At 42.0% G+C, this 72,089-nt stretch overlaps 1 protein-coding gene and 1 pseudogene across 4 annotated transcripts; one reads left to right on the top strand and one right to left on the bottom strand.

Annotated features, from left to right (window-relative positions):
* Positions 1-2,610: 2,610 nt before the first annotated feature.
* On the bottom strand, positions 2,611-7,806 carry LOC125124719 (60S ribosomal protein L9-like; annotated as a pseudogene).
* Positions 7,807-49,000: 41,194 nt separating this feature from the next.
* Positions 49,001-70,504, top strand: C4H5orf63 (chromosome 4 C5orf63 homolog). Of its 4 annotated transcripts, none has more exons than XM_047778539.1 (6): positions 49,001-49,053; positions 51,042-51,087; positions 58,972-59,156; positions 64,259-64,379; positions 69,153-69,209; positions 69,967-70,504. In XM_047778539.1, exons 3-6 carry the CDS (start codon positions 59,122-59,124, stop codon positions 70,045-70,047), a joined length of 294 nt encoding a protein of 97 aa, XP_047634495.1. In that variant the 5' UTR covers positions 49,001-49,053; positions 51,042-51,087; positions 58,972-59,121; the 3' UTR covers positions 70,048-70,504. The 4 variants fall into 4 exon arrangements, with proteins under 4 accessions (XP_047634495.1, XP_047634493.1, XP_047634492.1 ...); XM_047778537.1 differs by having other exon boundaries at positions 69,883-70,504; XM_047778536.1 differs by having other exon boundaries at positions 69,871-70,504.
* The last annotated feature ends 1,585 nt before the right edge of the window (positions 70,505-72,089 follow it).

Raw genomic sequence — 72,089 nt, 5'->3', positions numbered from 1 at the left:
GAGGTAGATGGTTGGTACGCAGATAGATAGAAAGATATACAGGTAGACAGATAGACAGATAAAAGAAACCATTCTCTCTCCAGTTATGGCCATTGAAATACTACCACAACCATCACAACCCCAGAGAATTCCATTCTCAACCCATTTGACCTTAATCTTTTTTTTTTTTTTTTTGGTCTTTTGAGCAAGGCCAGAGACCGAACCCACAACCTCATTGTTCCTAGTCGTATTTGTTTCCATTGCACCACAATGGAAACTCCTCTAATCTTAGTAACTTTGAAGGTCTTTATAAAAAAACAGTTAAGGTGTTAAGGTCTCTTATTTCAGAATGTAAATACTATCCATCCAATCTTCCCCCTTCATCTCAGAAGCCCTCTCTCACTTTCCACACCTTGTGCTGCAATTTCTGATGTCTTCCCTGCTTGCTACAACCTGATATGAAGCCTACACCTGGGACACCAAAGGAAGGGTCTCCCTACCTAGAGGGACAGAGAGCACAGTGGAGGGAAAGAACAGCAGATGCAGGTGTGTGCTGGCACAGAAGGCACACAGGGAGAACTGCGTTTAGACCATAGAGAAGCCTGGGCTGACTGCAATTTGAAGTGAGAAATAAGGGCTCTAGATGACTCTGCAGAGGGAAACAGGGTCAGATCAGTTCACAGATGATTATAAGTGAGGCTAAAGAGTTCGAATTTGGACCTGAGGCAAATTTGGAGTCATTGAAAAATGTTCAGCAGAAAAGGAAGGAGTGACTTGATTGGATTTGTATTTAGAACATCACTCTGACAGCAATGGAAGGCCCATGGGAGGGCGGGCAGGAAGGAAGGAGCCAGTTAGCAGGATGTTGCCATGCTAGAGCATTCATGAATTTAACAAAAGCCCTTGGTAGCCTGATTCTCTTAGTGGATTAGGCATCCAATTGTAAAGTCAGAGGACTACATAAAATGCTTTCCACATGGCCCTCCCAGCTCTTATGATTTCCAAATCCCGCTTATTTTATAGTCGAAGAAGGGAGTGATGAAGCATAAGTGGAGAAATTTGCAAATTTGTGCTCAATACGCAAAACTTACATTCAGTAGACAGGAGGCATGAAAGGCAATATGTGATGCTGATTGCCTAGACAACTCTCTGTGATCAAGCATACTTTACAATTAACGATAAGAATTTTTTTTAATTCAGGTGGGATCTCTTTTTAAAATGGTCAGTGTTTGAAACTGTAGAGGAAAACCCTGTTGAATTTAATGCTGAATATTCTAAATAGGGCCAGAAACATTTTTTAACTTCACTTCTGCATCTCCTATCCTAAATAAGATTGAATTTGATAAGAAAATCTAGGGCATTGCCATGACAATTACCAGGCTTAGTCTTAGTTCCTTTTAGGCTTTATATAACTCCAATCAGACAAAATGCAGAGGGCTGCAAGTGGCAGAGCTGGGCCCTCACCTTTGCCTCTTTTTTACCAGTATTCGGACTCCAACTGTAATGAAACACCACATTAAGCTCCTTGTACTCACCCCTGGCTGCATGTTAGTCTCCTGAGGATCTTTTACAAATTCCTTGTGACTAGACCCCATCCCTAGAGTTTCTCATTTAACTGATCTGGAGTGAGGCTTTCAAACCTTCCCAGATGATTTTAATGTGCAACCAGGGTTTAAAACCACAGCACTATGTAATTATCACAGCAATTCTCAAGATACCACCCAGGGATGGCTGGAAGTTGGGAATATCTTCCAAGGGGCTGGCAGTCCAGATTCTTGTGTGTTTGGGTTGTTTTAGGGTTTGCAAAAAAAATAGAACTATCACATTAAAAATAAATCATTTCTATCATTGGCGTCCCATCTAAAGGCACCATTGTTTTCATAAATCCAGTTTGGTAATTTGAATAGAATTTGGTTTTTTAATAGCATAAGAGGAAGTAGGAGGAAAGGGAAGGGAGGGAGGAAATGCAGAGATTCCACTAAGAATCTGAGAACCTCCAGGTTCAAGGAGCTGGGTCCAGTGCAAGGAATTAACAGTTGTACAGGACACCACTTTGTGTGCAGTCATGCCCTTGGGGGAATCTGAGTTCTACCATAATTAGTCTTCTGCATTATAAAATAAAATTGCTGGATTTTTTTTTTTTAATTGTGGATCAAGGAGTTCCCGTCATAGCGCAGTAGAAATGAATCTGACTAGGAACCATGAAGTTGTGGGTTCAATCCCTGGCCTTGCTCAGTGGGTTAAGGATCCGGTGTTGCTGTGAGCTGTGGTGTAGGTCGCAGATGTGGCTCAGATCTGGCATTGCTGTGGCTGTGGTGTAGGCTGGCGGCTACAGCTCCGATTAGACCCCCTAGCCTGGAAACCTCCATATGCTGCAGGTGTGGCCCTAAAAAGACAAAAAATAAATAAATAAATAAATAATAATCATGGATCATGATACCGCCAAGTGACCTATCAAGATCTCTCACATGCATGCTCTCTCTCTCTCTCAAGAAAAATTTCCCAATCAATAGAGGGCTTTTATTTCATCTTTAAACTTTCACAAATAGGCTTTAGGAATCATTCAGCAACTTCTCAGTTTCCATAGCTGAACAAGCCTTAAACCTTATCAGCCTGCTGAATTTTCCTTCTTCAGAAACATACACCATCCAAAATTTTTCTGCTATCCTTACTTTTAACTGTTGGGGTGAGTCAAAGCAAGTAAAATTGATATGAGGTCAACATCATTTCCTTCAAGACTTAACTCATCTTTCTGGACTAGAAATACTGAACAAGCAATGCCTTGGCCTCATCCTAATCCTGTGAATGTATTTTTCACCCAACAAATTCGATTTCAACAAGAGTTTCTTTTTACTGAATAACAACATTGATGGGTAAGTGAGAATACACACACTTCGTCCTGTGCTAGAAGCCCAGAATCGCACTCTTGATCACTTTCTATATAAGAACAACAGTTCAAATTGTAGCTAGTTCCTTTCTATTTTCCCACTACTATAGACTGAATGTGTTCTTGCAAATTCCTATGTTGAGACCTGATTCCTGGTGTGGTGATATTTGAAGGTGGGACCTCTGAAGGGTGGAGTCTTCACGAATGGGATGAGTGACTTTATGTCTCTGAACCGGGAAGCCAGGTCCTCATCAGAAACTGAATCTGCCAGCACCTTGATCTTGGACTTTCCAGCCTCCAGGACTGAGGGAAGTAAATTTTTGTTGTTTATAAGCCATCCAATTTGTGGGATTCTGTTACAGCAGCTTGAACTAAGACATTCACCATTCATCAACCTAGATCCTCTTCCGTTTCTTTCCAAGGTGACTGGGTTCTACAAGGATGTAATCAAAGTCCCTCCCCAGGGTTCCTCTGGGGCCTTTCACAATAACTGTGCATCCCTTCAGAGTGACACTGACACTTCCTGGCATGGCGACAGTCTGACTGGCTGAGGGTGGTTGTTACTCTCACAGCAGACATGGCCAAGAGCTCAAAGTTTCTTGATATCGACAGAGGTAGGGGTCTTATCTATGGTATTCTTTCTTTTCTATCATCATAAAATATTACTGTTATTACATAAAAAGATAATTATTGATTAGTTTTCTAGCACCACTGTAACAATGTACCATACACTAGGTGGCTTAGGACAAACAAAACTTACTGTCCACACTTCCAGAAGTCCAAAGTCTGAAGTTAAGGTGTCAACAGAGCCCTGTTCCCCCTGAAACCTGTCAAGGAATCCCTCCTTGCCTCTCCCTAGCTTCTGGTGCCTTACCACCAAACTTTGGTGATCCTTGGCTTACAGCCACATGACTCCAATCTCTGCCTTCACTGTCACACGGAGTTCTTACTGTGTACCACTGTCTCCATGAGACCATCTTCCTATAAGGATACCAGTCACTTTATTTTAACTCATTATATCTGTACTGACCCTATTTCAAATAAACTCACATTCTGAGTTACTAGGGGTTGGGACTTGACTTTGTGAGGAACACAATTCAGCCCATAACAATATCCAAGCAGATGATTTAGGGTTTTTTAAAATGTAAGAAGTCTGACTTTTTACAGAAATCAGTTCATTAAGCTCTGCGTGCCAAGATAACTTTTGATGAAGCTATTTTATTTCTGGTGCTCTTCACCAAAGGGCCAACGGCGAAGTGAATTTCTGCAATCAAAAGAAAACTACTTGCCAAAAAGAATATGCCCTTGGGACTATTCCTCTACAATTTATCTTCTTTTCAGTGAAAGCAAAAAAGAAAACAGAAGGAAACTTCTCTCCTGGTTACTTTTTACCCAATTTTAGTTGGGAGTTTATCTTAAAACTTTGAGTCACGTTGGAGAGGAAAATGTTTTTAGGGAATATGCAAAGTTCCCACTTTATTACTGTGAAACATGAAAATCTAAAAAGACTGAGGAAAAAAAAGCCACCCTAATTTGTGAAAGTTATTTTTATTCCTGTTTGTAGTACTTATGACAACTTGAATCAGAAAAATCTTGATGATATAAAATGTTATTTCTCAAGGTAAAATGACCCCACATTTTTTTCTAGGCTACGGAATGAAATTTTATCCTTCACCCTATCGAACTAAAAAGAGTGTCCCTATCAAGGATCTAATGTCCTAAAACAAAAGAGTGAGAAGTTTAGATTTTTTTTCTTCTTTCATATGCACTTATAGTAAAAATACTTATGATTAAAGATAGAGACATAAATAGGTAGGTAGGGAAAGAGCAAAACTCTAAATAGTATTTCACTTTTGCACTATTACTGTGACAGAGCAAAGCACCATCCACAGAAGCCAAAAAGATAGAGTATCAAAAGCCTCACTGCAAAGAAGGACACTGAAGGCTCTTCCCGGGCCTGGGGATGGAATGTCCTCATCCTCACTGCCCCTGCCCTGGGTGAGTGTGGTCATGTCCATGCTTGCAGTGACAAGTCCAACTCAAACTGCTGTAGGCCAAGACAAGAAAGCTCGTAATGAATTAAACCTGACCGGACAAAGTGGCTCAGCAATGTCCCCAGCATGCAGCTCTCTCACACCTTCTTTTCCCTCTGCTCTCTTTTGTGTTGGCTTGGCTCTCCACCAGGAGACACCTGGCAGGCTGACTCAGCTTCAAGTCCAACAGAAAGAAACACCTTTCCATAGCGCCAAGTGGGATTCCCTGAAACTGACATACTTGTCTATCCTCAACTGTAGCCAACGGAACGAAAGCTTTTATTGGACAGTCTGAGCTCAGAGGCTCCTTCAAAGTGAGGAGGTTGGTTCAGCGATGCGTGAATGTCAAAAGACTGTGTGGGGGAAAGGTCGTGCCCTACACAGAATCAATCAAAGGCTGTTCCTTGGGGCTCAGAGACTGGACAGTGGTGGGGGAAGCGACCAAAATCCATTTCAAATGAGAATAACGAATCCAGAGGAGGAAAGAAGTCTACTTGGGGAAATGAACTGGACCTTAAGTCTCCTCTTTTTGAGGCTGTGATAAACGCATAATTACATTTTACTTTTTCTGTGGTCCATCAGAGGTAGTATATCAAATGATAACTACTCTAATACTATAATGTGGATGAACCTCAAAAACATACAGGCGTTTCCATTGTGGCTCAATAGTAATGAACCCAACTAGGATCCATGAGGACATAGGATCAACCCGTGGCCTCACTCAGTGGGGTATGGATCTGGTACTGTGGCTGTGGCTGGCAGCTGCAGCTCTGATTCCACCCCTAGCCTGGGAACTTCCATGTGCCATGGGTGTGGCCCTCAAAAGACCAAAAAAAAAAAAAAAAAATCATACAGTTGACCCCCCCAGAGTCAAAAATCCATGTATAACTTTAAAGTCAGCCCTCTTTATTCAACTTTATCCATGGTTCCACATCCAGGAATTCAACTAACCATGGACTGTACAGTACTACAGTACATACTAATTGAAAAAAATACATATATAAGTGGACCCGTGCAGTTCAAACCCAGGCTGTTTAAGGGCCAACTGTACTAAATAAAAGAAGCTGAACACAAAAGGTTAGCATTACATGGTTCCTGAAAATTATGAATATCCTGAAAAATGCATCCGCAGAGACAGAAATCAGACTGGTGATTGTCAGGGATGAGTTTAAGAGGGGAGTAGGGAGTGACAATGGGCATGGGTTTGGGTGATGAAAATATGCTGGTACTTGATATAGGTAGTGGTCACGTGACATAGTGAATGTACTCCATGCCCCTGAACTGCATACTTTTTTTTTTTCTTTTTAAGGCCCTACTCACGGCATATGGAAGGTCCCAGGATAGGGGTCAAATCAGAGCTGTAGCTGCCCAACACAGCCACAGCAACGCCAGATCAGAGCTGTGTCTGCAACCTACACCACAGCTCAAGGCAATGCCAGATCCTTAACCCACTCACTGAATGAGACTAGGGATTGAACCCTCATCCGCATGGATCCTAGTCAAGTCATAACCCACTGAGCCACAATGGGAACATCTGAACTGTAAACTTTAAAATGGTTAATTTTCTGTTATGTGAATTTCTCTCCATTTAAAAAAAAAAAAAAAGATTCTAGTCACTGTACAAGACTAATATGGATAGAAACCCTGAGCTTTTCTTTCTTTCCATCTCTCTATTACTCGCTTAAATGCTGTTGGAGGTTCACAAACTCCTATACTTTTTGGCATCTATAACATTCGATCTACACTCTGGAGAAAGTGCCCTTCCTCTCCTCGCTTCTCATCTAAAGTCAGCCATCCAGAAGCTTCCTGGCCATACATTTTAGGTGGCTTTATAGGCCTAGACCTCTGATCACTCACTCACTCCCCCTTCACCTTCCCTGCCTCCAGCAAACAAGGAGCTGGTGTGCTTTGGCCTAGGGCAGAGTTTCCCCCATCTTCTGCCTTCTCTGAGGTGGTACTGTTTTAGGTGCATAAGGATGTAGTTGACATTGCATTGATTAGTTCCATTTTCACATTTTGTAAATTCTAGGGGGAGTTCCCATTGTGGCACAGTGGTTAACGAATCCAACTAGGAACCATGAGGTTGTGGTTCGATCCCTGGCCTTGTTCAGTGGGTTAAGGACCCAGCGTTGCCATGAGCTGTGGTGTAGGTCTCAGATGCGGCTCGGATCTGGCATTGCTGTGCCTCTGGCGCAGACTGGCAGTTACAGCTCCGATTAGACCCCTAGCCTGCGGCTCCAGAAAAAGACAAAAAAAAAAAAACATTCCAGGGAGTCTCCACATATATAGGCCTCACAACAACCTTCCCAGAAATGTTTCCAGCAGAGAGTCCAGGCATTTGAAGGATGGCTTTGGTGGGTTTTGCTAAAGGCTTTATTTCTGCCAGGTGTCACGTCAAAATTTTAGGCTGATGTTTCTAACCTCTGCACAGTTACCAGAAAATTGGTTGGAAACGACAAGAAGCCAAGCAGTTTTAGGAATATTGTGTGAATTGTTATCTGAAACCTACCTGTGAAACTTGAACAGTTCAAACAACGACAAACATAATTGTTTAAGACATTTTAGGGAGAAAAATAAATTGGTACAGTGACAGAACACTGTAAACCAGCTATAATGGAAAAAAAATAAAAATCCAAAAAAATTAAAATTAAAAAAATTATAGTAGGTATACATCTCAGTGAATAAATTCAAGGCTGTCAGAAATAAAACTTTATTCTTCTATAGTAAAACTTAATTTCTATTTAGAAGGCCTAATGCCCACCCCCTGTCCCAGAGAGCAGGAAGTTCTCTTGTCAGTTGGAGACCTTGACCCTTACCCTGGGTTGTGTCCAAGTTCCAGGAGGTTAATGTCATGCCAAGTGTGGGCAACGGAAGCACCTGGTTCTTGGTTGCAGTCCATGCATGCATGGCTGGAACATTCCCTGAACCTGTCTCCTACTTCCTTGCACACAGGTAGATGTTGTTACCATTCTGTGATACCCTGCTCAACTAGGACATGGAAATCTGCAGGAACCAAGCTGTCCATACCCTATAGGCCTAGACTCTGTGAAGACTTTCCTCCTCTGTGGCCTCTGAGGTTTGACACTTCAAGACTATTACAATTATAGGGCCCTTTTAGTCTCAGATTGCTCCCTTTCTGTTCAGGCTTTTACCACCTCCCCAGGACTCTGCTCAGGAAGCAGGTACAGAGACTATCCCTTTGGAATTCACCAAACTCTCTTCTCGCATCGACTTCCCTCGATTTCTCTCCACATATACTCCCAGCCAAGGAGAATCTTCTAGTGGGGAGCCCAGAATTTCCTAGAGGCTTAAATGACTAGGACAAGGAGGGGGAAAATCAATGCATGTTTCAAAAAAAATATATTGTTTGCTCTGTTGCTTTGAAGATTGCAGATAAAAAATAGCCTATTTGTGCATGTCACTCCCCTCCCCAAATAGTAGATAAAATCCTGGACAAAAGAATGTACCTAATTTCCAGACATTTACCCTGATTCTTTCCTCCCACCCAAGCTGCAGCACTGACCTCCTCCAAGCCACCTCCTGTGTTAGCTTCCCTGTTTGCAGACCCTACCCTTGTAAGGAGATAATACCACCTAGGACACTGCATCCACATGCACCCAAGCCTCAACATGGTGGTGACAGGAAGCATCTTCTACCTGGAAAAACACTCAAAACCATGACTTATGATTCTTAAATATGTGTAGGACTATCTTTACACTCAACTTAAGAAGAGAAAAAATTTGGTCCAATGAGCATTTATGCCCACACAGATGCCATGGTGCTCAATTCTCTGTGCCATAATTTTTGTTAAGTGCCATGTACTAATATTAAATGAGTCTTGTACTGGAAGGAGGGAGGCACAGTGTTTGCTCCTCAACTGGATATTGAGTTCCCAGAGGGCTTGGCCCGTGGTTTACATTCCATTTTTTATCCCATTATTTTATTCTGTGTGCACGATGTGATGCTCTGTTTACAGAAGGTGCCTCAAGAAATTCTTGCTAAAGAGGATGAATGAAAATCATGCACTATTAAAGCTAAAAGGATCTTGAAAATTCATCTAGCCTTTTCTGAAGCCTTCAGGCAGGTCACGGTCAAGCCAATTTAAATAAATGAGAACTTAGTTTTTTTCAAACGCCAGTAAAAAATGTTAAATTCATTTTTGTAAAATTAACATGGCATTCAACAACTCTAAAACTTCCTCACCACATTTAAGAGAATGTGGCAGAGAGAAAGCACACTGGACTGGAGTTTTCTACATTTAATGGTTGCATATTTGACTGCCTCTTCATAGGAATGATGTTATACCATTTTTAAAGGGAAAATAGAAAGATAAATCAGTCTTTCCTCTAATACAGTTGGTGAAAATATTTTTTTGAAAGCTGGGATGCAGAAAACATGACTTCACACATATACACTGTGGCTGTTTTTTATTCCAGTTATAGGTTTGGGTCACCAAGCACAGAAATTCTGATAGATTCTAAGTTGTGCTAATCCCATCAAAAAAGAAGAAGACTATACTGCTGGGAGGTGGTGGGAGGAGGAAATGGGAAATTTTGTTGAATGGGTACGGAGTTTTAGTTGTACATGATGAAAAGAGTATTGTGGATGGAAGGTGGTGATTGTGGCCTAATGCAAATGTACTTAACGCCACTGAACTGTACACCTAAAGTGTTTAACACGGTTAAATTTTGTTTTGTCTAATTAACCACAAATTTAAAAATTTTAAAAAAAACTTTATACATCAGATGATTGAAAGAATCTTCCAGAGTAACTTCTGGTTCTGTACATTTCAAACATGGTTCTGATCTACTGCTCAAATCTACTGCCAGTACTGGAAGCCAAAGGACACAAGTTCATAATGCTATGTGACCTCTGGCTCCGTACCGTCATGTCATGCTGCTGCAGTGGGCAGCAGGAGTGTTCCTGGAAGCCATTCCTGCACCCAGTGGCTGGAAATAACTCAACTACACGGAAGTGATTGTAGTCTTTGTAACTATGTCCCAATAAAGGCAAAGTAAAAGCATTCTTACCTCTACTTCCTCTTACTTGGATCCCAGAGAGAGATGCCTTAATCGCTCCTCCACCACCCAACACAAGAGGAAGTGTGACACAGGAAGTCAAATTGGAAAGAAACAGTGATCTGAACTGATTATGGTTATGTGTTTGTGAGAGAAGGTAATTACGACATCTTACTCCTCCACCATCTTGATCCTTCTCTCTGATGATGGTTAAAAAGGACGACTCTACAAATTTTAGGAAAAAAGAAAAATATGGGAACATATGTCTAGTACATCTTCTAAGACTTTGAAAAAAGCCCATGCAAATGAGGGGTGCTAAAGGGTGAGTTCCATTGGCTTTTCAGTAAATCCACCCCTGAATTCCCATTTCACCCAAAATCTTTTCCAGATTTGTATCATTCCCACTGTTTTGTTCTTATGTGATATGTGAACTGCCAGTTAAAATTCTTTGTGCAGTAATCCCTTTGGATAGACATTCTATATCACTTTTTGTATTCTCTCCAAATATGCCTGGTATTTTTAACTTGTCTTTGCAGGCATTGTTTTTCAAATATTTTATCATGCCCACATCTGTGTGATCCATCAGACTCTGAACTACTTGAAAATAAGAAATAGTTCTATCATGAAACTCAACAGAATACTACAGACAATCACACACCTGATATATGTATTTGGACAAGGTAAACCCGTGTGTGTGTGTGTGTGTGTGTGTGTGTGTGTGTGTGTGTGTGTGTGAAGGGAGTTCTCCTCTGGAAGCTTAGAAAATTGTCTTTATCCGTCTTTGGTTGGGGAGTCCAGAAGTGCACACAAAACTCTGCCCAAAATTTTTAAATTGTCTTTTATTTTACTGGTGTGTGCGTATTTACTAACAAATGTATGTTCATTGGTTGGTCATTGAGTTCAACTGGAAGTAGCAGAGACTTGAAAAAAAAGAGTGGTTTAACTAATATTTCATTATTTTTCATGTAATGGAAATCCAAAAGTGAGCAGTCAAGGGCTGCTATAGAAATTCCCTATTGTCACCAGGAACCAAAGTTCCCTTCAGCTCTCTGTTTTGACAGTGCTGTTCCATATTCTCATCCTTACAGATGGCTGTTAGAGCACCAGACCTTTATAGGCTATCCTATCTGCATCCAAGGAGAGAGAAGAGTAATGGAGGTGGAAAGGCAAAAAACATGCTTCTTAGAAGCCTGTCCCTGTTCTAAGAAGTGTTGTTGGAAATTCTGCTACCTAACTTCTGCCTACATTTTATTGGCCACCTTAGCTGTAACGATTGAGAAGGAGAGAAGTTTAAATACATGATCTTCTGCTCAATATGTGTCTACTTGAAATGAAAACTGGGACTTTAATGCCATAGCGATGGATGAATATTGAGTAAATTACCTCTACCTCTGCCACAATCCTACAGGCTGCCCTGATCCTAAGCAAACTGTGAAGAGAAGCATGGGCTTCCCCTTGCCTCTTCTCTCTCCCTCCCATCCCCACTTGGGAACCAACACCCTCCTACTTCAGAGAAAAGAAAAAAAAAAAAAAACCTCATTAACATTTAGGGGATAATGACAAGAAATTTTAAATGCTGTCTTTCCTAGGACTTTGTTTTAGCCAGGAGCAAAGCCTTGAATTAGAGAAACAGAATCATCATCATGCATATTCAGGTTTCAACAAGTAAGATATGGATGATTAGATTTAGGAAAGTGATTGGATTTGGAGTCCCTTGTCTCTAAAGCTCAGATCACACAAGACAAGGTTCTTGTTTGCTTTTTTTTTTTTTTAATGTTCCTGGTTTAACCTCAGTGTATCTCTGAGTACTAATGATAAATATGTTACTCATCATGAATCCTAATTTTTTTAGTTTTTATTTGCCCATAGCTCATCGGTCCCTTGATTATAACTGTAGTATATATAGTTTTTCTCCCTGCAATAGGTGAAAGTCTCTTTAACACTAATACTAACGGGGTTTTGGTGCTGTAGTTTTTATTGGATGCTTATCACTCACACAGCAGAGGAGGAGGGAGGAGTGGCAAAGTGCTTTTCATTTTGTTTGGTTACTGGCCAGCAGGCTGCTTCAGCACACACTTAGACAGTATGGTGAGAGTGGGAGAGCAGCTCTTTGATCCTGAGTCTGTCAAGTGGGCATTAAGCAGAAAAGGAGGTTTAGTTTCCCATGCTGCAATAAAACACACGTTTTAAAAAGGAATGCAACTGCCTTTGAGTTACTACTACCTCCTTTTTTTTTTTTTTTTTGAGTACCATGGGGTCTTCAGGCAAATATTTCACAAACAGCTTTCAGAAAGGATCATGATAACTGGCATTTGTAGAGCATGTTCTTGTTTATAAAGCATTTCACATTTACTGTCAGTGCCCAACTCTGCTCTACTCTCAGCTGCTAGCAAATGGGATCTCAGTTTCCCAGCTTTGAGATGGCTTCTAGGACGTAGCTTTTGATCTCCTTTGCCTCCTGAATGGATACCAGCAGTTTTAATAATAGCCTAAATCACAGGCTTCCAGAAGCAAAAGCAAACTGACCATTTCCTGATTTTTTTTTTTTTTCTATCCTTAAAAAATGCTATTCCCTTTGAAGCGAATTGTTGTCTGCCAGGTAAGTCAGTGAGGGGACAATGATTACAGAAAGGAGAGGGATGTTGCAGGGCCAGGATCATTCCTTTTCACCCCATTTGCTCCCTTCTACTGTTCGCATTCCATGGTAAGCTGGCTCAAGTCCACTGCAGGCTGACATATGTACTGATGCTCTTTGGGTCATCCGTTAATCAATCACGGACCCTCAGAATTAACAGAAAACATAAAAGATCTGAAGACCAACCAGCCACACCTGTACTAGTCACTTTGGAAAGGGACAGTTTTCATCTTCTAGAAGGAGCAACAGAATCAGGAGTGGGAGTTCCCAGGGAAAATAGGAAGACAGGGTCACAGACAACAAGCTTTGTTCCATCCCCCGTCCCAACTTCTGAATAGTTATCCTCGCTGGCTAAAAAAATGCTTAAGTTTTTCCCATCTTTGAAAAAAAAAAAATCCCTTAGATTAACGCTGGTGAATTTTCTGATGAAATTTATGCTGGAAGATTTTCTCATCCAAAAATCTCCTTCCAGGGGGCCCCTCACTCATCACTGCTTCCTCACCTCTCCTCCAGTGCTCAGCTTGTTGATATCTGGCTCATTCTCATCACTCTCTCGTCTTCATCTCCAAATACTTCCTATTGACAAACCCATTACACAATTTTCAGTCTTTTTATTCTAAGACGAAACCTTTCGCACGTTGTCATTTTTTACTCTTTTGGCTGTTGAGACGGGGGATTCTCCCAGCCTCCTAAGATCTCCCTATGGTTTGTTCCTACACTTTCCAGAGGGCCCTTCCCAGGATCCCATCCTCCATTTCGCTCTGCACATTTCCCTGAATTAGTTCATTCATTCCCTTGCTTTCAATTACTACCTACATGCTGCATCTAGTACCCACATGATGGCCCCAGCCACAGACTCATATATGATTTTTCTGAAAGAATACCTCCACTGAACTGCCCTAAAACTAAAGATATCATCCCCCTTTAAGCCATCATCATTTTCTACGTCGTTTTTCATTTGTTGGTGCTACCATCCACACATTCGCCCAAGCCTCTCTTTACTCTTCACTATCCCCACATCTAATCTTCCACATTTTTTAAGCACACTTGTGGCATGCAGACGTTCCCGGGACAGGAATGGAACCCGCACCACAGCAGTGACCTGAGCCACAGCAGTGACTACCCCGATCCTTAACCCACTGAGCCACCAGGGAACTCCCAATCTTCCACATATTTCTTGACCCATCTCTTCTTTCTATTTGTGCTATTACAGCTTTAGTTCATAACTCTGTCACCTCTTGCTTGAACAATGGAAACTTCACCTAAGTGATGTCCATACTTGCATGTTCTGCTGCCAGAGTGGTTTGTCTGAAATAAAAATCTAAGCAACAGGAAAAATCCAAGATCCTTACCATGGCACAGAGTGTCAGGGTTTTAGTCCCAACTTCCTTCTCCAACCTCAGTGTTTGATTCCAACTATTACATCCTTGATCCCTTCCAGCAAAATAGAGCTGCTGGCAGCACCCAGGACTCACTGCAGTCTTCAGCTCTCTATGCTGCAATGTCCTGCCAGCCTCTTTCTCCTTCCCTCTCTTCTTCATCTACCTAAATAGTAGTCAGCCTTTAAAACTCATTAGCAGTAACCTCCCCCAAGAAGCCACCTCTGACATCCAGGTAGGAGTAGGTCAGTTGCCTTTCCTTGGTGCCCTGCCTAGTTCTACCCCAGAAATTGATTCCTTGAGAAAAACTGTCCATTCACACAGGTGAATTTACTATGTAATGAAGCTTCAGGGATCTTGCTCATGTAGGCCCTTTCCAAGGCCCCTTCCTAAGTGTTTGTTCATAACTCTGCATTCTTTTCCATAAAAGGGCCCCCAAATTTACATAAGCTTCACAAAAATCACAATCTGCCTCTTTAAGGGCCTGTTTATCCTCTAGTCAGTAAATTCTATAGGAGCAGAGCTGTCTTATTTATCCTTGTTTTGTTTTAATGTAGGTTCCTAGGCTAGAGGTTGAATCAGAGCTGCAGCTCCCAGCCTGTACCATAGCCACAGCAACGCCAAATCCAAGCCGTGTCTGTGACCTACACCACAGCTCACGCCAATGCTGGATCCTTAACCCACTGACCAAGGCCAGGGATCTAACCCACAACCTCATGGACACTAGTCAGATTTATTTCCACTGAGCCACAATGGGAACTCCCTATCTTTTTATCAATAGCACACATTAGGCATTTAGTAGTTGGTTGTTGAATGAACGAATGACCCAGGAATCCAAGGCAAGATTGAGAAGCAAAGGAAAGGCAAGCCAAGGTGAGATGCACAAGGTGAAGTTCAGAACAAGGAACACCCTGATTCCCTGAGAACAGCCAGGAGACGACATGAGCCAGCATACCTGGGTCAGAGCAAGGCCATGAATCATACCTCACACAGGGAGCAAGGGTCAGAAGCCAGGCAGACAAACACAGGCCTGGAATGTACAAACGCCAGTGGGCAGAGCAGAGCAGAAGGTCCAAGTCCAAACAATGGCCAGGAAACAGAAGAGCAAGACGAGCTAGCAGGAAGATGGAAGCAAAACAGCAATGACAAGCAAGCACTTCCTGCATGGCTCATCTATGGTTCTACGGCTATAGAAGCCCTCTCGAAAGGGCAGCCCAGGGTAGGGGACAAGAGTTCAGAGCACTCAGCCAAGTAATGGGGCATGAAGGGGACAGTGATTCCCAGCAGCCGAGGCAGGCAGACTGCCAATGTGTTTCTCACTTGGGTTGGTATTCAGTGTATATCTATTTCCAACCCTGAGCATCTACTGAAGACGAAATGATAGAAATCCTGCTGAGTCACCAAGCCTTCTTTAAAAAAATAAATAAATAATCTGTATCCATCCTGTTTTGAGGCATTCCTTCCAAGATTTGCTTTCAATGATGGGACAATGAATGGTTATGCCGTAGTATGAAATCGGGACAGCAGTTATATAAAGGAGGCAAAAAATGGCTTCATTAAAATGCATGGGAAGGAGAAGCAATGGATTATAGTATGGATCACACTGGAGATGAGCAGATTACTGAGCACCAGGCACACAAGGGAGACAGATTAATGAAAAATAAATAAAAGGGCTTCAGCAAAACAGCACGAAGATGAACACTGATCTGCTGCTTATCACAGAATATAAGTCCAAATGTGTGTGGAAAAGCATTTCTTTTCATTTTGAATGCCGATTTGAAAGTTAATGTTATTTGCTTCTTTCCCTATTTCTCCATTTTATTGTTTATTTTTGGTATAATTAAAGATAATTTTCAAAACTAGGAAACATCAACAGAGAGAAACATCTACTGCAGGTTGCCCACTCTGGAAATATGGCAAGGATATATTGCAGTTTTCTTAATAATATGGATAACCACTGAAAGTTACAAATTAAAAAAAAAAATGTTGATCTTTCTTATCATGACTTTACTGTGTGTTTTGCCTGAAAACTTCGTGGATGTTACTTTGAAGAGAAAGCCACCTAAAGTATTGGGAGAAGAATGGAGTTGGGAGTCAGATGACCCAGGGTTCAAAAGAAAACAATAATATTTATATTGTCTGCTTAGGACAAATCGCCAAGTCTCTTCCAGCTTCACTTTAGGGGAGAAAAAAAAAAAAAATGATGCCTGCCTTAATTAACTCAGAGTTCTCAGTGCATCTCAAGTGATATAAGGAAAAAAATTATAAAAAACTATACAATCATAAATTGTCAATTACCAGTGAAACTAGAACATACCCTCACACTACACACAAAAATAAATTCAAAATGGCTGTAAGACTTACACATAAGATAAGTTACCATTAAACTCCTAGAAGAGAATCTAGGCAAAACATTCTCTGACATAAACCATATAAGTGTTTTCTTAGGTCAGTCTCCCAAGGCAATAGAAATAAAAACAAAATTAAATGAATGGGACCTAATCAAACTTAAAAGCTTTTGCAGAGCAAAGGAAACCATTTAAAAAACAAACAAACAAACAGAAGGCAGGAGTTCCCACTGTGGAGCAGAGGAAACAAATTTGACCAGTATCCATGAGGATTCAGGTTTGATCCTTGGCCTCGCTCAGTGGGTCGGGGATCTAGCATTGCCACAAGCTGTGGTGTAGGTCACAGACACAGCTTGGATCCTGCACTGCTGTGGCTGTGGCTGTGGCTGTGGCCAGCTGCTGTAGTTCGGATTTGACCCCTAGCCTGGGAATTTCCATATGCATGGTGAGACCTTAAAAAAGCAAAAAAAAAAAAAAAAGACAACCCACAGAATGGGAGAATATAGTTGCAAATGATACAACCGACAAGGGCTTAATCTCCAAAATATACAAACAGTTCATTCAACTCAACAACAACCACAACAAAAAACCTAATTGAAAAATGGGCAGAAAACCTAAACAGACATGTCTCCAAAGAAGACATACAGATGGCCGGTATGCACATGAAAAGCTGCTCAACATCTTTTCTCTAATAATTTCAATAACTATTAAAGAAATACAAAAGTGCAATGAGGTACCACCTCACACCAATCAGAATGGCCATCATTAATGTCTACAAATAACAAACATTGGAAAAGGTGTGGAAAAAAGGGAACCCTCTGACACTGTTGGTGGAAATGTAAAATGGTACAACCACTATGGAAAACAGTATGGAGGTTCCTTGGAAAACTAAATTTAGAACTACCATATGACCCAGCAATCCCATTCCTGAGCATATACCCAGACAAAACCGTAATTCAAAAAGATACAACCCACATGTTCATTGCAGCACATTCACAATAGCCAGGACATGGAAACAACCCAAATGTCCATCAACAGAGGATTGGATTCGGAAGATGTGGTATATATACACAATGGAATACTACTCAGCCATAAAAAAGAAAGACATAATGCCATTTGCAGCAACATGGATGGAACTAGAGAATCTCATCCTGAGTGAAATGAGCCAGAAAGACAAAGACAAATACCATATGATATCACTTATAGCTGGAATCTAATATCCAGCACAAATGAACATCTCAGAAAAGAAAATCATGGACTTTGAAAAAAGACCTGTGGCTGCCTGATGGGAGGGGGAAAGAGTGGGAGGGATGGGAGCGTGGGCTTATCAGACACAACTTAGAATAGATTTACAAGGAGATCCTGCTGAGTAGCATTGAGAACTTTGTCTAGATACTCATGTTGCAACAGAACAAAGGGTGGGGGAAAAAATGTAATTGTAATGTATACATGTAAGGATAACTTGATCCCCTTGCTGTACGGTGGGAAAATAAAAATAAATAAATAAAATAAAATTATGTAGGTCAATTGTTTTTTTTAAAAAAAAAAAAAAGATACATGCTCTCCTGTGTTGACAGCACTATTCACAACAGCCAAGACAAGGAACCTAAATGTCCATCAACAGAGGAATGGATTAAGAAAATGTGGTACATATACACAATGAAATATTACTCAGCCATAAAAAAGAACAAAATGATGCCACTTGCAACAACATGAATACAACTAGAGATTCTCATACTAAGTGAAGTATGTCAGAAAGAGAAAGACAAATACCATATGATATCACTTATATGTGGAATCTAAAATATGGCACAAATGAACCTACCTACAAGACAGAAACAGACTTTTGGACACAGAAAACAGACTTGTGGTAGCCAAGGCAGGGGGTGGAGAGGAAGTGGAATAGATGGGGAGTTTGGGGTTAGTAGATGCAAACCATTACATTTAGAATGGATAAGCAATGAGGTCCTATTATATAGCACAGGGAACTATATCCATGTTGGAAGATAGTGACCATGATGGAAGATAATATAAGAAAAGGAATGTGCATATATATATATGAATGACTGGTCACTTTGCTGTGCAGCAGAAATTGGCACAACACTCTAAATCAACTATACTTTTATAAAAAATTCTTAAATAAAACAAGAAAACTGTCAATTACATATGCAAACTCCATTGAGTTTCAGCTGGATCTGGGTTGTAACATAATCATTCTAACAGATGAATAAGAAAGCATTCAGCAATCACCTGAAAAGCACACCCACCATTTATAATGTGGAAACTGACAGTGAAAGACAAGTAGTGACTATTTTTAAGAATTGTATTAGTTTCTCATATTAATCATTTTAAAATTAGGCTTACAATTTCTACAATGTGTAAGGTTAAATAAGTCAGACCTCTTTTGAATGTAATAATCTAATTATATGTACTTCTGAACATTTATATGCTTAGTTAGAAGCTTGAAGGTTTTAAGGCAAGTAAAAATAGCTGAACCTATACATGTAAAAACACTGAGAAAATGGTGAATATGTCTATTGGGATCCAAGAGGAGAAGTGGAAAGTTAGTTGCTTACACAAGTCAAGAGGGTTCAAGAAGAAGATGGGCCTGGAGATAGAGATTTCAGAGTCATCAGTCAATAGATGGTTTTGAGTCACAGTAAGGAGAGTGACTACAGGTAAAGGGGTTGAAAGCCCGAGCTGTGGGACTCACTAACGTTTCAAGGCTGTGGAGAAAAGGGTGATTCAATAAAGGAGAAAGGGGAAGACCAACCAGTGAGGTAGAAGGAAAACAAGTGTTTTGAATGACAAATGAGGAAACTAGTCCATGAAGGAGGTCATGACAATTGCGTCAAATACTGCTGAGAGGTCAAGTAAAAATATGGAAGAAAAATTGGCCAACGGATCTAGCAACCTAGGGGCCTTGCCAAGAATGACTTCAGTAGACTGGAAGGCAACTGCAAGTGGAATTGGGGAGATGTTAATCTCTATTACATAATCTTCCCCTTTTGGTTTTCTATTTATTTATTTATTTATTTATTTATTTATTTATGTCTTTTTGCCATTCTTGGGCCATTCCTGCAGCATAGGGAGGTTGCCAGGCTAGGGGTCGAGTAGGAGCTGTGGCCACCAGCCTACACCAGAGCCACAGCAACACGGGATCCAAGCTGTGTCTTCCACCTATACCACAGCTCACAGCAACGCCAGATCGTTAACCCACTGAGCAAGGCCAGGGGTCGAACCTGCAACCCCATGGTTCCCAGTCAGATTTGTTAACCACTGAGCCACGACAGAAACTCCATTTGGTTTTCTTTTTAATCTGAGTCCATGCATTTAATAAGTGGGGAGAACACAAGAGTGAGAGGGAGACCCTGAAATTAAATTTGGCCCTATTAGGTAGTTAACAAAGTATCTTTGTGAAATAATAAACTCTATTGTAAGCAGAATCAATTCCCCAAAGAGAATGGACCCCAATAGGCCGCATAATTACAATCTTCATATTTTCTGTGCCAAAGTTCCACATTTTCATGTGGGTGTTTTTTTTCCTTTGAGTTGTGATTTTAGTCACAAAACATTACTTTTACATTTACACATGTATTGAAAAATAGCAAAGTTACTTAAAAACCATAGCCGTTCCAGAAATTTAGAGCCTTACAGTATCTACATAGAGCTCATCGTCTTGCCTTTAGGCAGAACTACATTTGAATCTTTGTGGATATTTAACAGTTAATCTCGGTTTTTTTTACCCAACAACATTTAACTTTACAGCTACTGTGTGAAAAGTTATATACTGACCATTAATCCTTATCCGGCTCTCCTTCATTCACTGATCACACTGCATCATCAAAAATCTCTAACTCAGGTCTCTAAGAGAGATCTTGGTGCAGCACATTTTAATGACTTTGCACTCTTTTGGTGAACCTAAAAATAAACCATTAAATGTTCCCTTTATTGTAGTCCTATGAAATGTGTCAAAATGAAATCTGGCCTCCATCCTAAGACTTAGCCCATCTTTTACCCTATCCTTTGTGCCAAAATGCATGGGTTGGGTTTGCACTGGGCATGGCTTAGCCCAATATGATGGGAGCGACAGCAGTTCCCCATCTGTATGATGTGATGGTCTTTTAAATACCATCCGTCTATCCTCGGGGTGAAACCATTACCATTCCTATAACTTGTCCCCATTAGTCCTTTTCTCCAGCTCAACAGCCATTTTTACCTCTCTTGTCAAATCCAATGGGCTACAGAATTCTAGGGAAAGTCTGGCCCAATTTCTCAATAATTTGATTCTTCTACAGTTCTTACAAATTCTCCTTAAAGAAATTCCCAGATGTTGCTTTTCAAAATTATTATTCCTTTTAAAAACAACACTGCCTTAGAAGAACACTGCCTTTCAAGACGTCCTTCTCAGCAAACGTATTATTTATTCCATTTATAGTTAGAATTTTCATGTTCATTTTCCTCTTCAGTGAACTACTTTCCAGAATTTCCTTTCCTCTTCCCTATAATTAGTGCCACATACCACTGATAAAGGACCTACATTATCAGAAAGAAAAAAGCCATAGGAGCATATTGTGTATTCTCAAAGGAAAATATTTCAGCACATGAGTTTACAATATCCAAATAAGAAGCTGCTTCCAACACAAGAAAGTAATAAACAAATACACAGGAAAACTTGCTTCCTTTACAGACAATCATCCATTCAACAGTTAATTAAGGAGCAGTCACTAGATGCAAGATCTGTGGACCCTGACAAATACAGAACACTGGCACAACCCTGCCGTCAAGGAACTTGCAGTCTAGAGAGAAGAAAGTAGGGCAAATATTGTTAAAATGCCTAAAGAAAAGATTAGGGAGAGGTTCTTTCTAAACAGGAACTGAGGAGTTCCCCCTGCAGCACAACAGTTTAAGGATCTGGTGCTATATCTGCATTGGCTCAGCTTGCTGAGGAGGTGTGGGTTTGATCTCCAGCCCCATGCCTCAGGTTAAGGATCCCACATTGGAGAAGTTGTGGCACACGTTGCAGCTGTGGCTCGGATGTGATCTCTGGCCTGGGAAAATTCCATAGGCCTCAGGTGTGGCCAAAAAAAAGAAAACAACTAACTAAATAAACAAACAACAAACAAGCAGGAACCTAAAGGAAGGCAGTGAGGGAGTGGTATTTGATGATGCCTGAAGATTAGGTAGTATTTGGAATGAGGTTTAGAGAGAGAGCTAAGATGAGGGGAGGGAGCTTCCAGAGAAGGGAGCTGTATGAACACAGACAGCATCTGGGAGGGCAGGAGTCAGCAAGGGGAACGGGGATGGGATGCTCAGGTGTGTGCAGGAGGAGAGTGGGAGAGATGGGCATGAGCCAGGCCTTGCCATGCTGGGAACGCCAGATGGAAGGCTAAGTAAGGGAGGGCTCCATTCCTTAGGCAGGAGGAATCCTCCAGGGGATTTTGGAGCAGAGGAAAAGCTGAGAGCTTTAATGTATACGATGGATTGGAATGAGGCCGTACTGGAAAAGGGACGCCAATTACAGGGTTCTGTAATCACCGGCTGTGCCTTGATGAAACCATAGGACAGCCGGGCTGTAGAAACAGAGAGGAGGAAAAGGATTTCAACATATTTCATAGAAAGAATTGATAGAGTCTGGCATCTGATGGCATGTGAAAGGTGTTGGGACAAGTCAGCATTAACCCTGCAGGTTTAAGACTGGCTAAAATAAGGATTCCAGAGGGAGAGAAGATTTGGAAGGAACAATGTGTCAGACAGAGGCTGCAGAAGATGCCTGGTGACTGACGGGAAAATTAACTAGTTTTTTTAGAAAGACACCAGAGCTAGAGGTACAAACAAGCACGGACATCATCTGCACAGATATGACAACCGGAGTCGTGACTTGGGATGAGATGTGTAATTGAGAAAGGGCCACAGTGACTGTCCATACATCACAAAGTCAAATAGTGTTTTGCTAATTATCCACTTAGCTTAATGAATGTAGACAGTCAATATCGGATCATTATAGCCTAGATAGGGCACAGACTGAATGGCCCACTTTTGCAGCCCACATCAATCAAATTAAACAAATCATTGTCCAATCTGCCCCTGGCTTTGTGCTATGTCAATACAGCCAGTGGGTTCACACTCAAATTGAAATTGAACACCCGATTCAAGACCCTGAGGTGCCAGTGTCAGATCTCCTTGTCCCCAGTCAATTCAACCATCACTAGGCTGTAATACATCAGATCCCACTGCACAGTTCACAGAGAACTTCCTGAACAGTGTCTCCTTGATGTGACAGTTCCACACACAATAGATAGGTTTGTCTTCAATTCCCAAATGCAGAAACATGAGGCTCACGAAGGTAACTTGTCTAGGGTCCTATGGCCAGTACCAGGTCGAGGGAGAACCAGCAACCAAGGCTGCAGATTCCAAGTAAATGGCAGGGAGCCTTCTGTTTGGTGTTTCCTTGTTTTACTAAACTACATTGCCTAACCTTTTTATTTTTTCATTTTTTTATTTTTTTATTTTTTTAATTTTTCTTTTTTATTTTTTGTCTTTTTGCCTTTTCTAGGGCCACTTCCCGCGGCATATGGAGGTTCCCAGGCTAGGGGTCTAATTGGAGCTGTGGCCGCTGGCCTATGCCACAGCCACAGCAACTCGGGATCCAAGCTGCATCTGCAACTTAAACCACAGCTCACAGCAACGCTGTATCCTTAACCCACTGAGCAAGGCCAGGGATGGAACCCACAATCTCATGGGTCGGATTCATTAACCACTGAGCCACGACGGGAACTCCTAACCTTTTTATTTTAATGAATATTATGCTCATTACTAATTTGAATTGCTCAATGGAGCTAGAGGTTATCTGTGCCCACTGCGCACTTCTTTTGCCTTCTCTATGTTGTCTCACCAGAACTGACTGGGCAAGTGGCTGGTATGTGCATGTACACAGACAGACAGATAGACACACACAGAGACACACACACACACACACGCACCATCTTCCTCATTAATTTCTAGTTGGCCAATTTAGAAGGAGAGCTCTATTTCAAATGACACATTGTCAAAACCATAGGCCCTATTTCTTAGTATGTCTTTCATGGTTCCTCAGCTACAGGCAACCAACACAGGCAACTGCACTGCACAAGATAAATCTATAATTTGATGCAACTTGCACATCCTTCAAAACACAGTGTTTAAGCCAAGCATCATATTCAATTTCAAGCTTAAGAATGAAGGCCACTACATTGTATAAGAAAAGACCAGTCTGGGAGTTCCCATCGTGGCACAGCAGAAACGAATCCGACTAGGAACAAGGAGGTTGTGGGTTTGACCCCTGGCCTCACTCAGTGGGTTAAGGATCCAGCATTGCCATGAGCTGTGGTGTAGGTCGCAGACAAGGCTCAGATCTGGTGTTGCTGTGGCTGTGGCATAGGCCGGCAGCAACAGCTCTGATTAGACCCCTAGCCTGGAAACCTCCACATGTCTCGGGTGTGGCCCCAAAAAGACAAAAGATAAGAAAAAAGAAAAAACCACTCTGAATGAGAACCAGGGGATATTTTCCAGGTAGGATGATGAGAAAGAACAAGAAAGTGGTGAAAATCACTTTATCCTTTGTTCTCTGCTTACATAGATTCATGATAGTTCTCCAAACTCTGCTAGATCCTAATATGTGAGGTTCATGATATGATACTTAGGAACAAAATTTCAAAATCAATCAGAAAAAAGCATCCTGATATACCTTCACTTCGGCATGTTCTGTCCTTCCACCAAGAGTGAAAAAGAACCACCGGACAGGCCTTAATTGTCACAGGGAGGCTTGGTGAGGCAGGCACTCCGCCTCAAATCCTCTGGGAAATGACAGAGGAAACAGCCTTCCTCCCCTTAACCATTTGTATCCAGTCATTATCACTGTGATTGAAGGGTTTCTTGAAGGAAAAAGACTTAAACCATCATCCTATTGGGACTCAGACATCAACCTCCATGAATGATGGGTGGGTAATCCTAGTGAACTTCATACAAAGGGGAGGAATGGGGCTTCTGCGGGAACATTTCAGCTAAAGCCTGAAGTTAACATCTTATGATCCAAATTGTTTTATACCTCCACACAGGAATGTCTGAGTTGATGACAAGAACTGGTGAGACAACCTCTTAGACTTTTCATTTATATATAGGGCATAAAAACACTCGGACATCGAGCATGTGGGGCAAGGGGATTCCCTGCAGAGAAGGGTGTTATGCAAGCTTTGCACTTGGAAAGTTGGGGAGGGGAGGGGACCTCTGCCACTCACCTCAAGCCTAGTGATCAGGATTTCAACAGGACTGCAACTGGAGAACATGTGGACTGGCGCCTGAGTCTCACTTAAAATAAGCTGACTAATAAGTCAAAGAATAACTGGCTACGTGGGGCAGCCTAAGCTCTCAGTGTGTCAAGCAGGAAAACGGACCCAAGCCTCCTATAGAGAGAGGCGAGTCCTATAACAAAGAATTAATGTTGGGTCTGCTTCCGTTATGTCCAGTGAGATTTTCCCAAAGGGCAACAAGGCCCTAGTGGAGAAAAGATACTGCCAGATACCTGGGGGCTGCAGAAGGAATAAGGAATCAGCCGTAAGGGGGATGCCTTCCCCTGGGTCAAGGCAGTATCAGATGAAAGGGCTGCAGTGATGGGGGCTCTCCAAAGAACCAAAGTTTAACTTATGGCTGCTCAGCCCACCGATCACAAACCCAGAAGACAGCTTCAGTCATGTGAGAACTTTTCTGCGCCCCAGTTAACTCTTTGTTTCCCTGCTGTGCTTAAGCCTGGAAGGGCAGAGACAGAATCTGTGGGCTTGGGGCACGGGGGGGGGGGGGCAAGGGCGGGGGGAGGCAGGAGGCATGTGAGGGGATAAGATGTGACTTCACTCAAGCTTGGAGGGTTGTTATATTTTAAGCTGGACTTTCTGAATAAAGATCGTGTTTAGTAACCTAAACATTGTTAGCCAATGGTTATGGGAGACAAAATAAAGCTGCGTTATGATTACACCTCATGCGTCTTGCTCATTCATCACATCAATTACACACACATTTCCTCCCACTTAGTTCTTTGCATCAGAGACTTATTTGGGATCTGAGGAGCTTCCTTAGAGGGCAAAAACCTAGAAACAAACTGGGGATCTGACATATACAGCCATGTTCGCTGGACTAAGATGGGTAACAGCTTGCAAGAAGGAAGGTTACGTTGTCTTCCAGGTATCGGGAGAAGTCACCTTGTCCACGGGGAATTACACAAAACGAGCTGACACCTTCCCCTCACCATGGTTATTGGACATCCAGGCTCCTCCTAAGTATTTCTATGACTTCCCAAAACCTCTGCCTCCGATTTCTCCTTTCCATAGAAGGTCTCCGTCTCTCTCCCCAGCCCGTCCCAGGGCTGCTCCATTTGCTCTGCCTTCTCGTTTTTGAATTTGTAACACCGACTCTTTCCCTTGATGTTCCCAGAAACACACTTGGCACAAGGCCTCACCTCAGACCATGACCTTTCAACACAGAGCAAGCAGCTTAAAAGGGGCCACAAAATATCCTTGCCTTTGAACATCCTCTGGCCACTGGTGGTGGGTGACGCCAGGTACTCCCCAAGACCGACGACCCTCCAATTCGGTGGCTTCATCCCTTGTGGCTGCTGCTCCCTTCTCCTTTCTTTGCTCTTCTCCCCAGAAAATCCTTGTGTGTTTTTGTTCTTTGGGTTTTTTTTTAATGCTGATTGGTTTAGCCAACTCTTTGTTTCAATGCCTCCTTCCAAATCATGCCCTGCGGGCCTCTTCTTTGCTAAATAAAAGGCTATTTACTCCAGAGAGAAATTATGCTACTTCCTTACAGGCGGAAGTGGCTGCAGCCACTTGTGGTTTAAACAGTAATTGTTTTATCTGTGCTCTAAGACCAGCAACAGGGCTTGAATTTGGAGGGACAGGTGATTGTGGTTAGAGGTGGTACTGGGTTCCAGAACTCACTGCCACTCAAGGAGATTGACAGCATGTGTTAAGTGAAAATATACTAAAATTCTGAAACACTTTTGACTCTGGTGAACTCATTATGGGTGCTTTTCTGCTTCCCCACCCTTGCCTGCACACACACACACACACACACACACACACACACACACACACACACGCACACTATAAGGAAAGGAGCATTCTGTTCATTTGGTGGCCATCAGATGTGATGGCCATCAGTGTTCCTGACTTGAGGCACAGTGGAGAGATTCCTGAGCCTTCACCACAGGCCAGTGGGTTTCCAGCTTTGCCAGAATCTGTGCATATTATGGGGCCTGGCTGCTGTCGAGTCCTGGCACGACCACCTGCAGCTGAATGAAGTTTTACCAGCAACCATGGAGGGCTCAAGCAAACGGGCCACACCCATCCTAGTTGAGCACAAAACATAAAAAGGAAAGATCCTCCCATCCTCACAAACACAATACCCCGAGGCTCTCAGGCCTTGGAGGGCAGTGGGTCTGCCGCACTGTGGCACAGGGCTCTCAATCTTTACCAGCATTATCAGAAGCAGCGTCGACAGGAGCAGAACAGTAGGCTGGGATCAGCAACTCTGTGCAAACGATGGGCCATAAAGCTGTAAATCTGGGCTCAGCAAACAGTGGTGTGGAGTAATTGTGGACATATGTGAGCACCCCTTGGAGGGGCTTTGTAAACGACTGGGCTTCTTTGAGTCAACAAGAAGCCAGTCAAATGGGAGTTTGCTCACTGCTATTGACATTTGGGGTTTAATATGATGTGACTGCATTTGCAATCAGCAGCTGCTAAATCCTGAGACACTTGGATTACATGTTATAAACAGCTTTTGTCTCTAAGTCTAGGACCTTCACAGAGATACAAGACTGCACCGCTGCAGAATTATCCTGTGATTTTGATCCCCTCTACGAATGTTTTTCAGAATGCCACTAGAGAAACTGCCACACAAAATATTAGAAGAATAGGTAATAATATCTGAACACTACCTATAAATAGTAAGTGCTTTATCTACCTTATCTTACTAAATCCCTACCGTGGCCCTGAGAGGCGGGTATGATTATCCCCATGTTAGAGATGCCAAAAGAAGCTCAGACTTTACTGAGTTAAAAGCAAAAAAAAAAAAAAAAAAAAAAAAAAAACAGCAGCAACTCAGAGGTTTTAAATAATTTAAGGTCAGACAACAAATAAACATTGAAACTGCTTAAATCGAAGATGTGGAAACAGACACTAAACTAGGGCAACTAAAGGATTCCAGAATATACTTCTGATACCCTCTGTCTTAGGCCAGGATCCCCAGAAGCAGAAAGATCTGGAGAGGAGGATTCATGTGCAGGTGATTTACCAAAGAAGATCACCCAGAGGCCACAGACAGGATGAGAGATGCAGGACTGGAAAGGGAAATCGAGCAAAGGTGCCATCTTCAGCCAAGACTCTCTGAGAGGGACGTCCCCCCATCCTAGAGGGGAGCCTGGGATGTGAGTGCCACCTCAGAGTCATCCAAGCAGAAACACTGCCACATCTGCCAGTCAGGGCTGAGCTAAAAAAAAAGCTACAGGCTCGGCCAGTGAAAGCAAATCATACCAAAGCCACTGGCACGCAGTAAGGAGAGAGGTGAGGAACTGAGCCAGAGCACCAACGTCATCTGCTACCCGTTCAACCGCAGAGCCAGCTCCACCAGCTGCAGATCCTTCAAAGTCACGCTCACTGAGAGCAAGGTTAGAGGAAGCACTTCCAGGATCTGGGCTTCGGATTGACTGCATCCCCAGGAGGAGTAGGAAGATTTCCGTCAGCCTTTTTTTTTTTTTTTCCTTTTTTAGGGCCACATATGAGGCATATGGAGGTCCCCAGGCTCGAAGTTGAATCAGAGCTTTAGCTGCTGGCCCGCACCACCACCACAGCAATGCGAGATCCCAGCCGTGTCTGTGACCCACACCACAGCTCATAACAATGCCCGATCCTTAACCCACTGAGCGAGGCCAGGGATCGAACCTGCATTCTCATGGATCCTAGTCAGGTTCATTAACCGCTGAGCCACAAAGGGAACTCCCTCCATCAGCCTTTTTATTGAAACTGCTCTGTGATTTGGGAGCCCAGCATTTTCGGGTTTCTATAAAGGGAGTGAGTATGTGGTCAAGGAGGCAGCTTGATGTGACCAAGAACCTCTGGCTCTGCCCAAAGACAAGGTTTGCTTCCCTTCACATGTCCCATGGCCTGGCCCCGTCACCCTGGGCACATCACTCAACTATGTGAGCCTTGGAGGGAAAGGAAAAAAAAAAATGATCCATCCCAGAGTTTGTTGGAAGAACCAAAGGAGATGAAGCCTGCAAAAGTATTTTGTAAATGGTCAGCACGATATAAATATCAGTTTTAGTAGAATAGGTTGTAGCTGGACTAAACAGAGAGAATCATATTTCCATTCAAATGAGCTGCATGTAGGTAGACATGACCATGGTTAGATTAATTTCAGAGATGAGTTTTTCCTCACAAACAGTCTACTTCCTGACATTTCTATCCACACCATCGTCTATCTGGAGATTAGGTGGATTTGGAAAGAGAGCAGCCTTGAGCTTCAGGAAATCCCAGCTCACAATGACACAAACCAACTAGGCCCTCAGAAGGCCTGGATCTTGCTATCTGCTCTGCCCTGGAGGGGCCTGCACCTCACACCTTCCCACATTCTGGGGCCCTGGTTCTCCCTATCAACCTACACTGAACTCTCCAGCATCCCCAAGAGAACAGGACATGGCAAACACACTCGCCTGAAGATGCAAGTGACAAATGGTATAAACATACACACGCACAACTGGGCACAACCTTAACCCAAACGAATAGCTCTCAAAGTCCATGGAAAGCTGGCTGCAGGGTGTGGGGTGCAGATGTGAGCAGCTAGGGCAAATAAGCTGAAAACCACACCAGACACGTGATTTGGTGAAATAAAGCTCGCATTGCTGTTAGAAGGATGATTCTCTTGAGAATGACTTCCAAGTGGAGCGCCCAAGGGGCCTCAATATCAAAGAACGTTTCTTTCTCAACTATCCTTTGGGCAACTGAATAAAGAAAAAAATAGACTTTGGGATCCGAACAACCTTGGTTTTACTCCTGACTTCAGCATTCACCAGCTATGTGAGCCACATCTGAACCTCAGCTTTCCGGTCTGTGAAATGGGATGGAGAGTATCTCCCTCGTGAGGTACTGTAAGGATAAAGAGCATACACACTGTGTGGCACAGTTCCTACTACACACCAGACATTCGATAAATGTTATCAAGAAAATCAATAGTAATATGTGAAAGGCCTAGTCCAGAGCCTATGGCATAAGAAAATATTGTCATTATTATTATAACTATTCTCCTCAGAGAGCATTTCCGTGGTTTGCAGTTGGAAGGCATTCAGTAAATGTTTGTCAATTTAATGAAGACACACAGGGTTGCAGCCAACAAGCTTCTTAGCCTATAGAGGAAAGGGAAAACTTCTAAATTCCATGCCTGAAGAATCCCTTATCTCCTCAATACATTAAAAATCGCCCCGTACCTCAGCCCAGTTTCATTTGCTGTGCTGCCATCAGGGCAGTTCCTTCCCGGTCAGTCCAGGAGGAGAAGAGTCCGGGACTCACAGCCTTCCCAGACGACAGGCTGGACATGAGGCCACTGCCATGAGGCCACTGCCATGTGGTGCCATGAAACACCCAACTGCTTCTGTCTGGAATTGAGGCATAAGTGCTATGGCCGTGGGGTTGTGCTAATACGTCTGGCTCCAAAGCAAAATGTCAGAGTGGGAACATCACAGATATTTACATTTGTTCCTAAGATGACCTCCTTTGACTTTGCACAGTGCGGAGCCATTAGGTATCCATCTCTTACTGTCAATGAGAAAAGTGCAGAAATACATGTCACCACCAATACCCAACGGGTGTTCTCACTCTCTGTAACTATCTCCACCAGCAACAAACAACCCTTCCTTTGTGGATGCTGAACTGGCAGAAGGTGGATTTGCCTTCAGGCAGCCTATTCCGAAGGAGGCCTTCTCCCCTGGAGCTACACCTGAAACGGGGCAGAGGGAAGAGTCCACAATAAGAATTAGAGGGGAGTTTGCGGAGAGTGGCTTATTGCTTCATAGAGAGGGCTGTGCGGGAGGCACCCTCTTGGACACACGGGAAAGAACCATGCTGCCTGAAGTCCAAGGTCAAAAAGATATCCTAGGGGCATGAGGAGGAATCCTGAGAAATGACAACTTCCTCAGTGAGGAAGAGAAGGGAGATGATATTTGCTGAATATTTACATGATAATAACAATGGCCATTTATTAAGGACATAGGCAGACTCTGGGCAAAAATTACCTCATTTATCTACACGACAAGCCTAAAGCAGGTCCTCTCTTAGTTTGCTAGGGCTGCCACAACAAAACGTCGCAGATTGGGTGGGTTCAACAACAGAAATATATTACTTCACAGGTCTGGAGGCTGGAAGTCTAAGATGAAGGTGACAGCGGGTTGCTTTCCTCCAAGGGTCATGATGGAAGGATCTCTTGAGGGCCTCTCTCCTTGGCCTGCAGATGGCCACACTCTTGCTGCCTCTTCACACAGTCTTCTCTCTGTGCATCTGCATTGCTGGAGGCTCTTTTGTGGGTCCACCTTCCTTTTCTTATAAGGATACCAGTCAGATTGGATTACGACCTAACCCTAACAGGTTTCATTCTAACCAAACTGCCTCTTTACAAACCCTATCTCCAAATCCAGTCCCATTCTAAGATACTGGGGGTCAGGACTTCAATATATGAATTTGGCAGTGGAGGGCGGGGAGGGGACACAATTCAGCCCAGCACATAACAGATACTATGATTCCTATTCTACTTATGAGGATTTTAAAATCTGCCGTGTCTACCTTAGCTAGGAAATGGTAAAGGCAGAACTTGAACTTGGGTCTGTTCTGTCCACCATATAACACTGCCTCTAAAAGCTGAAGAGCAGTGCAGACAGAGGCCTGACATCAACATCAGTATTTCCAGCTACTGCCACGCCTAGAAGGTTTTGGTAGGTGGTTTTCTTAGAAGCTTACTTTGAAATGCACAATAAATCTAAATCCTGCAGTTGTGGATTAACTTACATTTTGTTCCTTTGTTACTATAGAAAATTTCTTTAAGCAACAGAAAAATCTGTAATCCTCCCCTGCACAAGCACACACCTGCCCTGGCTAATTATTTAAGACATTGTTCAAAGCTATGCTCCTAATTAACAGCGTATACTGCTAATGCCAAAACACGAGCCCAGCATCTCTCACAGTGTGTATTCCATCTGGTCTCCAGGCCCGTGCTGCCACTGCCAGGTATGGCTGCAGCCGGCACGTCACCTCTCCTCCTGCGAGGGGTGGGAGGAGGGGTCCATGGTAGGTCATGAATCAATAAGGCTCAGCCAGTTCTCTGGACTCTGTTGACATGCATGGCCAGTTTTCTCTCGTGATTAATTACACTCACTTCTGCAGGAGGATTAATTTACTTTTCTGGAGCGCTTTTCTGATTTCTGCTGTTAAAAAGCAAATCTCAACAATCTCCCAGCTGAGAAGGAATGGAGTCCAGTTCAGGGTGGATGATGATAATTGGCAAAATCCACAGCTTGAAAGGGAACATGGTTACAAAGAGAAGGAAGAGTGTGTGTGTGTGTGTGTGTGTGTGTGTGTGTACGCGCACATACAAGTATGCACAGACATAAGCATAAACATAAATCTTTTACAATTATGATTTATCTCACTAAGCTGATGATCTATCTCTTTTTCCTTGGCTGCCGCCTATTTTAAAAAGCATGCCAAAATAAATGTACAAGCAAATCAGATACTGCACATTTCAGATAATAATACAGTCAAAAAAAAGAGCAGATAATTGGAAACATATTCACAATTAGACATAACGCTCTTCAAACAAAGAAGTACCCCTAGTTAATTAATGTTTGTCAAGCACTTTAAAATCATACAATTCAACACCCTAGACATTTGCACCTGAAGACAGAAAGACAAAAAGCCTGTGTGGGGGTGGGAGTGGGGTCTGGGCAGCTTAGGTTGGTTCTGGGTCTGTCTTGCTTGGTTATTAATCATTTACCAAAAGATGGGGAGGAATAAAATCACATGCAGAATAAAATCAAATGTAGCGGGAACTAAATTTCCTTAAAAGCTATTGCTCTGTCTTTACCTCTCATTTTTCTTTATGAGCGAATAGGGAATAATTCTCCAGAAAATCCTTTCGCAGGAGCAGTAACATCAAATCTTAATTATTAATATGACGATCTGTTATTTATTGAGCATCAGCAAGGCATTAGATGTTGCTACAAAACGCAGATAGCTCCAAGTCTTAAATCAAGCTGGTTCGCTCAGAAATGTGAGTCCTTAGCTTTGTTTGGGGGGGGGGCATTTTTTGGATGAGATTTCGAGCAATGAGCTGGCTAATAAGGTGCCACCTGCCTTGGAGGGAAGTATCTCTCTGGCAGGTTTTGCTGCCCACCAGATAAAAGCAGAACATTTACCTAGGAACCAAAGATTCCAAACCAGAGAACAGACCTTGGAGGATGTCATGTCCAGTGGCCTTAACCCCCCTCTGACCTTGGCTGACCATAGGCCTATCTCAGTAAACTATTTGAGCATGCATTCTATCATTCTGATATAGTCACTTAAACGTGAATAAGTGTGTACATATATATATTACATACACACTTATATATACTTATATAATATATATCATATATATTAAATATAAACTTATATATCTTATACCAAACAAAAGCATACAAAAAAATTTTTAAAGATAATATGAAGATAAAATTCTTAAAATAATTTTTATTATATTTTATTAATAGGAACAAAGAATTTTTACTCAAACTAAAAAGATGCCTCTATTGATAACTTTTCTCTATTAAAAATAATGCAATTGAATACAATTCATGATTTTTCCCAAATCTCAGTTTAATACTCTGTGATCTGAAAATCTGGTGCAGCTTTAATAGCTGCCAGTGGAGAGAAACAACTTCTCAAAAATAATCCATCCAAATGAGGAAAAAAAATACATCGTTGGCTGGGCTTATCAAATTATGAAATGTATTTTTAATCTCATCCACCAATTATGTGAAAGGTTTTGCAGAAATTTGCTAGTAAATTTCTATTTTTCCTGCTCTATCACTTGTTCTTGTCAACAAACTGGAACTTACTGGAGTCTTATCTATTTAATAAATGAATTCAAAATATACTGCAACTCTTCATTTTTAAATCAGTTTTGAAAATCTATCTCTAAATTTTCTAAATTTCTGATGTTATGGTTTTTAAAGTTCACACACGTATACAGCTTTCATGACAAAAATGACATTAATAAAGGAAACATTTTCAGCCATTACTTGGAAAACACTATCTCCAAAGTGCAAACGTCCATCAGAAAGTAACTGATTTCTCAATTTAGAGAGGGTGTAAATTAGTGTGGTTGATGGACTAAAGGCCTTTCTTTAAATCTCACTCTTTCATTAATTGAGAAATCTTGGGGCAATTACATCACCTTTCCATGCCTCAGTTTTCTCCTGTAAAATGGAGTTAGCAATCTCTACCTTCGAAGACTGTGTGAAGAGTCAATGACTTAACTCAGTAAAATGGAAAATGCCTGGCCCATACTAAACCCCATGTAAACGGAGTGTGGTGAACACATTTAGTTTTACAAAAATTTCTCCCAAGAGTTCTACTACCAACAGCTATTTGTCATCACAGAAGGTCAGCATAACTGGACACGTGCCTTTTTGTAAAAGAAAAATACCCAACGTTAAGTTTGACTATGCTTTAATTATTCTGACCCAAGATAACCTACAAACTTCTCTGTGACACAAAAGATTGTCATGGTTATTCCCCATTTCATTCAAAATATTCTAAAGATCCTATTATTCCTAATTCTGTTATTTAAAATAATATGGTCTATAAATTTTTTGAGGAATTCACTTCGTGGCTCAGAGGTTAATGAACGTGACCAGGCTCCATAAGGATGAGGGTTTGATCCCTGGCCTTGCTCAGAGGGTTGAGGATCTGGCATTGCTATGGCTGTGGTGTAGGCCAGCAGTTATAGCTCCGATGGGACTTTTAGCCTGAGAATCTCCATATGCCTCCAGCGCGGCCCTAAAAAAAAAAAAAAATATTTAACAGTGCACAATAAACTGCTATATATGGAAACACACTAACGTGAATGAACAATGAAGAGGCAGCTTTCAGTGTTGGAATTCTCCTGCTCTGCCTACACTATCCCATATGACATCTCAGTTGTGAGATGGGACCAGCTGATGCACTAGACCTCAAATATCAGTAAGCTTACTTCCTTTTTAACTTTTTTGGATAAAATGTAAATGTGAAGGTGAGGTCCTCTGCGTTCTTCCCTCCACTGCGAAATCCACTGATCTGGTCCAGTAGTTTCCCGGCAGAGGTTCTCTGGATTCTACCCAAAGCTGCTGAATCAGACCCAGGTGGGACATGCTTTTCAACCAGCTCCTGGCCTGCACTGGTCTGACAACTAGATGACTATCTAACTCCCACGAGGGAGGCTTTCTCCCTGTCATCTTCCTGAACCTTTCAAATAATGAAATGTCTATTACCATCCAGTAACAGCTTATCTCATTTTTGGACTCCTATAATCGTCAGAAAACATTTTCTTCTACCTCCCTGGTATTTCACCCATTGCTGTGAGTGCTTTACTCTCTGGTGTCACACAGAAACACTTCACATCATCTCCCACCACCCCTCATTCTCTCTTGCTCCTCCTCATTCCCATCCTATTTGTTTCCGGGATGATTTCTCCTTCCCAATCCCACTCCCCTGGCTGCTCTCCTACTTGCAAGTGTTGCTCAATATCTTGAGTGTTATCAGAGCAGGTCAGGACGCTGTGCCTGTGTGACTCCTCCCCTGCTGCTGCAATGGCATCATTAATGCCAAGGAAATTCATCATCGCCAGCTAAGCTTCCTGCGTTCTCTTTGTATGCGTGCTTCACGTCGATGCACCATGCACATTCACTGAGAGTAAAAACACCTTTTGTGATTGACTTGAGGTTATTTTTAAACTCTCCTCTAGACATTCCTCGCATGTCTTGGGATGTACTGGTTCGCAGTGCAAGGTCCTAAAGATGTGATATCATCTATTTTATGTCTGCACCTTAGTCCTATATCATAAAAAGTATGGGATCAAGATAAACACTGATCCTGGTAAGTTAAGGTCAGCCAGTACCATCCAGGCCCAGTACTGTAAAATAACTTTAAGCAGGACACTTGCCCTTTCTACATCTCTCTGCACTCAATGATAAAATGACACTAGCAATGCCTACCCTCCTGACCTCAGCAAGTTTTCGAGAGAATTAAATGAGTTACAAATTGTGAAAGCCTTTTCAAATGGTTTGAAAAAATTATAATATTATGATAATTAAACCTGTAGGCACTTAATACATATTAATGGGCAAATGAAACAGATAGATAAATGACGAAAAGCAGACTGAATAACAATAAGAAGGGAGGAACAGAGGAAAGAGAAGATGAAACATCAGTTCAAGTTCTTGGCACCATGAAGCCAGTGTCTGTTACCGATGGAAACACAGAGGGAATCAATGCTTTAAGTCCGGTGCAGTGTTTAAAAGAATGCAGGGCTTAGTTTCTGGTGAGAGATCATCTGACCCACAATTTCCACAGCTCTGTGCAGTTAATGAGGCATCTGGTAGCACCTGTTCAGAATTTACCCAAGAAGAAATGTGATGGGTAGGAGGCAGAGGCTAAGAGGCAAGTCTCACATTCATCAACACACATAGCTAGTTTTCCGGGGACAGCAACATATTTAACTGCTGAGCAGCAAATCCTATCTGACTGTTTAAGTAAAAGGTAATGATTAATATCAAGCTAAAAGTGTGTGCCTTTCTACGCTATATTAAATAAAATACACTAATGGCATATGTATGAAATAAAACTGCATTTTTAACAAGTTTTTCATTTTCCCGGGAACTTAGCATCACAGGATATTTGGTACCATGCAATTAGTCATCCATCCCTTTATTCAAACGACCATCTCTTAAGTGAATATTATGCAACCAGGCTTTATCCCAGATAGAGCAGGACTAAAAAGATGAATAATCTTACAGCCAAGGGTCTGGAGGGTTAGTGGGAAGGCAAGAGAGAAAGAGAAAGAGAATAGCTTAAATGCAACATGATGTTGTGATTGAACTCAGGCTGACTCAGCGCACTGTGCTCCCAGGTGATCTTTGAGCACTGGATGAGTCAGGATTCCATTGCAAAGCAGAGAAAGCAATCTAGCTGGTTCAGCAAAAAGAGATTTAATATAGGGAACGTGGTACTAATGAAAGCACTGAAAGGAGGAGTGGTCTCTATGCTGAACTTGGAGGAAAGAGGTCTAGAACCACACTGCTGAACATCCCCAATCCCGCAAGGCAAGGGCCCTCTCTGCCCAACTCAGGAAGCTTTGGAATCAAGAGGCTGCCAATGCAATGTTGGCTCTAAGAAGACACCTCACTAGCAGCTCTCTGGGGATCACAATTGTTGGCTCCTGCTAGACCCTTGTTGCAGGAGAAAACCACCATTGCTCTCGCCATTTAACTCAGTTCTGAATTTAAGTCTTTTTTTTTTTTTTTGTCTTTTTAGGGCTGAACCCTGGCATATGGAGGTTCCCAGGCTAGTAGTCTAATCAGAGCTGTAGCCGCCGGCCTATGGCACAGCACAGCAACTCGGGATCCAAGCTGTGTCTGTGGCCTACACCACAGCTCACGGCAACATCAGATCCTTAACCCAGTGAGCAAGGCCAGGGATCGAAGCTGTAACCTCATGGTTCTTAGTTGGATTCGCTAACCACTGAGCCACGCCGGGAACTCCTGAATTTAAGTCTTGTGTGAAGGCATCTGATGAGCAGAGCCCTAAATCCTATCTGGAGCCTTCATTGCAAGGGAGTCTCTCCTCAGCCCCTGCAGGAACCAAGCCCTGGGAGGAGGCGTGAACAGCTGCGAACAGACCCATCCATCCAGCACACCCAGCCCAGCAGAGAATATAAAATGGGGAGATCTGAGGGCAGAGAAGGAATTGGGCTAAAGGCTGGAGCAACAGCATGTACATGAACTTGACCGGCATTGAAACTACACCCTGATGAGCTATGAACAGAACCAAGGACAGCATTTCAAAGATCACAGTCTTTTTGGTCATCAATGTTGCTGGCTTCATTTTTTCCATCCAAAAAATAGAGTTTCTATGATCCTCTGCTAATTAATCAGGAATTAAAAAGAAATAGAGGTGTTTCCATCATGGCTCAGCAGTTAACGAACCTGACTAGTATCCATGAGGACTTGGGTTTGATCTCTGGCCTTGCTCAGCGGGTTAAGGATGAGGCACTGCCGTGAGCTGTGGTGTAGGTCACAGATGCGGCTCAGATCTGGCATGGCTATGGCTGTGGTGTAGGCGGGCGGCTACAGCTCCAATTCGACCCCTAACCCAGGAACCTCCATATGCCATGGGTGTGGCCCAAAAAGACAATAAAATAAAATAAAATAAGAAATAGAAACATCAAAATTCATCACCTTGAAGTGAAGTTTTATACCGGTAATGAGATTATCAATTTAACAAGAGAAGGGTGATCTCCGTGGTGGTCACACTGTGATTAGCAATTTCCTTTCCTAATGATACAGTATTGCATCTAATAAGTACTTGTTGGTATGAAATAAAAACATGATCATCATGGAATTCCATTTTCCTGGGATATGCAGAACTCCTTCCCAGCTTTATTCTCATGGTATGTCCTAGAAACCTGCCATCTCGATGCTCATATAAAGAAATGAGTGAGCCAGAGCTGCATACTGCTTGCCGGGCCAAGTCAGTGTTTAGCAAGTGGAGGATATTCCATTTCAAAGTTTTCATGAATATGTAATTCATCCAGTCACAATAGATGTAGTTCATGCAGCTTGGAAAGCCACATGCTATTTTCCTTGCTAAAATAGCCTTCACCACCCCTGCTTAGAGACAAAGAGGTTCAGCAGCTGTTGAAAGTCAGGCTACCCCTGGTTACTGAGTTACAGCCCAGAGACGGTGGACACCAGGTGGCATGCAAATCACCTGCAGAAGCACAGGTGACATTAGGTGGCAACAAACTTCAAATGCCTCTCTCTCTCTCCTTCTCTCTCTTTCTAGACCAAAAGGTAAGAACTCCAAGCAAACTATGAAAGAATATACAATCAGATAAGCTTTTAAAATAGGTGATGGACAGAGAAAATACAATGAAACATGAACTGACCACTCCATTTGCTTAGATTCTGCCTCACTGTCTGCACTTACATGAAAGTCAGTGATGATCAGAAAGGAGACAAGTACTAAACCAAGACGGCACAAAAAAACCCAGAATTAGACTCTAGGGGGCAAAAAAACGGTGGGGAGATGTCTTCACAAGCAACCTTCTACATCATTCATGGCAGTGGAAACAAAGAGTAATTCTGGGTTGTGAGATTTTCCCAGATGAATGGAGCTAGTAAAACACACACACACACACACACACACACACACACAGAGGAAAATTTCATAAAGATGATCTATGCCTTAACCAATTAAAAATTACAAAATAAGAAATATGACTATACTATAATTGAATTGTCATACGCAGCACAAGAGGGAAACGCCAAAATTTCCTTGTACTTATAATGAGTTTTTTCCTTATATTAAACGTCTTTTTTCCATCAAGCTTATGCCAATTACACCTGTCATCTCTTTGACTAACAGGAATAACTGATCCCCACTCTCTTTTTAACATTTATATCTGCCCAACTATTGCTGTCCTTCAGTTTTCCTGTTTTTTTCCCAGAAAGTAGCTAACACTCTTGATTTTAAAAAGAATCTTTTTTTTTTTTAATGGCCACACCCGTGGTAAATGGATGTTCCCAAGCCAGGGGTTGAAACTGAGCCACACAGGCAGCAATGCAAAATCCTTTAACCTGCTGTGCCGGACCAGGGATTGAACAGCAACCTGAGCCACTGCAGTTGGATTTTTAACCCACTGCACCCACGACAGCAGGTACTCCCTAGAAAGAATCTTTTTAAAATTTATTACTATTTCAAGAAATATCTGAATGCCACCCAACTCAACTTGCCATTCATTAAAAAAAAAAAAAAAAAAACAAGAGGAGTTCCCTGATGGCCTAGTAGGTTAAGGATCTGATGTTGTAACCATTGAGATGCTGCTGTGGCATGGGTCTGACCCCTGGCCTGGGGAATTCGCATGCCATGGGCAAAGAAAGAAAGAGGAGTTCCCATCGTGGCTCAGTGGTTAATGAATCCAACTAGTATTCATGAGGACATGGGTTCGATCCCTGGCCCTGCTCACTGGGTTAAGGATACGGCCTTGCCATGAACTGTGGTGTAGGTCACAGACACAGCTCGCATCTGGAATTGCTGTGACTGTGGCATAGGCCGGCAGCTACAGCTGCAATTTAACCCCTAGTCTGGGAACTTCCATATGCCACAGGTACAGCCCTAAAAAGACAAAAACCAAAAAAAAAGGAAGAAATGTTTAAAACTTAAGAATTCTTTATGCCTACAGGGTAACTACTATTAATGAGCTGGTTCGAGCTGAAATTTCTTTTCTCTGCTTTAATCTTTTTAATGTGAAGTAGCCACTGAGAGTTCTTACAGAGTTATGAGAAGATGATCTGGGGCTTCAGGTCAAAGCGTGGATGTCACAGAAGACTGGCACCTCATAGCTGCTGAATAACTGCCATGAAAGGGCTGCTGCGAGGACTCATAAGGGCAGAGCAGGAACTGCAGAAACAGAAACTCACACAGAAATTACAGAAAAGAATACTGTCTAGAACCTGGGACTCAAGGCCTATCCAGCACAGCGCCTAGGCCTTGCGTCCAACCTCGCAGGCCATTCCTCCAGCAACCTGAGCCACTGCACCTTCTCTCAGGGGACAGGACTCATGCAGACGAGGCCTGGTTCAAGGGGGAAACAGGCTGGCTCTCAAAGGCCCAAGGTGATGACTATCACCAAGAGGGTCCATCTTCCCTCAGCAGCCAGAGGACACAATTTCCCAGGCATGATGGGAGGAAAAGGATGGGTAAGCCAGCTCCTTCAAGGGTAAAGAAGATCCCTATCCAGCTACGCCAGCCAACAACCCATGCAGGATTCGCCAAGTAGGAGCAGACACTAGAGAATTCTTGCCTAAATATGCAACATAAAGTCTTTTTGTGTTCACAGTCTCTGGATAATTGCTCTGCCCTTTGCTTCATTTTGCCTGAGCGGTCTGAGCACTCACCAAGTACTGGCAATATGGGGGGTGAAAGCTTCCACAGAGGCCCGGTGGATTAGCCACAAATAATGCCTTTGCCCTACAAAGACAACTGCCAGTTTTCCCATTTTCTTCAAGCTCCTTACAGGAAAAAACAAAACAAAACAAAACAAAAAAAAAAACCTGCTTTATAGATTATTCTAACCATTTGCCAGTTACTTAGGTTTTAAGAGGGGCTCTTAGGTGTTTTAAAACCACACTTATGTTAAATGCCAGCGTAAATGAAGCACAGAAATAAACAGCAATGGGATCATAGTTCATGAAGATGGTGCTTCTTCCCCCCTTTCGGCTATTTCACTCTGAGGACACTGAACTCTTATCAAGATGGGCTTCCCTTCCAGGCCTCGAGGACAGATTTAATGTCGCACAAATCTCAGACTTGATGGCTAGTCGCAGTGATGCGAGCACAAACATCTGGACTCACAACAGGAACTCCTTCCTTTCAGTTTGAGAGCCGGCGCCAACTTGAGTGAAAGGTGGGTAGGAGTTTCTGAGCCTCAGCCACCAACACAGACAAACAGCAGAAAGGTTTTCTAGGAAATAAGGAGGGAGACTGACAAGAAAGGAGAACTGAACTTAAGAGAACATTCTCCTGCTACTGAAGTGGCCATCCATGAGGAGCTTTATATTTAGAAAGTGCTAGGGCAAGAGAGAGAGGAGACAGGATTTTTAACCTTTTTCTTTCCTTCAAGTAATTCACAAACACTCCTAATTTAGCTAAAGTCATGCACATACCTTGAAAAGGCGGACAGAACAAAGTGAAGGGGAAGATTTTTAATGACTGGTTTTGAAATCCTCGTCCTACCCCAGGAAGATGGAGGTAAGTTTGACTGAAACCCCTATGCTAGAGATTGTAGAAATCCCACAGGTCTCTGATTATCTGGATGTGGGTGTGGGGATGGCTATGCAGACACAGAAATACATTTTTTCAGCTTTACAGCCTCTGCTGAGTTGTTGTTCTCTGTGAGCTTTTTCTGGGTTTATACCCATGACCCCAGTATGGGGCCCAAATCCTTCCCGATGACTCCACTTGTCATGTGCTCCGTCACCTCTAGCACCAAAGCATCTGCAAACGCAGGTACCAGAACTTTCACAGCAAGGTGGGAGCCACCACACAGATACAATGGGAGAGACGCCTGTTATGTCTTACACTGTAAGAAAAGCACTTGAAAAGCCTGAATTAGTCCTTTCCACTGTCCTCCCACCAGCAATCTCTTACTGGCTGTGGCCACCCTGGCCATTTAACCTCCCACAGCTTTGCTAATCTTTCTTACCTCTCTCCCTTCGCATCTGCTTATGGGGTGAATTATGTCCCTGCCTCCCCTCCCCAAAGACCTATTCAAGTACTAACCCCAAGTACCTGTGGATATGACCTTATTTAGAAATAGGGTCTTTGTAGATAGAGTTAAGATGGAGTCATTAGGGTGGGCCCCCAGCCAACCTGACCTGTGTCCTTATAAAAAGAGGAGAAGAGGCCCAGAGATGCACAGGGAGAATGCCATGTGACCACAGGGCCAGGGAACTGGAGTGACACGGCTGGAAGCCATGAACTACCCAGGATGGGCCAGCCACCTGCAAAAGCCAGAAAGAGGCAAGGAAAGATTCTACCCAGGGCCTCTTGTGGGAAGCATGGCCCTGCTGACACCTTGATTTCAGACTTCTGGCCTCGCAACATGTGAGAGAATAAATGTCTGATATTTTAAGCCCCCACTTGGGTATGGCAACCCTGGGAAACTAACACAGTACATTCCCCTTCCTTCTTTCTCCCTCCCTCCCCCTTCCTCAGCAGAGATATTTAGTATCTCGTTTATGATCTTGACACCTACCATCCTCAACTTTGCCCCAGCAGCAGCTGAGGAATGCATTTTCCCATTCAAGGACAGTTCCATTCTTACGAGACTTTCTGGTGCCAGTGGTTAAAAACATATTTTGCCCTCCACTACCTATAGTGTATTTAGATTGTAAAAACAAATAATCTGAGTACCCAAACGAGATGTGGAGGTCAAAACTCCACAAATTAGCTGTTGCTCTTGATCAGATAAGCAGACTCTTGCTTCATAACCGCTGTCAGTCATGAAGCCCCTCCTCCTTATCAGAACCTATAAAGCTGCTTTGAACTGGCCTCTGGCTCCCTGGGCCTCAGCCCCGCCTCCTCCCCAGCGTCTGCTCTTGGCTCCGACAAAACTGGCTGCGTTCACTTCTCCTTTCACAAAACACATGTTCCCTGCACCCTCACAGCATTGACTCTGCTGTTCCTGCTGCCTGGAAGTCTTTTTCTCTGGTCCCCTGCCCCAGCCCCTCTCTGGGCAACTGCCTAATCATTGTGGATCTCAGTCAACTGTCCAGTTCTCTGCAAGGCCTTTCCTGACACCCCAGGACTGAGTCACGCCCCCCAGTTACAGACCTTTATGGCACCCACTGCTTTTCCTTACTAATGGTTATTAGTTTTTAATCATAATAGAAACTCTTTTAATTGAGCTCCTCTGGGGAATTAACTGATGTTTTCAAACCCATCTGTAAAAGTATTGACTGACTGCCAGAGTATGATAAATGCTTGTGACTTCTGCTGCCTAATAAATACCTTCATCACTTCTGCCCCCACCAACTGAGCTCTAGCCTTCCAAGAGAGGATTCTTTTTGTTCCCAAACCTGTTTATGGTGGTTGAACTTGATGGCTATAATTATCCAGCTTAATTAAATATCACATAAACTGATCATATATGAGCATAAAAAGAGAGTCGCTGGTTTTATAAAAACTTAAGTTCAATGCTATGAAAAGACTTAAAAAAACTGGGGAAAAAACAGCTCTTGCGTTAGTTGTAGGCAAGATGAGTATAAAATAATAAAAATCTAAATGACTTCAAGTTACTTCACAAGTGTTTTTATATTCTCCCTCCACTTCAAAATGTCTGAAACTAGAAATTATAGATAATGCACATTTCGAGTGGGTTTTAGGCAAGAAAGATGATGTCACTCTTTGGTTACCAAACTGATCTCAATGAAAGCACATTGGACCTACCAAATTTGACAAGTAAATGTTCATTTGTGTGTTTCAAGTAGAAAATAAAGTTATCGTATATACATAAACATATATATACACACACATATATCCATATATATATATATTTACACACACATACCTATACATATTTTATTGATTTCCAAGTCTACCTGCATTTTCCAATTACTTAATCAGCTACTAGTCTGGCTCTCACTGAAGAAAGGGCCTTCTACAGTAAAGATCAGTAAATTATTTATTTATTTATTCATTCATTCATTCCTTTTGTCTTTTTAGGGCCACACCCGTGGCATATGGAGGTTCCCAGGCTAGGGGTCGCATCGGAACTGTAGCTGCTGGCCACAGTCACAGCAACTCAGGATCTGAGCTGTGTCTGAAATGGACACCACAGCCAATAGCAACGCCAGATCCTTAACCCACCGAGTGAAGCCAGGGATGGAACCTGTGTCTTCATGGATACTAGTCAGATTCATTTCCTCTGCGCCATGACAGGGACTCCCCTCGGTAAATGTTTACTGTGTGAACATTTGATTAACATTCATCTCCCCCACTTGACTGTTCTTACAACAAGGGAGACATCCACTGTGCTGAACCCCAGTGTTCCAGTGCCCGGCACCAGGACATAGGGCATATGCAATAGGTATGATTCTGAATAAATGAAAGGTAATTCCCCTTTACTTTGTGTTGTGCAGATATAGTATATAATATAGCAAAACAGATGCTGTAAGTAGTAGAAAAACTTATTGCTCAGAATTCTTCTGAGCAATGTGTGTAAAGTTCACCTCTGTGGAAGACTGTTCAGATTGCCAGGGCACCCGGGAGGACAGTGGCGTCTTTCCTTTCTGACTGACAGGTTGGCTGCCCTGTTCTGTCGGAACAGAACTCCCTGGATAGGTGTGGATGTGGAGCAGGGATCGAAGGAAGCGCTTTTCACTCTCCCCTCTTTGCGCTACGAGAAATCCATCCTCCTCTACCACCCAGGCTTAGTGAACATAACGGATGGGTTTCATCCGTAAAAATGAAAACCTTTTCCCATTTTAACTCCCTTTCCTGCTTCTCTAGGTAAAACAAAACTTTCCCTGAGGAAAGGATGTAAATGCACTCACATGGTCTTAAGAGATCTCACATAGCACAAAATATTGCTATACACTAAACCATGTTTCTTTTCATTTACATTTAAAAAGAAATGAATGTAGTAGTAGAAAAAAATATATAGATCGGAGTTAGGACATGCTTTCCAATCCCTGCTTCATTGTGCTCTGACTCCCTAAGCTTCAATTTCCTTGTCTGGAAAATGGACTTCATAAAAAGACATGCCCTGCCTTACAGAATCATTGTGGAAGATCAAAATAAGTAGTATACATGAAAACGCCTGAAATCCTACACAAAGTGAAACACGTGTCTTCTGCTGTTGTCACTCCGAGGTCCTCGCGCCAGAGTGCCTCAACAGCTCCAGTCGCTGCCTTTCTCTGAGCCTGGCCGGCGGCACATAACTCTTCCTTGAGCACAGACGCAGGCAATCTTCTGTTACCGCACTTGAGAAGGTGCCGGAGTCTGCCGATTTGGGGGTAGACAGTCATGTCCTGCTCTAGCACACTTTCCAGAGAAATCTGAAGGACACTCAAGCCACATCTCCTCCCACAGTCTTTTCAAGGTACTCAGAGAGAGGGGACATGAGTCAAGGCCCCCTGTGAAAACCATAATTTCATTGCCAGTATGGCTTAAACATCAAACAGCTTTGGTATCCATCTGTAAAATGTCATTTCTGTTGGTAGTAGCCCAAACAATAGAAAATCACAAATCCACCTCCCTCAATAAAATGTAAAACTCTGCCGTCTCTGGGTAATATATGGGCACTCAAGCTATACTCATTTATTCTACAATTACTTTTATCTTTTAGCAATTTTATTTGGCTCTTATACTACATAATTAATGATGTTTACACGGAAAGGTTCCTTAACTAATGTAAATGGCATAAGTGGATTACTGAGCAAGCCTAAAAACAAATAAACATTTCTCTCGTTTCAAAATTTTCTTCACTCTCCTTTGTGTTTTTTAAATGTCAATGGGAAAACAGAAATCAGGCTCTTGAGGTCCATTATCCCCTGGTAAGACAGACTTATAATTCAGTTTCCTGTAATGGCTGGCCTGGGGGAGTCAACAGTGACCTTGCTGACCCAACATATCCAGACTCAGAAGCCTCTCTTTTCTTTGGGAGGCTGCCACTGTTTTTCCTCCATGACTGTAAACATAAAACAATATCTGGCCCCTACAGATGATTTCCTGCGGACTTCACAGCACTGGGGATGACACACTCATGAGATAAACAAGTAAGCTCACGATAAAGACCAGAAAAGGAAAACTACCAGTTTCTAAATGCCTCTACCATCATGATGGCATCACCCAGTTGAGGCAATCGTTGGAGCTGACCCTCCTGGTCAGAGTCAGATTGTTTGTTTCTTCAGTGGCAGCACAAAGCCAGGTTACTACAAAATAGAGTTGGCATGACAATCACTGTCAGGACACACAGTGTTTTTCTAAGGTATTCTCGAGGGAAAGCGTTGACATCAAAAGCGGCTTTCTTTGCTCCTGCTCTCCCAGAGGCAAAGCCCAGCCAGCAGAATGACGATGCCTGTTCCCCACGACCTTCCACACCTTAGGAAGCCCTGATGGGTGGTCTGGCTCTAGGTCATCTCTGGAAGAGCAGGCAATGTGTTTTCTAAAGTGCATTTGGAGTTTACCCAGGAGTGGCAGACCAGACTATGGCAACAGGCTACTCCCGAGTAGGCTTCTGTCTCCGAACTGACCACAGAGTTGGCAGGGCCCAGATATCCAAGAGATCCAGAACACCAAGATTTTTGCACCAGCCCCATCCAGATTCCTAGGGTATGGCTTGGAGCTGGAGTCCAGACCTAGAGGACAAGATGTAGATCAAATGCCCAGGACAAGCTTGTTTTGAGTACACAAGACCCATGGCTGCACTAGGACCTTCAGATTCTTCTGACACGCTTACTTTCACATAAGCATAAAACATGTTAAAATGTGTATACATCCCACACTTAATAATTTTGCTCTGCAGGATTTTATCATTTTGCTTTTGAAATTATTTGGCTAAATAACTAAAACATGCTGTGATTTCTCAATGCTCATCACGTATATTTAAGAATTCTCACTGGGGAAGAGTATCTCATCTAAAAACTATTTTCAAACGTAATGAAACACTAAATCTAACAATTAATGAAGCTGACACAGTATTAGAGTATATAACCATTTAATAAATGTTTATTAACTTTGCTTCGGAAATCTTCTTTTTTTTATTTTGGACACAGTAATTCTTCCCATCAGACTTCAGACATTTTTCCAGGCTTAGGTCATATGCCGAGCACTGTGAGTCCTACACCTAGAGGCAAACTGGTCCTCTGGGCTCACGGTACTCAGCCAAGCTCTCCCAAAGTGACTGCACATCAGCTACAAGGAGTTCTCAGGGATGCCCAGCCATCTCGCAAGACTTCCACCCTCACCTAAAATTATCATGAGGAGGTATCAAGTCTTGTGCCATCACCAAAACAATCCAAGAAATTCTTATGAATTGAAGTGAATTGAATTGAATTCAAATCCCAGAAATTTGTGAATTCTTGGCTCCTTGGAGAAATTTACCCATAAATCATGTTAAAAAGCCTTCACGGTTGGCCTTTGATAGACATTCTTCTCATCCAATGGATGAAATCAGGTTTCATAAATCTAACAAGATTTATTGCTGTTCTCCAACAAGAAATGAGATTTGGAAGCTGATTTGAAGTTGCCTTTCTAAGAAGCTTTTCTATCACTCCACAAAAAGTATGTCAGGCATGTTCCATCACGGCATTTATAACTGGACCTATAATAATTTCTTTGAAGAGAATACATCAGCAACTGTTAGGTGGAGTATGCCTTGTCAGCTGACTTTTTTTATTTTCTTCAGAAAGATTAGGCCTTATCAAAGTGTATCCATTCAAAAATAATCATAGGCAGTCTGCTGACAGTCACGAAATCCCCTTTTGTTATCAGCATATGCTGCAGTGATAAAGAATTTGAAAACTACCTTCTAGACATGTCCTCTAAAGTTATCACACAACCAGTGTAGTTTGTTTAGGGGTTTCATTCCTGACCTTGATATGCTTTGTATCTTCCCTTAAGTCACTGAGTAGATAGGGAGTGCACAGTGGTAAGCTCACAGATATCAACACGGGGGATCACAAGATGGAATCTCAACTCTGCCATTTTCGAGCTCTGAGAACTAGGGCAAGTTACTAAGCCTCTATTTTTTCATCTGTAAAATGGTAGTGATAATACTTAACAGGATTGTTCTCAGGATTAAACAAGTTGAGTGTAAAGGTGATGGCGAGCAGTCACTAAGTATTAGTCTCTTATTATTATCTCTGTTTTTCACACTATTTACAGTAACACCATTCAGGTCACCACACCTCACCCCTCCAGGACACAGCCACCTCCTGCCTTCCCTGCTTGGACTCTGCTCTCATCTACTCCATCCTCTTCACATCTTCCGCCCAAAGCTGAGGGACCTTCTCCGAATGGAAAGGCAATCAGTTCAACTCACCTCCCACCTACAAGCAAAAACGGAGTAAAACAAAAACTTCTCCAGCTGCCCTTGGCACACGCCTGAAAAGCTCTGCAGGGCCTGGCCTCTGCCTACTCTCTCCAGCCTGTTTCCACCCCTTTCCTCTCCACTCCCTCAAGGCCTCAGCCACGCTAGTCATAATTGTGGGGCACTGCCCACGCTCCAGTCCCGCCCTTCCCTAGACCTGAAGATCTCAGTCCCCGCCCGACCTGGCCCTACACAGCCCAGCCTCAAAGGTACCTCTTCGGCTAGAGCACACTCATATTTTTCCATAGGCTAATATCGCTTCCCTTTAAACAACACTCAGCTCAGGGAACCCATGACCTATGAAAAGAACAGTTTCCAAGCGTTTGACTGAGCTACACGCCTTTAAGTTTAGGGAGGGTACAGCTGCCAGTTTCGTTCATCATCGCATTCCCCTTCACCTAGATCATCTGGGACCCAAAGGAGGAAGACAGTAAAAAATAAATCCATGAATGAATGAATGAATGAATGCGGGGAGGGCTTAAAATGGCCGGAACGGCACCTTCTCGAAAAGTTGGTTCTCATATGCAACACTCCCTACTAAATGGTTCCCAAATACGCCGGGTCACTTTTTCGTGGGCTTCTTTCTTTTGTAAACAGCGTGGGCTCGATTTCTGTCTCTCTTTTCACACATGACAGCCCAGGCGCGACCACCCTTCAGAGGTGCGATCAGCGCGAACCCGAGTCCCAGGGAGACCAGCCGGAGGGACCTCGGCCGGGGCGGAAGTGCGGGCGCGGGGCGGGCGCCGGGCGGCTGGGACGGAAGTGCCGGGCGCCGGGCGGAAGCGGCGACAAGGGCGGCGGAGACGCAGGTGGGTGGCGGTGGTCGGGCGCCGGCAGGTGGGCGCTCGCGGCTCCCCGCCCGGAGCAGACACGCCGGCTGGAGAGTGGGGGACCGGAGCCCTGCGCCGTGCCGCACGCTGCGGATTTCAATTGTCATTGCAGGAAATTTAATTAAACCGGGAGCCATAAATCCGTGAACCTCCGGGGGCAAATTATAAGCGTGTGTGTGCTCGCGCGCCATGGCGAGTGAACAAAATAACGAGTAGGGGGGAAAGCAGCTTTTTAAGAGAAAGCAGAAAACATCACAACTTCATGCTTCTTCCCTGATTCACAGATAGCCTCTTTCGGATTTTGTCGAGCTCCGTGAAGCGGCATTATAATTTCGATTGGCTGAGATGACTGCCTTTTTAAATATTTTTGAGCAACCATGTTGACCTTTAATTGAGGATGAAAAAATTTAATCATTAGTGCGGTGGAGAAACCCTGTGAGTCCTGGGGCTGTCTGGACCTCCTCTCTGCCTTTATTGGGCAAGAGCAGCCCTCTGGGTGCTAAACAATGAGAGGACAAACCAGAGCCTGTACAATTCTCCATAAATACTTAGCCTTGTCAGTCACCCCTGACAAATATAAATCATACAATTTTTAAATAAGTCCAGAGTTACCAAAGTCCCAATGAAACTGTTACTAACATGAATAGGCAACTGTCTGTGTCTGAGGCTTTTTTTGATTATTTATTTATTTATTTATTTGGCTTTTTAGGGCTGCACCCATGGCATATGGAAGTTCCCAGGCTAGGGGTCCAATTGGAGCTGCAGCTGCCGGCCTACACCACAGCCACAGCAATGCCAGATCCAAGCCTCTTCTGCGACCTATGCCACAGCTCACACACAGCAAGGCTGGATTCTTAACTTACTGAGCGAGGCCTGGGATCGAACACATGTCCTCTTGGACACTAGTCAGATTCGTTACTGCTGAGCCATAACTGGAACTCCTCTGAGGCTGTTTTGTTCAAGAACAACTAGGAGGGTTTTGCCTGGCTGATCTTTATTCTTTTTTTAAAAAAAAGAAAGTGTTTTATCCATTCTAAAGGATAATGCAAACTATTACACTTAGAATGGATAAGCAGTGAGGTCCTACTGTATCCAGTCTCTTGGGATAGAACATGACGGAAGAGAGTATAAGAAAAAGAATATATATATGTGTGTGTGTGACTGGGTCACTATGCTGTACAGCGGAAAATGACTCAACACTATAAATCAGCTATACCATAATAAAAAATAAAAAAATGTTTTATATAGTACTTAATATTTTAGAGTGCTTTAAAAAGTCCACAGGTATGGTCCAGCTCCATCCCAAGATATTCAGCTCCTCCAGGACAGGGGAAGTATCTAGGATCTATTATGACCCCACACTTTCTACCACATTTCCCAATATAAGCAGGGTTCTTGTTACTACACATTGCCTTGGTTAAGCAGCCACTAGAGCCATGTCTCGGTGTGCGTGACACTGTGAAAGATTAGGTGGCTATTAAAGGCTGCAGTCTTCTCATTTACTAATTATCTCAGGAATACTCTATGAAAATGCTTATGAAGCTCTCTGCTAATATGTGGAGCTGTGTACACTGAGATTTAAAAGGTTTGGGAAACAGGTGTACCCTGGAAATACTGCATGATTACGGTAAGGCAGAACTCATCATGACCCAGTAGAATGTCGAAGCCCAATAACCTGGGCCCTGTTCTGTTGAAGAATTGCCTGGAATCAGAAAGATCCTGTTGGGAAAATTAAAGTTGGTGGGGTGGTGTTTTAGACAGGCAGACTCTCCAGAGTTTCCTTCTTCATGCTTATTGTGGTCAGTAGTAGCTGCCTGCCAAGGAAGGATCAATATTTTTTGTCTCCTTCACCAGAGGAAATTGTGGCTCTGTGGTTTTCTTTAGATGGATTGATGGCAGGTAAGGTAATAGAAGTGAGGATTTTCCAACTTGGGAACTTATTGGACTGTATTTCTATTTTATTCCAGATGCCTGGTTCTATCATACTCTTAAGTACACAAAGGCAATGCAGAGGTAAGGTAAACCTTCACAATAAGTTATTTTTTTATTATTAAGGTTTCTGTATTTCATAACATGTGCATACTCCAGCTGGATGATGCATTCAGTTACTCTAATGCCAAGGCTCGAGGTTTCACATGAAGCTGGACCTTGCGGTGATCTGGTACAAGTAGTACGGTTTTTTATGTTCCTTATTTTAAATCTAATTTTGCCACTGCTTTAGTCGAGGGGGTGTACATCAGAGAAAGCCAAAAGCCAGCTGGAGTAGTTCCTGCACACAGTTTTAATCTTGTTTGCAATTATCTGGAAGGAGAGAAACCATCTGGATCCAGGGATGTGCAGCTACACAGGTAGCAGGAACTAGGTGAGCTTCCTGCATCCTTCCCCTTGTATCACATAGCAAGGTGGAAAAACAAAATTATTTGAGGAAGAATATGCAAAGTGAAAGGTTTTGGCTAAGTTTCACATCGATCTGATCCCACAACCCTACCTCCCCATCTGGGTTACAGCCAAAGGGAACTGGAGGCATGAAAACATTACTCTCTTTTTATTCCAATCCTTACCCAAGATAAGATTTCAAGAGATAGAGGCGAAAGTCAATACCTTCTATTTTAAAAAAGGAAAATCTTCAAGGATTTCAGCGCATCTTGCCAGTAATATCTAGTAACAACCATTTTACTGCTATAGGCTTCATCACTGTGATGTTGTACTATTTGTTTGTAAATCGTGCTCCTACCCAAGGTGTGAGTTCCTTAAGGGCAGGAAAGTAGCTTAATCACTTTTATATTTCTAATAGCTGGCAAGGTGCTAGCACATTATAAACACTCAGGACATAGTGGAGCAATGAAAAGACAGCATCTCTGAAGGAAAGCTGGATCTATAAGGAGTATGAAAGCATCACCGAGAATGCACAAGGTAGAGAAAAGAATATAAAACAGTAACCTTTAGAGGGGCTACCAGATGTAGTTATAAATGCTACAGTTACTAATGCTTTGATAAAACCTTGGAGTAGGGAAGGGCATATTTGAGAATCTACAGATGGTCACCAAACTGCCTTCCAAAGACATCTAGCCTGGTCAGTTGCAGCGTCTTTGTTATACTGAATGGACTTTGCAAACTGAAAGGCTCCACCAGTCCTATCTCCACTCTCCCTCCAGGCCTGCCATGCCCAACTCCTCACCCAAACACCTGTGGAGCAAATATCTTAAAAGCATTCACTTGAAGGGATACCAAATTATTAGCTTACCTAGGCCACTAATAACCTGGGTGGATCGTACCTTAAGGATAAAGGATTTAAGTTAGTTCACTATTTTAAGGCTAGGTTATTCAAATAGTACTAAAAGAAAGCTGCCTTCATCTCTTATACTTGGCTAACATTTCAGAAGTGTTCAAAGTTGACAGCTTTTTGTATTGTAATAGGGCAGGCATGTGGTATATGCTGCTTCCTTCTGTTGCCAGTGGGATTCCAGCAGAAACCAAAATGTTACTACTGGAAACAGATGAGCTTCCTCTCATTGTGCCTGTACTTTTTTGTATTAATCATGAAATAATCAGCAAGTGGCTTCTAGTTTAGTCAGGGGGAAGGGCGTAAGGCTAAATTATTTGATTTTTGTAACTCTTTATTTCTTAAAACATGTGGTTCTTGCAGTCAGCTGAGAAAAAGGATACTGTTATTTAATAGAAATTCAGTCAGCTGAAGTAGCTTAGGACATAAGCCTGGGGGAAAAAAAAAAAAAACAGAGATCTAAATTCAGCTCTGTTTCTCCAAGTTCAAAAATGAAGTAAATCTGTACCTTCTTAGATTTAGAGAGCAGAACTTCATTCTTATAATAAAAGAATTCTGCCATCCAAAGCTGAGACTTTTCTCATTCTCTCCATCCTTTAATTAAAGCTTAAACAAAATGCAGAATCTATTATTTGGTATTCTCTTAAGATTAATTTTTTTGGGGGGGAAAAAAAGGGGGGGTTGAACTTGGAAACTTGTAGTTCTGAGAATTCTGTGTTGGTCTCATTATGAATAAAAATAAGCATTGCTCAAAGAGAAAATATTTGTTAAAATGTAGTACAAAAGGCTTTGGTGAAATAGTTTATCCGTCAAGCAAGGAAATCTCCAAAGTCCCTTGAAACCCAGTTCCAAAATATTGAGATTTCTATTAATGACAGCTATTAAATAATGAAAGAGGATTCCGAGAATTGCAGAATCTCATGTAATTGAGGGTTGCTGGGGCCTGACCTCAAGAGTACCCAGTTCCTAACATTCAGGTATTGGTGTAATGAGTGCAAAGAAAGGCTGGATTTAACATTTCAGATGTTCCAGAGTCAGTGGCTACAAAATGGCTAAAAGTGAATGAAACATCTTTGAGGTCTTGTGTAGCCATGTGGATAACTTTACCTCTTTGGCAAGATGAATGTGAAATGGTGGAGTATTAGTGACAAATGGAAGATATTGCCTGGATAGATAGATTTTAAATCACAGACAGTTGTTTCTGGAAATGAAATTGTGTGCTTTTTAAATAGCAAGGAAAATGACATTACTAGCTGGGTACAATAAGACTAAGATGTTTTAATGAAATTGCCTTCTTTCTGGGTCGGTATTAAGTATCAGATTTACCTTCAAAGGGAATGGGTCATTTTGGTTAAGAAGGATAATGTGGAAAGGAGTCTGCATAATTCCATATGCACTTTGTTCTCATCCCTTGAACCAGAATGATTCTGCCCTCATCTTAATGCTACCTTTATGGAATGAGGGAATTTTCCAATTGGTTTTTAAACTCTATTAAGCCCTCATGTATGATATAACCCAACCACATTATTCAGGTTTTCTTGGCTTTCAGGAACAGCTTTGCAGCCATTATGTCGTAATTGTAGCGAATACTCTTGCACACTCTGAATTCAGAATATGCCTCTTGCTCCAGGCCAGATGCTGAGTCAGTATCTTCAGGGTGGAGGATGAAGGAAGGGGTACACTGTGTGTAAGCCCCATTGGGTTAACAATTAGTCTGGAATCCCCTTTGGGCTCCTGGGTGCTAGAGCAAGTATACTGTAACAGTATATTTCTGTTGATTAGCATCTTCGTTTTATTTTTCTCAGCTGTATGTTTTTCTGGAAAGCAACCCCATTACCAAGTAGACTCCTCTGAGCGACAGTCTGGAAAGCGTGACTGCTAATGTCCAAAGAGCCTAAAACAAAATCTTGCTTACGCTGAAAATCCCTCCTCCCTTCTACTTCACGTTTGTCAGCCAGCTATAGGGCTTTCATTTAAAGTCATTTTTTTTTTACATGTGTCTATCAGTAAGAAGAAGAATACGTTATTCTTCCTTTTTGGAGGCACTTTCCATTGCAGATACTCAAAGAGATGCAAGATCAGGGCCTTACCACTCTGATTTCACCTCCCCCCACCTCCCTGCTAGGTCTTCTCTGATGCCAAGGCTCCCCAGTTATGATCCAGGAGTTAGAAAAGTGAGTTTGCGATGAGCAAGCTCCTTTACACTTCTGCCCAGATCTCGGTGTGAATTCTGGTCCTCTTTAAAGGGCCTAGCATTTTAGACTCCTACAGGTAACTACTTCCAAGCCTTTGGGGCCTTGGGATGTCATGAGCTATGGCCATGGCATTTCTTCTGCAAGAGATTTCCCCTTGATACTCAAAACCTGTGGATGCAGTTCCTCCTGGTCTCCATAAAATGAGAGAACAGGACAGGGGGTTGTATTTCCGTTTTTACAGTTGATGAAGCTAAGACTTAAAGAGATGAGGGATTGCCCAACATCAGAGAACAAGATGGTGGAGTTGCCTGTCTTTGGGTTTTTTTATTGATGAAATCCTCACACAGAAATGCACCTGGAAATTCAAACATGCTGAATTCTAATGGAAAGGCTATAAGAAACAGTAACTTTAAACTCTTGATGAAGAATCACTCCATTTGTACTTAATTTCCCTGACTGACAAATTAGTGGGAGCTAATAAGTTCATTCAAATATATTCTGACTTCCCTAGATAGTTTATTCAAAAATACTCTGAAGCGAGTTTTGTCTTTAAAAGATTATTAATGAAATATAACTTTACCATTGTCTAGGCAATTCATGGGTTAGATTGAGGATACCATTGGTAAAATAATAGTGGTACTAAATTTTACCTTCTTTGAAAATATAAAGGCAGGTGTCGGGAAGGGGTAGCTGGAAAGGAAGTGGCCTTTGTTCAAAACTCATCAAGGGGAAACCTCAACCCCTTGCAAATGAAATTTCAGGGCCCTGTTCTGTAATTGTGTGAAGACCAAGCAAGCGAAGCCAATACCTAGTGCCTAGGTATCTGCTGGTCTATATATTCAGTCTTAGTAGAAGATAATCGTGTTGGGTCTTTCATCAGTGATACCCTGGTCTTAGGAATTCCTATTTAAGTAATGTTCACAACCTGAAATTTTCAACTTTTTCTGATTGAGATACGTTTTAATTTTGCAGTTCCCTATTTCTGAGACTGTTACATCTAGAGTTTAAATCTTCCTTTTGGGGCCAGTAAAAGCACAGTTCAGTCAACAGAATCGTTGTCATTTTTTATTAATAACAATACCTTACTTTTGGTGTTATTTTGTAATAAATAGTTAAGGATTCTCTATTCTGCTTTATAATTTATACAGTGATTTTTGCATTTATTATCTCATTCTAAGACACCCAACCAACTTTTGCCTTTACTCTTCTCCCCCAAGTCACTGCCTCCATCCTCATCAGAAATATCTTCTACTTAACATATGTAACTCGGCAAGAATCAGACCAGGTAGTTCACTTTAGCAGCAGGCATTGGTGGGAAATGTCACTCCTTTCGAGGAACATCGGACATATCTCATCTGACTTGTGGTAGTTTCTTCGACTGTCCCTTTTCTAGTCTAAGCCTTCATCACGCTAACAACGGGCCACTCCCCTCTTTCTGGAAACACTTTCTCCTGTTGGCTTTCATGATGACCCACTTTTCTGTTTTCCTCCTACCTCATCATCCTTTCTTTCTGCCTCCTTTGCTGGCTCCTCTCTCTACCCAACTTCTGATGTTGGACTGCCTCAGAGATCTGTCCTGGGCTCTCTTCTTTTTCTCTGCTACTTACATGGCCTCATCTATTCCAGTAGCTGTAAATGCAGCCCGTCAGCTGATGGAGCCTCAGATTTTTATCTTTAGTCCTGGTTTCTCTCCTGACTCCCAGACTTGTACATGCTGCTCTCTACTTGCACTCCAGCTTGTCCCTAACTGAGCCCCGGTCCCATACATCCCTCAGTCCATTTCTGCTTCAGCTTTCCTCTTTTCAGTAAATGACCAAAACTGGGATTGTCTTTACCATCATTTTTAATTCCTCATATCCAATTCATTGGCAAGTCCTATCCAAACTGCCTTCCTTTGTCACCTGACTGGGTCCCTGCTTCCACTCTTGCCCCCCAAAATACATTCTTCACACAGTGCTAAAGTCATCTTTTTAAAATATATATGAGAAATTTTCTTCATGGCTCTGCGGTTAATGAAGACAACTAGGATCCATGAGGATGCAGGTTCGATGCCTGGCCTCGATCAGTGGGTTAAGGATCTGGCGTTGCCTAGAGCTGTAGTGTAGGTCGCAGATACGGCTCAGATCTGGCATTGCTGTGGCTGTGGTGTAGGCCGGTGGCTAGAGCTCAAATTCAACCCCTCTAGCCTGGGAACCTCCATATGCCTTGGGTGCAGCCCTAAAATAGCAAAAAATAAAATAAAATGTATATGAGATCACATCACTTCCCTCCTCTAATACTGTGCTTAAAATAGAACCTCAATTCCTTAACATAACCCGTGAGGCTTTAGGTGATCCAACCCCCACTGACCTATCTCCTGCCACTCACTCTTTCCCTTGTTGATGATACTTTATCCACACAGTCTTTTGTCTTTCTTCCCCTAAGTTAAGGTTTTCCTCACCCTAGAGTCTTTGCAATATCCCTTCCATCTCCCCAAAATTCTCTTCCTTCAGATCTGTGCACCTTCTCATCCTTCAGTCTCAGCAAAAACAACAACCTGCTCAGAGCACCTTATTTAAGGGACCTGCCTAGTCACCATCACATTGCCTCGTTTTATACCCTCCCCTCTGCTTACCAGTCTCTGATATGTCTGACATAAAAGTCTCCTTTTTTTTTTTTTTTTTTTGTCTTTTTGCCATTGCTTGGGCCGCTCCCGCGGCATGTGGAGGTTGACAGGCTAGGGGTCCAATCGGAGCTGTAGCCACTGGCCTATGCCAGAGCCACAGCGATGCAGAATCCGAGCCACGTCTGCGACCTACACCACAGTTCACGGCAATGCCAAATCCTTAACCCCCTGAGCAAGGCCAGGGATCGAACCCACAACCTCATGGTTCCTAGTCGGATTCGTTGACCACTGAGCCACGACGGGAACTCCAAAAGAGTCTCTTTAACATCCCTAGAATATGCACCTCCTGGCTTTCCTGTTCACCAGTGAACCCAGCACCTATAAGAGTATCTAATACAAGAACAGCAGATAATTGTTGAAGGAATAAATGAATGACTCTCATCCCACACCTAGACTGTCATAACTGAACTCTTTCCCACCTCCTTTCTCCTTTCATCTACAGTTCATCCTGCTCGTTGCTGCCATGCCAATCTCCCAAAATACTGGTTTCATCATATGGCTCATTTAAAACTCTTCAGTGGCTCCCATCCAACAGGCTACAGCATTCCTACCTCACGCCTTTGTGTCTAACCCTGGCGTCAGAATGCTTCCCCTTTTTCTACATATCCAAAGCCTCCATCATTTGGGATCCTCCATTCATGAAACCACTTCAAATCTCAGGCAAGGGAACTCTTCCTATCTCTTATAACATTTAAATTACCTGCTGTGATCCCTCCTCTATTGGTAATGAAGAATTTAACTCCCTCCTCCTGAATCCACCACAGTACATCTATTATGCTTGTTGCAGTCCTAATGCACAGCCCTTTGCTGATCATTTCACAGTGTATACAAATATCAAATCATTATATTTTACACCTGAAACTAATATAATATTACTTAAAAAAAAAAAAAAGAATGAGTCTGAGCATGAGGCCAAGGACAAGTGGGCCCACAGGTGGGTGATAAGCTGGGGATCTTTGTTGCAACATCATGTCTGAGTTAGCACTACCTTCTTGGCAGGTTCCCTGGCCAGGACCCTGACTACTGGGGTAAGGTGCTGGAAGAACACCTGAGATGCCACCCACATGTGGAGTGAGGGCCCCACCCAGGATTGCCTTCTACCCCCTACCCTCTGTTTCTGTTCTAGAGCCTCATGCTAATCCTGCTTATTAGCCCCTTGGAAGTGACACCTCTATATGTCTGCTCAATTTGCAGCTTTGGCTGTGCCCCTATATGCTGCCTCTTTGTCACTCCTGGCCCCACACTTGGACCTAAGATTCCAAATTAGGCTCCCACTTGTTTGGGAGAAATGGAGGTTTGGACACAGCCATCTGGCCAAAAGCACATAAGACCGCTGGGGTGGCATCATTTGTCCCTGTTTCCCTGGATTAGGTAGAGCCAGTGACCCAGATAAGTCTCCTAAGAGCAACCTCACTTCATTACATAAACTTTCAGTAATCTACAGTAATGGGTTTTGCTCCCAGTAGAGGGATGTGTGTGTGTTTCTAGTCACTGGGTAAAAATAGGATTATTATACGTAGATGGTAATGAATGTGAAATGGAGCACTTAACATCTCACATGGAACAAATGACTGAACAGAAGCCCTGAGCCTCTCTTTCTAGAACACAGGTTCGGCAAGAGCTGCAGTAACAGTGTTTGGTTAATGTCAGCTCAGCATTACATTTACATTATACTCTTGTGAAGAAGCTCCACCATTACCTGTTAATAATGGAGATGGTACCTGAGCTTATACAGACTTTTTGATTTTGCACAGGAACTAACAACACTGCAGCTTGCTGCTGCAGGATCACGTGAGCTTGGAGATTGGGTGTGCGAAAGGATTCTTTGTACAAATAGAAATTCTGGCCAGTGAAGGTCAGTTTCTCTGCTCGAGCGAGAACAATGTTGTTTCCCTTCTAATCAGATGCACACAGCGACTGAAGAATCCAGGAGCCCCACGTAAGTGATGTGCAGCCACAGTCTGGGCAGCTCCTCATGCAAGAAATGAATAATCCTTAATAAAGGCTCCTCTCTGTCCTGTAATCAGTTGCTCTAATGCTATGTCCTTCGCTGCTTCGCAGGGAAAATGCTATAAAGTTATCTTCCTTCTCATGCTTCAAGGAGGGCTGAATTGGTCCAATCAGCCCTCCCCCATGTTGTATTTGATTCTGCCATAAAGGCTGCTGAACTCAGCCTCAGTTTTGTTAAAAAGTCAGCATTCCCTTTCTCCTTCAGGGGAATCTGTGCCTGTGAGCAGCAGTGGACTTGAAACAGCAGGAGTCACCATGGTTATCGTTAGGCTGGGGAATTTGTTTTAGGCACACTCTAAATCCAGTCTTATGCTTTTTTTTTTTGGTCTATGATGAAGGTGACCCAATCGTGCTTCTTTGATATTATGAACACATCTCTTTTTGTTCATATCACAGAGGCATCTAACAAAATACAAAGGATAAAATTGTGTCTGTGTGTATAGTAAGGACACATACTCCATGACTAAATTCAATGACATAATCAAAAAGGTGTTGTCTTCCCACAGTCATGAGCTAACAGGCAGAGACCGCCTTTCAGAATATTTTTGATAGTGCTAAGGTACTGTCCAAAAATAATAGAACTAATGAAAATGTCACATTGACAGAGTAGCCGATATTAAGATTTTACTTCAAGAAGGCATGATTAGGTGAATGTGACATTCACAGCGATGGTGTTAGGGTTTACAGACTTAATAAAATATTCTATGAAAAATATTATAGAATTCCAATTGGAGTGTATCATTTTTCATTTTACTTTTAATTTCTAGAACTAAGTGAACTCCAGTGTTCAGAACTTTAGCCTTAGTATCTTATTTCTGTGTCAAAGAGGTACAGGGGGCTTTTGTGGGTTTTTTTTGTTTGTTTTTTTTTTCATATCAGACTCTAATACAGTGCTTATAAGGAAATCAATTAATTTAACAATATGGTAAAATGCATGTGCCTTAGGGCATTTGGAAAATATTTAGGTAGTAAAACTGCATGATGCTAATGTTCTCAGTAAACAAATGGGCCATGTTTAAGTGACTAAATACATATTTAAAACGGGAGAATGGAGACCAACATGGAAAAGAGAACTCGTTTTAAACAGAATGGTTGCGGCATCTCTGAAGACTTTACTTAGCTTTCTGGGTTGGCTGAACAAATATTCTAGCAAATCTGGAATAAACAGCAACTCTGTTTACTATGATAGGCTTTATTTGTCTTGGGTGCAACTAAGACCACATGCTGTGTTTTGTCATGTTGGAAATACGGAAGCAGGTTTCCACTGTGAATGTGATTTTTTTTTTTTTTTAACCAAAAGCCTTAACACCTCAGCCTCAACTCAGCAAGGTAAAAGCAATAAGGTTTCCTTTCCTTACCAGCCAGACATTAATAAATCTTAAATCCCTCCACCAAAAGCACATAGCTGCAGTTCACTGTCCTGGTTTAATCTTAGGTCACTGCCTTAGATGGCCTGATCCTTCTCATTTCCAAGGGCTGTCCTTCTGCCTTTACTCTCACAAAACTGATTTTTAAAATTTTTCTTTCTCCTGCATTTGGCCTAACTTATTTAACCTCATACCCTAGGAGGGTGTGCCACTGTTGGCATAAGGCCTTCCCAAAACCAACACTGCAGAAATTTCTACCTAGTGTAAACATAGTTAGCATTCTGCTTTCCGCCCCCCTCATTTATATCCTTTGTGGACAGAGCCACGTTTAAAAGCTGTTATCTCCAACCACATTCACCTATGGAGTGCTGATTCTGATGAATTATGGAAAATGTATATACCAGGGCTTAACATTAAGTTAAGAGTAGCACAACATACTGTGAAATTGTTTGGATTCACTTTCCACTTTAGAATAACGCTGGGTCCTTGCAAAATTCTCATTGCATCCCTTTTTTATATATTATCAGGACCATTTAGTTAGCAGGAAGATTGAGGGAGAAGTAAAGACTAAGGGTTTAAGAGAGAAGGAAAGATTACTGTTTTCACAGATCAGAATCCAATCCTTTTGTCTTGTCTTCTTTGCTCTGGTTTGATATGGGTTTAGTGCTTTTCTCTAAAGTCATATCATGCTGTTTGAAATGAGTTTAAAGCTAATCTTATACTGAGAAGCCTAGTCACCAGTAGAGATTAGTATAAAATTAATATAGTCATACTCTGTGGAGCAAAGCAGGAGGAGATTCAAGGTGGTGGCAGTGGGGTTGGAACCAGCTGCAGCATTTCGTGGGCACCCTGAAGAGCAGTGACCTTTAGTTATAAAAGAGATCTGCCTAAATAGTGACTGCTGTGCATTTTGAGTGTATGATCAGGGTTAGAGGTGAGACTAAAGATGAAGAGAAAGGCCCACTCCAATACTACTAACATTTGAACACCTGCTATGTACCAGGTTAATTGTAGCTGCTTGGGAACATCGGGGTGAACAGCTAGCCGCTCCTATGGAACTCACGTTAGGGTAGAGGTGTATAGGTAAAGAAATAATTTTAGATAGTGAAGGATAAAAGAAAACTGTTGCACGAGATGAGGAAGAAGAGTGGTGGACTGGCCAGCATTGGTAAGGTAATCACTAAGGCATCTCTAAGGAGGTCACGCGAGCCCATTCCAAATAAGAAGCTACTTAAGAGCTTTTCATGTAGAGACAGCAAGTGCAGAAGTCCTGGTGAAGAAATGGTCTGTGGGTATTCAAGGAAAGGAAAGAGAATCTTTCTGCTGCAACTTGCCAAAATAAGGGAGGGAAAACTGATAGATGAATCTGGAGACAAAGAATGCAAAGAAGTTAAGAAATGAAGACGCATTGCTGGGAAACCTGGACAGCTGCATGCAAAGCAATGAAACTAGAACACAACCTCACACCATGCACACAAATAAACTCCAAATGGCTGAAAGACTTAAATATACGACAGGACACCATCAAACTCCTAGAAGAAAACATAGGCAAAACACTCTCTGACATCAACATCATGACTATTTTCTCAGGTCAGTCTCCCAAAGCAATAGAAATTAGAGCACAAATAAACCCATGGGACCTCATCAAACTGAAAAGCTTTTGCACAACAAAGGAAACCAAAAAGCAAACAAAAAGACAACTTTCAAATGGGAGAAAATAGTTTCAAATGATGCAACTGACAAGGGCTTAATCTCTAGAATATATAAACAACTTATACAACCCAACAGCAAAAAAGCCAATCAATCAATGGAAAAATGGGCAAAAGACCTGAATAGACATTTCTCCAAGGAAGATATACAGATGGCCAGCAAACACATGAAAAAATGCTCAACATCGCTGGTTATAAGAGAAATGCAAATCAAAACTACCATGAGATACCACCTCACACCCGTCAGAATGGCCATCATTAATAAATCCACAAATAACAAGTGCTGGAGGGGCTGTGGAGAAAAGGGAACCCTCCTGCACTGTTGGTGGGAATGTAAACTGGTACAGCCACTATGGAGAACAATTTGGACATACCTTGGAATTCTATACATAGAACTTCCATATGACCCCGCAATCCCACTCTTGGGCATATATCCGGACAAATTCTACTTAAAAGAGACACATGCACCCGCATGTTCATTGCAGCACTATTCACAATAGCCAAGACATGGAAACAACCCAAATGTCCATCGACAGAGGATTGGATTCGGAAGAGGTGGTATATATACACAATGGAATACTACTCAGCCATAAAAAAGAATGACATAATGCCATTTGCAGCAACATGGATGGAACTAGAGACTCTCATGCTGAGTGAAATGAGCCAGAAAGACAAAGACAAATACCATATGATATCACTTATAACTGGAATCTAATATCCAGCACAAATGAACATCTCCTCAGAAAAGAAAATCATGGACTTGGAGAAGAGACTTGTGGCTGCCTGATGGGAGAGGGAGGGAGTGGGAGGGATTGAGAGCTTGGGCTTATCAGACACAACTTAGAATAGATTTATAAGTAGATCCTGCTGAGTAGCATTGAGAACTATGTCTAGATACTCATGTTGCAACAGAACAAAGGGTGGGGGAAAAATGTAAATGTAATGTATACATGTAAGGATAACTTGATCCCCTTGCTGTACAGTGGGAAAATAAAATAAATAAAAAAAGAAAACATGCAATTAATAATGAAAAAAAAAGAAATGAAGATCCCAGGAATGAGTTCATGCTGGGAATATTGATAAGTGATAAAGTCAACAGTGCATATGTGTTTTAAAAGTGAAATTATCATATCTACATTTTAAAGGACAAAGCTGGAGGTTCAGTACAAAAATTAGGAATAAGTAGTGTGTCTTATGTCGAGCAAAGTAGCAGGATAGGGGAGCTTCAAAGCCTCATGTTTGACATACTGCTATTACCAAGCTGTTCTTATTGGAACATCTCCACTAGAAACACTAGTACATTTGTGAATGTTTTCAAAAATGATGGCAATCTCCTTTTAAAATACTTAAGGAGTTGAGCATATTTTTGTTTCTGACAAGCAAACACAGCCTAATTCTCCTTTGTAAGTTCCTCTGAGTAAAGCTCTGTGTTTCCCCATCTCTGGCAGCAGAGGGGTATAGATCTCATAAGTAATAGCCTGAACCTTCAGGGGACTTGTGCTGGGGACTTAGTGTTTCCTTTACTGTGAAGGTAGCTGGGCATTGTTGAATGTTTGCCAATGAGATAAGCTATCTCTGCAAATATAAACCATCTCAGGAAACCTCCACATATTAGGCAACCATCAGGATGTTGGCAGAAATCTACAGGTGAAATTTAAGTTTCTATTCTAATTAACAAACCCATGCAATTTGCTTATAGAAACCAGGTAATCAGAAACACAGCTAATACATACATTTGGACTTTCTTCCCATTCGAAAGTCTGTTTTATTTAGAACACAGAGAATGTTAAGGCATCACAGAGACTTGCCAAACATATGAGCCTCCCTGTCACTCCTTGACTCCAAGAAGCAATTCTGAGGTCTCCAAATTCCATCAGACTTGCAGCTTAGTATTCTTATTATAAGAAGCAAAGTCTAGGGCACATAAGTTTACTTGTCTGTTTTTCTTTTGGCAGAATTAAGATGCTCTGGTTTCAAGGAAAGAGCATGCGACTTGCCCAATACTCCTTTCAACTCCTTTGGAGAAATGTCTCTGCTTCTAAGACTGCTCTGCCTGTGCTGACCTTATTCACAAAGGTACAGAGTAAAAAGTAAAATTACTACTTTAAAAATACAAAGTATTAAAATGTTAGGTGTAGAAAGTTGTACATTTAAGGGAGAAAATATTGAAAGGAAAGCAATGGTATAAACTTTCTTCAGACCTGCTCCTCAATTTTTCAGTTCCAGTTACAATAGCAGTAACTCTTATCCTACCCAGATACCTCAATGTCTCACAATTACCAGAGGGTAAATTAATGGTTAATAGTCATCTGCCCCCTACATTGGGAGAAAAGAACTATTTTATCACTTAGAAATATAGTCAATTCTGGAGTTCCCATTGTGGCTCAGTGGTAACGAGCCTGACTAGTAGCCATGAGGATGCAGGTTCAATCCCTGACCTCACTCAGTGAGTTAAGGATCCGGCGTTGCCATGAGCTGTGGTGTAGGTCACAGATAAGGCTTGGATCCCATGTTGCTGTGGCTGTGACAGAGGCCGACAGCTGTAGCTCTGATTCGACCCCTAGCCTGGGAACCCCCATATGCTGTGGGTACAGCCCTAAGCAAAAAAAGAAAACAAAAAAGAAATATAGTCAATTCTTGTTATTTGTGATTAATTGTGTTCTATAAAGTCACCACAAACACTGAATTAGAAGTACTGAACTACTGCTCCTAAGGGAAATATAGGATTAGATTCCTATGAGCTTCTGGTCACATTTTTGTCAATTGATCAATACATAATCTTGTTTTATGTGTGCTCTGTTTAAAGGGACCTTATTTAATATACGTTGTTGATTCACAACACTGAACTCAGGGCAACAGCATTGTAAATTCATGCCTGAACAAAGCTTATTTAACACAATACTTTCTCCATAAGGCACATCGCAGCCTTCTTGTGCTTAGAAACATTGAACACCACTTCAGCACTATGCTTGGGCCATTTTAAATGGCCAAAATCACTAACAGAAAGCACAAAACACAGAAAGTGTGGCACTAAATAGATCATGAAAAGGACACTTGTTAACAGTATGACAGCTGGAACAAGAAGGCCGGGCACCGTCTTGACCCATCTCAGAATGTGCATTCGAGCAACTCAAATTTTTCACTGCTCTATGCACCTGATATCCATGAATGGCTGCAAAAAACTTGAGTATTGATTCTGGAATTACAAATAAGTTTTAGCCAATAGATGAATTTGCAAATATAGAATCCACAAATAATGAAGATTTCTGTACTTATTTTCTTATCCCTAACACTAATTTGTTGTTGTTGTCTGTTGTTTGGGGTTTTTTGGCTGCACCCAGGGCATATGGAAGTTCCTGGCCGGGGATCAAATCTGAGCCACCCTATGCTGCAGCTACAGCAACGCTGGATCCTTAACCCACTGCACCACATCAGGAACTCCACCTTAACACTAGTTTTAAGCCATAAAGCCAGTTTAAACTTTTTTTTTTTTTTGTCTTTTTGCCATTTCTTGGGCCGCTCCCGAGGCATACGGAGGTTCCCAGGCTAGGGGTCTAATAGGAGCTGCAGCTACCGGCCTACGCCAGAGCCACAGTAACAGGGGATCTCAGCCGAGTCTGCGACCTACACCACAGCTCATGGCAACGCTGGATCCTTAATCCACTGAGCAAGGCCAGGGATCAAACCTGCAACCTCATGGTTCCTAGTCGGATTCGTTAACCACTGAGCCACGATGGGAACTCCTAATTTAAACTTTTTAAGAGCTTTTTCCTCTAAACTTTATAATACAAACATTACTGATTTCTTTTTGCTAGTTAATAATTACTTTGTGTGATTTATAATAAAAAAAGAAATAAAGAACAAGGTAGTAGAATTAAATTTAGGGAATAACACTGCCGTTCAAACAAAAAAGGTCTCTTGTTTAAAAGATTTTTTTCAGATTTCAGGCATTTTAGCAATTTGAATATATCTGACACTTACCTAATAACAAAGTTTAAGTCTTTTAAAAATTAATTTCTTATTGAGAATGGTAAAACTATTTTTCAGCGTCATTAATATATATAGCACTATTGGAAATTGTAGAACAAAAATGTTTCATCATCTGTGTCTACCTATGATGAAATGCATGTGAAAATTAACCACAAAAATAAAATAATCCTTCAAGCTAATGGTGATCACTCAACCTAACTATTCTGCATGATTTTTCAGTTTGAACAATAGCCAAGTTAGCCAAAAACATTTGCCAAATACACACACACACATAATCTTCCATTCACCTTAAGATTTGTACTGACCCCTTCATTTGTATCATTAGACATATAATAAGATATTACTCTCACCTCCAGAGGTTCACAATCCTCTGAAAGAAAAAGTACAGTGTCAGGTCTCTTTCAGTTATAAAAAGAAAGTACTTCCCAGAGAAGCTTAAACATAAAAGGGATTTTATGAGTCTGGTTTTAGGAGTAGCTTGATTCTGAAAACTTAAGCATGTTACCAATCTCTTGAGCTCCACATTCTCTGGATTAAATCAGTGCTCACTCTGGGTTTTCAGATGGATAACTACAGTACTCCCAAGCCCCAGATCTCACATTTCAGGTATCTACCAATACTGCAGCAAAAGCCTCATCCTATCCATTGGCTCTGATTGGCTAATCCCTGGGCCAATTCTAGTCAAAGGGATAGGATGTGCTGGATGCCTTGGCATAAGTCAGGTGTTGCACCTTGTTGTTCAGGGACACGGAGTCAGCCACCTGCTGAGAGCAGTTCCAGTGAGGCAAAATCACAGCATTCTTCCTACAAGAAAGGGGAGTGGCTGGTGGAGAGCCGAACTAACAAATGTGCACTGCATTTCAGGGATGGAGTAAATAAGTGCTGTATCGGCACCATGGAAAATTCTAGACGAGGATGTACAAATATTCCAGGCCTTGAGGTCTTGTCATTTTTCAGCTTATTGATTTTTTTAAAATCCGATGAACCTTTCCTCATAAAAATACATACGCACATGATAATTTGCCCAGACGTCCATATTCCCCAGGCTTTTTAGAAAATAAAAAAACCTGATCCTAGGTTTATTAAAGTTTTCTATTATAAAGGCAAATGGTACCAAATTTGGTACTTCTGCAGTTTTGCTGGTTCTGTTTTGCTTTTAAGGTCTTCTTGTTTTCTTTTCTTTCTTTTTTCTTTTTTTTCTTTTTTTTTTTTTTTTTTTTTTTTGGTCTTTTTAGGGCTGCACCCAGAGCATATGGAAGTTCAAAGGCTAGGGGTCCAATAGGAGCTGTAGCTGCCGGCCTATGAACAGCCACAGCAATGCCAGATCCAAGCCGAATCTGTGAACTATACCACAGCTCACGGCAACGCCAGGTCCTTAACCCACTGAGCGAGGCCAGGGATCGAACCCATGTCCTCATGGATACTAGTCAGTTTTGTTGCTGCTGAGCCACTACAGGAACTCCTTAACGTCTTCTCTTGACTTTCTGAAGCTTTCTCAGAAAATTTCAACATGGTTATCTTAAAACATCACAGACTATCCATAAACAGACTGTTCATTGATAATGCTAGTAATAACATAATGAGCTCAATTCTCAAATAGGACAATAGAGCCAGGAAGATCTTTCTGAAGGAAATCTGTCTTTTGATAATCTGCATCCTTATTTCAAAATAAGGTGAGTTAAACTGGAAAAAGGTCCTCCATAACAACTCATCTTTTCCTATCATGTAAAAAAGCAGATTTAGGTAAGTATCAGTAATGTTGAATCTATTTTGAGCTCTTACAGGAGAACTTACAGTAGGCCCTGTTTATTGTGTCAAGGCCTGAGAAGCCTTAAAAATATTCCAGCGATTCAAAGCATTCTCAGCTGACTTCTCTAGATGGTTAAGTTGCAAACAGCAGTAGGCAGTAAAACTTGCTTGCTCCTAAGGTGGTGAATTCATCTGGGAAACCTATTGCTGACACTTGTAATGAGAAGAGTCAAAACATTAAAGAGTTGGTAAATCATCACCCCAACTACAGAGATTTTTCCCTTTTTAAAGATGGGCAATCACTATCTAACTCCATATCAATGCGTTTTATTACTGTGGACTGATGAAGAAAAACAGGCTGGCAAAGCTCAGTGTTTCTCACTCAAAACAGACTTTTAGCCATTCTGGTGATGCCAGCCAGACCAGGAAGGTGCTTCTGACCTAGGAAGGACAAAACCCTAGGACTACAGATAATTGAAAAATAATCTCAGATAGCAATTAGATGAAGCCAGTAACAAAAAAAGTAAGCATCTAAATTTTTTTTGGTTTTTTTGTTTTTTTGTTTTTTGTCTTTTGTCTTCTTAGGGCTACACTCCCGGCATATGGAAGTTCCCAGGCTAGGGATTGAATCAGAGCTATAGCTGCTAGCCTACACCACAGCCACAGCAACGCTGGATCCAAGCCACATCTGTGACCTACACCACACCTCATGGCAACATATCCTTCACCCACTGAGCGAGGCCAGGGATCGAACCCACAACCTTATGGTTCCTAGTCGGATTCGTTTCCGCTGCACCATGATGGGAACTCCCTAAATGTATCTTTGTGTGTGTGTATATGCATATGTGCCTGTGTAACAAATGTAAACATCAAAATTTATTAGATTTATTTTTCAAGAAAGTCAAAACACAACTAAAAATGTTGAAAGCCCCTTTAGCATGAAATACTAGCTATTTTATAAGATTCTGTGACAGTATTTTGCTTTGGAAATAAAACAGTGTAATTAACCTGGGAGAAAACAGTCCTTTAAAGTAAATATAATCTGCTCTTTGTGGGTTTTGTCAGGCTCAATGCCATTCTTTGGGTTTAATGACTTTTTTCCTCCTGTAGGATCCATGCCCCCTTTGTGATGAAGCCAAGGAAGTACTGGAGCCTTATAAAAACAGGGTAATATAATACACTGTGGCTTTCTGTCTGTGGAATAGATAGTGTACATGGTATAAAGTATCTGCCTGGATCCTTTCTTTAGGAAAAGAGATTGAATGATTTTTCATGTAAATTTTTTCTGTTCTTCAGAGAGAGATTTTGGTGCTGATTTCCATAAACCTCATTACACTTAAGTGTTTTTCTCTGAGCAGTACTGGTTTTCTCACTCTGACTCTTAAAAGGAGTCAAAGTTAACTGGCAGGTGCAGCATTCGTGCTTTCTTTAAGCTTTCATCCCTATTCCTTTTTTCTCATTTTGTCGTTTCTACGGAAGTGTTTTCCTGTAGCAAACCATGACACCTTTCCCATTCTTCTAGCCAAAATATGTCTGTTTTGATTCTCAGGCAACTTCCCTGAGAAGTTGGGACATAGTTTATTTCATTGGAAACAGAGTTCCTGGATGCTGAATGTAACAGGTGTAACAGAAAAGCAGCAAAGTTGGGAATTCGGGAATATAATGAAATCAGTCAGGTTGTGGAAATCAGTCGTTGGATGACTTCGCACCTCAAATAAACAGACAACAATAACAAAAACCTCTCATTCTGGGGATCGGTTTGTCCCTGCAGTCATTTCATTGTTCCATGTTCCTTGAGGTTTAGAGTGCTAGTCTGTCTCTGTTTTAGTTTATTCTACAGGAGGTGGACATCACACTTCCAGAAAACTCTGCTTGGTATGAAAGGTACAAACTTGACATCCCTGTCTTTCATTTGAATGGCCAGTTTCTGATGATGCATCGAGTGAACATCTCAAAACTTGAAAAACAGCTCCAGAAACTTGAGCAGCAAGGTGCCGAAGGCTGATGAACGCCCTCGTGATTTTCTACCTGCTCTGTCAGGAAGGCATTTCCCTGTGGCCTCATAGTCCTTTTGTCACTTTCATGCAGCTCAAAGGATGTTCTCTGCCCATCAGTGGTACCAAATAAATGGTGATCTTCCTCTTCTGATGAATCGAAGTACCAATATGGGAACTGTTTACCTGTTGGCATTTTATAAAATGAGAGAGCATTTGGCAGGGAGGGGATGATGGAGGGCAGGAGAAATCCACTTGTTTTCTTTATTTTTCTCTTTTGTATTAATATGGAAGCATTTCACATTCACTGGCTGGAGCCATTTATAGAAGAAGGCTCTGTGTCCCTGCTGCTACCCTAAGGGCTTAACTTTTTAATGAAAGAATAAATGTTCTTCCACTTGGTAGATAAAGTGAAATGTGAATTGTTAATAACTGTGCACAGTCAATAAAAGGATGTTTTAACAAATACATCTGCATGAAGTCTATTTCAGAGGAATTTAATAATACCTGTTTAAAATTAGAGTTTTTTTTTTTTTTGGATAGAAGAGAATAATTATCTTAGCCAAAGATGCTTCGTTTGAGAAAAACAAAAGACTTAAACCCCAAAAAGGTATATAAGAATCTCAACACACTTTACATGTAATCAGTGAATTGATTCATAATATTTGAGTTCTGCCTTTGATAGTTTTTCGGTTATCATCAATTAAGTTAATCAGCCTATTTAAAGAGATTGGTTCTATCAAGTTTTAATATCTTAGGGAAAATTATGTCTGACCATAACTGAATAGATATGTCATCTAAAGACAAAATAGTCTTCACCATTTTATATAAAGCATTAAAAATGTAGTTGTGTACTCTTATTTAGTCGAGTTCAGCCAAAAGACAATAGATTCATTTAAAAACAAAACTGCCCTTTTCTCTTAAAACCACACGATTGCAGTTTCATCTATAATGAAATTCTTTTGGGAACTATTTCAGTGACTTTGGATATTGTGAGTCACTTGGCTAGATCGTTATTTTATCAGTATGAGGTAAGTCTTAGAAATTAAAGAATTTTATACCTGGCCAACCGTAGACATGCTTAGTCCCACCGCCCTCATTTTATACTTGAAGAGGACTCTGAGCCTCAGAGAATTTCAGGAAGTTAGCCTAAGATCACACAGCCAGTCAGCTGGCAGACCAGGTCTTGTCACCCACCCCAAATTTCTAGTACTACATGGGCTCACTGCGGGGGCCTTGGGTTATCTCACACAGAGCATCCTTAACCATTTTGAGTCCAATACAAATTAAGAAACAACTTTAGGAGTTCCCCTCGTGGCACAGTGGTTAACAAATCCGACTAGGAACCATGAGGTTGCGGGTTCGGTCCCTGCCCTTGCTCAGTGGGTTAACAATCTGGCGTTGCCATGAGCTGTGGTGTAGGTTGCAGATGCGGCTCGGATCCTGCGTTGCTGTGGCTCTGGCGTAGGCCAGTGGCTACAGCCCGGATTCGACCCCTAGCCTGGGAACCTCCATATGCCGCGGGAGCGTCCCAAGAAATGGCAAAAAGACAAAAAAAAAGAAACAACTTTAAAAGCCTTCCAAAATAACAATGGGGGGGGGGGAAATCTTACAGTTGAAAACAAGTGTTTCTAATTTACAGATTTTTAGAACACTCTTATTTGATTTTATCAATATCCATTGAACCCTGTGGTAAGCAAAATTTTAGGATGATCTCAATGAACCTTCACCCTTATACTGAGTATGGGTGGAACTTATGGATACGATGGAATATTCCTACTGTGAGTATGTTACATTATAGGGCAAAAGGAGAAAGAGTGGGCATGATCTAATCAGAAGAACCCTTTAAAAGCAGAGAGTGCTCTGTGGCTGCAGAAGAAATCAAAGAGATGTGTTCCAACAGCCTAGAAGGAAGCAAACATCACTGTTGTGAACTGCCAACAAGGCAAGAAACCAAGCAACCTCTAGGAGCTGAGAGTAGTTCTCGGACAACAGCTAGCAGGGCAATGGGGACACCGGTCCTATACCTTCAAGAAGATGAATCCTGTCAACA

Source organism: Phacochoerus africanus, chromosome 4, assembly GCF_016906955.1.
Source record: "Phacochoerus africanus isolate WHEZ1 chromosome 4, ROS_Pafr_v1, whole genome shotgun sequence".
In the NCBI taxonomy this organism is placed as follows: Eukaryota; Metazoa; Chordata; class Mammalia; order Artiodactyla; family Suidae; genus Phacochoerus; species Phacochoerus africanus.
The sequence above is the reverse complement of the archived record's forward strand: the minus strand, read 5'-3'. Positions and strand labels throughout refer to the sequence as shown.

Coding starts and splice junctions, on each gene's coding strand:
- C4H5orf63 (XM_047778536.1), top strand. CDS start 59,122: ATGCACACAGCGACTGAAGAATCCAGGAGCCCCAC. Junction 59,157..64,258: donor GAAGAATCCAGGAGCCCCAC/GTAAGTGATGTG, acceptor TTCTTTTGGCAG/AATTAAGATGCTCTGGTTTC. Junction 64,380..69,152: donor TGCTGACCTTATTCACAAAG/GTACAGAGTAAA, acceptor TTCCTCCTGTAG/GATCCATGCCCCCTTTGTGA.